Source organism: Oncorhynchus tshawytscha, linkage group LG10, assembly GCF_018296145.1.
Source record: "Oncorhynchus tshawytscha isolate Ot180627B linkage group LG10, Otsh_v2.0, whole genome shotgun sequence".
NCBI classification, from domain to species: Eukaryota; Metazoa; Chordata; class Actinopteri; order Salmoniformes; family Salmonidae; genus Oncorhynchus; species Oncorhynchus tshawytscha.
In genome coordinates, this window is record NC_056438.1 from 15,017,414 (window position 1) to 15,076,269 (window position 58,856).

The 58,856-nt window shown below is 41.5% G+C and overlaps 3 protein-coding genes across 12 annotated transcripts in view; 1 reads left to right on the plus strand and 2 right to left on the minus strand.

The window, feature by feature from the left end:
• The window catches only part of LOC112233951 (sterile alpha motif domain-containing protein 9-like), a 52,113-nt gene extending 50,380 nt beyond the window's left edge, over window positions 1-1,733 (plus strand). For all 3 annotated transcript variants that reach the window (XM_042329479.1, XM_024401875.2, XM_042329480.1), the window contains one exon: window positions 1-1,733. This exon is cut by the window's left edge and continues 4 nt beyond it. In XM_042329479.1, coding sequence (XP_042185413.1) covers window positions 1-223 — 223 coding nt within the window. In that variant the 3' untranslated portion in view covers window positions 224-1,733.
• A 5,502-nt stretch (window positions 1,734-7,235) lies between these two features.
• Window positions 7,236-11,793, minus strand: LOC121847607 (zinc finger MYM-type protein 1-like). Its single transcript, XM_042329504.1, has 3 exons — window positions 10,920-11,793; window positions 9,746-9,829; window positions 7,236-9,521 (listed from the first exon to the last, which is right to left on the minus strand). Exon 3 carries the CDS (start codon window positions 9,003-9,005, stop codon window positions 7,998-8,000), a length of 1,008 nt encoding a protein of 335 aa, XP_042185438.1. The 5' UTR covers window positions 9,006-9,521; window positions 9,746-9,829; window positions 10,920-11,793; the 3' UTR covers window positions 7,236-7,997.
• Window positions 11,794-12,625: 832 nt separating this feature from the next.
• On the minus strand, window positions 12,626-49,109 carry sb:cb1081 (NACHT, LRR and PYD domains-containing protein 1 homolog). 8 transcript variants are annotated; one of them, XM_042329466.1, is made up of 11 exons: window positions 49,023-49,109; window positions 41,809-41,977; window positions 41,607-41,657; window positions 20,620-23,600; window positions 18,324-18,361; window positions 15,581-15,657; window positions 15,050-15,261; window positions 14,683-14,933; window positions 13,998-14,126; window positions 13,749-13,884; window positions 12,626-13,647 (listed from the first exon to the last, which is right to left on the minus strand). In XM_042329466.1, exons 4-11 carry the CDS (start codon window positions 23,528-23,530, stop codon window positions 13,349-13,351), a joined length of 4,053 nt encoding a protein of 1,350 aa, XP_042185400.1. In that variant the 5' UTR covers window positions 23,531-23,600; window positions 41,607-41,657; window positions 41,809-41,977; window positions 49,023-49,109; the 3' UTR covers window positions 12,626-13,348. The 8 variants fall into 8 exon arrangements, with proteins under 8 accessions (XP_042185400.1, XP_024270621.2, XP_042185401.1 ...); XM_024414853.2 differs by having other exon boundaries at window positions 15,581-15,642; window positions 49,023-49,108; XM_042329467.1 differs by lacking the exon at window positions 49,023-49,109 and adding an exon at window positions 48,684-48,919.
• Window positions 49,110-58,856: the final 9,747 nt, after the last annotated feature.

Consider the following 58,856-nt stretch of genomic DNA (forward strand, 5'->3'; position numbering starts at 1 on the left):
CGTAGTCCGGGAAGAGGAGGACAGCGGAGGAGAGGAGGAGGATGAAGATGATGACGACAGCAGTGATGGCGATGAGCAAGAAGAAGCTGAGGAGGAGATGAGGAGTGAGGAAGAGGAGGCTGTACACGACCAGAGTGAGTCAGCAGACGAGCTTTACAGTCCCGAGGAGGAGGAAGAAGAAGAAGAGGAGGACGAGGAAGAAGAGGAGATTCATTCAGACTGATGAAATTACTTCCATTTAAGTCTGATTTTCAGTCAGAAAGTCATGCATTGATGTCAGTGGGAGATTGTGTGAAAAGGCTACTGGATTTTTCCATAAATTACCAAAAGAACCATTTTGGGAAACCTTTTAAATATTATACATCAATCTTTAGAAGATGAGCTGTTTGACTGCATCCCAAATGGCACCCTATTTCTTATATAGGGCACTACTTTCGACCAGGGCCCTATATAGGCAATAGGGTGCCATTTGGAAAAGAGACTGTTTTTTTGTTCAAGATTATACTGTAATAACTAAACACTTGAAACTGGGCTTCTCATTCTAACCTCATACGTTATTTTTTTGACTAAAGCACTTTATGTGCCCAACCTCTCTTTTGTAGACCTGGGTTCAAATAGTATTTGATATATTTTTTTCAAATACTTTTCTGCATTTGCTTTGTAATGTAATATAGTTTTGGGTCTATTCTATTGCTTCCATTAAGCCAGGCAAGCTTGATCAAGCACCGCTAGAAGTATTTGTAATAATTTCACCTAGTATTTGAACCCAGGTGCGGGCTGTATTATACATCCAGTGAAAGCCACATCTTAAGTATTTTTTTTGATTCTCAGGAAGATGTATTACAAGGTGTTTATTATTTGATGGCACTTTGATAAATAATTGAAAGGTATTGCACTGACCACTTGCAGAAATCTATGTCTTCATAAACTACAATGGGCTACCTGACTAATTATACACCATTAGTGCATTTAGTTAGCATGGTACCAGATCTGTTTGTGCGGTCTTGCCAGCACCAATATGAATGACCATCAGAGTTGGCAAGACGGCAGAAATAGATCTGTGACCAGGCTAGCATTTAGGTGTTCATGTGTAACCAGACAAATGTGAGTGCATGTCCTGACTGAATTCTGATTGATGCAATTTTATACCAATGAAAGTTAGATGATAGAAGACTTGTGGATGAGTGTGTGAAGCGTGGGTGTGTTTTTCAAAAGCTGTTTGAAAGTTATGTAAAAGTTGGTGAGCTATATGTTTATCAGTCTATAATTTAATAATGAATTGTTCTTATGGTATTATGTTTCATCAGTTGCATACCTGGTTTGTATTCATTAGGCACCAAATGGGGGGGGACAGACTGAAACTCTACCAGCACTGAGCTCTACCAGCACTGGTCCAATAAGTAGCCCTTGTCCTTTTCCGTTTGGAAAAGGTGTGCACTAATGAACACAACCCATGTCTCATGACTTGTAGTTCTGATAAATATTTGAAGGCCTACTTCTAGTGGTTGTAGCAATAGATAACTTGTTACTTTAGGCATGTTTTGTATCGTTATCAATTTGCACAGTTCTGCAAAGAACATAGTGAAAAATTGCTTTTTTGTCCTGCAAGGGATTTAAAAAAAAAAAAATGTGATCTGAAAAATCTATAATATTTTGGGGGATTTTCATACTGGTGATTTTGAATGTGGTAAAATTGTCATTCTATCCAGCCAATAAACTCAGCATGAATGTTATTATAATAGCACATTGCATTGATATTTATAATATTTCATTGGCTTCTTTCAGACCCCCTATTCTTTTACATTAGACTGTCAAATTGCATTTGGATTGTTAATTATTTTCTTCCTTTCACTTTTATGAATTCTTGAAACTGTAACTCCAAGAAATGTATAATATGTCAGCCTGACCTCAAAGATGTAACATAGTAACTGCAAATCTGTGACACAAAGGTTAAATAAAAAAATAATACCCATTAAACCTAGCTGTTAAACAGGGAAACAGTTTTTCCACCGTCCTTTTTTCCCATAAGGGATTTTAGAAACACAATAAGGGCTGTATTTCATGTAGGCTTACCTTGGTGTAACGTTTTGATAACAATGTAAATCTTTTGAGGACCAGATTCATTTTATATATATATTTGGCTCTATTTACTCTCAGATTCGAAAATGCTAATTCACACCGGAGTAGACCATGTAAAACAGGGGTGTCAAACTCAAATACCCAGTGGGCCAAAATGTAAAACCTGAACAAAGTCACGGGCCAACATTGAACAAATTAACCTTTTAATATGGACCCAAACAAGTTTTGCTTTAACATTGAATATGGAACAAGCATCGCTTATTACCATACAATATATAATTTAATAGTGGAGACATGCAAAATCGAATTTCAAATGAAAAAACACATCAATGGCATTCATTTATTAAATAAATAAAATTTAAATAAAAATTGTATGCCTCTTTTCTATTTGCAGCCTTCTGATTTAAATACCAAAATAAACTTTTTCCACTGGCTAATAATTTTACAAATAAAATGATAATAAATCAATCAACCATTCAAGCCCATGCCTTGTAGCAAGAAAAAGTGCATAAAGAAAACGTTAATTATTGCACACTGGTCTAATCTGATGTGCCCAAGCCAGATACCTGGCATCTCTTCTTGGATGCTAGTTCATCAATGTCTGGGCTCAAGCTCTGAGCTGAAGAAATCCTCAGTATCGAGCGAAGATGTTCGTCAGTCAGACGTCTCCTGTGAGTTGTTTTGGTCATCTTCATCGAGGAGAAAAGTTGCTCGCATAGATAAGTGCTGCCGAACATGGAGAGCATCTGAGCAGCTTGGGTGCGGAGCTGAGGCATTGTGTCAGGGATGAACCGTGGAAACTGTGCGGCGCCCACAGCATCATACTTTTGACTTCACTGCACTGGAGTTCAATCAGCTCCATTTGGATGTTGGTTGGTGCATTTTCCACATCAACTGCGAAGGGATTACTAAGCAGTTCAAACTTGCATTTCTGGGCATCGAAGTCGGCAAATCGCCGGCTAAACTCAGCGGCGAGAACACTGAGTTTTTCAGCAAACTGTGCGCATGGGAACACGGCGGTAGAGATCTGCGCTTTTATGGATTGGCAGCAGGGAAAATGGCAAGGGTTTCCTTGCAGCATCTGATTCTCCCACAGGCACAGTTTAGTTTTGAAGGCCCTCACTGCAGCGCACATGTCTGTGATGATGCGCCCCCGCCCCTGAAGCTGCAGGTTCAGCGCATCGAGATGGCTCGAGATGTCACAGAGAAAGGCCAGCTCACACAGGAACTTTTGCTCCCGGAGCTCTGCTGTATCCTTCCCTTTGGTTTCCAGGAATTGACATATTTCCTCACGCAGCTCGAAACATCTGTTCAGTACTTTTCCTCTGCTTAGCCATCTCACCTCTGTGTGATACGGCACGTCTGCGTATTCCGAACCACACTCCTCCAGAAAAGATTTAAACTGGCGGTGATTTAGACCTTTGGCTCTTATAAAGTTAACTACCTGTGTTACTGTGGTCATAACATGTTCCATCTTTAGGGCTTTGGCACACAGTGCTTCCTGATGTATGATGCAGTGGTAAACAGCTCACCTGCACAGTTCTCTTCCCGCATCTTCTCCCGAACCATGCCCACCAGTCCACTCTTTTTACCGCACATCGCTGGCGCACCATCTGTCGTTAATCCAACGAGTTTATCCCACGGCAGCTTTATTTCAGTTACACATTTGGAAACCTCCTCAAAGATTTCCTTTCCTGTGGTTGTGCCATGCATTGATTTGAATCCTAATAGCTCCTCCGTAACACACAGATTTGAGTCCACTCCACGGATGAAGACTGACAGCTGAGCAGTATCAGATGCGTCGCAGCTCTCATCCACAGCGAGGGAGAACGCAACAAAATCTTTTCCCTTTTCCATCAGCTGGTCATACAGATTGGTGGCAAGATCACATGTGCGATCAGCTACTGTGTTCCTGCTCAGGCTCACGTTTGAAAATGCTTGTTTTTTCTCTGGGCATACGAGGTCACAAACCTTCATCATGCACTTTTTCATGAACTCTCCCTCATTAAAGGGCCGGGCTGATTTTGCGATCTCTGCTGCCACTATATAACTAGCCTTTACAGCAGCCTCGCTTTGTGATGTGGCTTTTTTAAACATATTCTGTTGTGAAACCAAACTTCTTTTCATCTCCTCTACTTTCTGGCTCCTTTGAGTCATGTCCAGGTCCTTGTATTTGTCATGGTGTTTCGTTTCATAGTGTCGTCTAATGTTGTACTCATTACTTACAGCCACGTTGACTCCACAAACAAGACAAACAGGTTTGTCTTTTACATATGTAAACAGATATTCTGCCTCCCACTTGTCCAGAAAGCTCCTGTTTTCTGCCTTTCTTTTCGCCATTTTTGGGAAGGGTTAGCTCGCTGACAGTTGTAGCGTCTATGTTGCTATGACTACTGTCACAGAGGAGAGAGCGTTTCTGGGTCCTGTCCTGATTGGCGCGCGAAAACAGCAGAGCATTATGGGATTCGTAGTATTAGTGGTGAATGCGCTGTATAATACCGGCGGGCCAGCTCTAGTAGTAATTTGGTATTGTCTCGCGGGCCAAATATAATTACCCCGCGGGCCAAATTTGGCCCACGGGCCAGAGTTTGACACCCATGATGTAAAACAACAAATCCCTGCAAGCTCCTGCACGTCATCTCTAGCTGACACCTTTGCTAACAGGTATTGTGTCAATTTAAAACTTGCACAAGACAGTTCACAGAATTGTCCATTAAAGAAATGTAGCCAAATGATCCATTACTACATTTAACTAACATTAGATAGTTAATCCAGAGATTCTTACTTTTGCCTCAAATAGGCTCTTACAGATCATCATGGCATTTGTAGTTCTTTATGATAGCCACATTAGCAGCTAATTAGCGTTTCGTTTTTTTTGTGGGGTGGGGGGGGGGTGAATACAGAAAATAAACATTACCTTGTCCTAGAGAGATTTACATGGTTATCAAAACATCACACCAGGCTAAGCCTACATGAAACACAGCCCTTGTTTAAGTGTTTCTAAAATCCCCAATGGGAAAAATGAATGGTGGAAATACGATTGGAACAATCTCCCTGTTTGACCGCTGGGTATTATGACTCATACTGTGGTAGTCTATTTGTATGATATGTTTGGCATGGTTACATAAGACAGAAGGTTACTTAAAACATCTTAAGGTTCTGACCCTTTTTTTTCTCCATTTGCTGCATTCGACCATTAAGCCAAAAACAAAAGGAGGGAGGTTGGCCTGGGAGTATGGGTGGGTGTATAAAGTGAATGTTCGAATCACATCACAGACAATTTTAGCAACATTGCAACTACTTAGCATGTTAGCTAACCCTAACTCCTAAATTGAACCCTAAACTTAACCCAGCTAATGCAACAGCTGGAGGCAGGGCTTTCTCCTATCGAGCTCAATTTTTATGGAATGGTCTGCCTACCCATGTGAGAGATGCAAACTCAGTCTCAACCTTTAAGTCTTTACTGAAGACTCATCTCTTCAGTGGGTCATATGATTGAGCGTAGTCTAGCCCAGGAGTGTGAAGGTGAACGGAAAGGCTCTGGAGCAACCAACCGCCCTTGCTGTCTCTGCCTGGCCGGTACCCCTCTTTCCACTGGGATTCTCTGCCTCTAACCCTATTACAGGGGCTGAGTCACTGGCTTACTGGTGCTCTTTCATGCCATCCCTAGGAGGGGTGCGTCACTTGAGTGGGTTGAGTCACTGATGTGATCTTCCTGTCTGGGTTGGCGCCCCCCCCTTGGGTTGTGCCGTGGCGGAGATCTTTGTGGGCTATACTCGGCCTTGTCTCAGGATGGTAAGTTGGTGGTTGAAGATATCCCTCTAGTGGTGTGGCGGCTGTGCTTTGGCAAAGTGGGTGGGGTTATATCCTTCCTATTTGTCCCTGTCCGCGGGTATCATTGGATTGGGTCACAGTGTCTCCTGACCCCTCCTGTCTCAGCCTCCAGTATTTATGCTGCAGTAGTTTATGTGTCGGGGGGTTAGGGTCAGTTTGTTATATCTGGAGTACTTCTCCTGTCCTATCCGGTGTCCTGTGTGAATTTAAGTATGCTCTCTCTAATTCTCTCTTTCTCTCTATATTTCTCTCTCCTGGAGGACCTGAGCCCTAGGACCATGCCTCAGGACTACCTGGCATGATGACTCCTTGCTGTCCCCAGTCCACCTGGCCGTGCTGCTGCTCCAGTTTCAACTGTTCTGCCTGTGATTATTATTATTTGACCATGCTGGTCATTTATGAACATTTGAACATCTAGGCCATGTTCTGTTATAATCTCCACCTGGCACAGCCAGAAGAGGACTGGCCACACCTCATAGCCTGGTTCCTCTCTAGGTTTCTTCCTAAGTTTTGGCCTTTCTAGGGAGTTTTTCATAGCCACCATGCTTCTACACCTGCATTGCTTTCTGTTTGGGGTTTTAGGCTGGGTTTCTGTACAGCACTTTGAGATATTAGCTGATGTACAAAGGGCTATACAAATACATTTGATTTGATTTTGATTTACTGTTAGCTGCAACTGTTAAAACCGGTTAAAACAGTGTAGCCTACAGTAATTGTTGCGTTTGTGAAATTATTTTTGATGTGATGTGAAAGTGTAGTGATTTCTGTTTCCAGAACCGTACCGCATTTGATAATGGATTCACGTTTAGATCAGGGGTGAAAATCTGATATCAACTTTGGAGGGGACAATTACAGGAAATTTTCTCAAGAGCAATTCCTGAGGGACACACCAAAAGTAGTGCTATAACACATAGCCTACGTTGTAATATGTTAAATGTATATTGAGGAACCATAATTACTACTACTGGATAATTGATAGGTACCGCAGTTAACTGAAGGGTTGTCCCAACTTGTTCAAATGTTTAAATTATTATAAGACTACTACTGGATAATAGTTATAGCAGTGTTCCTTATCAGTCCAGCATGTATGCAGGTATTTGTATTTACAACCAGCAATATGAAGAAAGGCCAGTAGGTGGCAATAGTACTGTACACTGTATGGGTGCAGTTTTTGTAAATACAATGAACATGTGATCTCATCTAATAGAATCTCCATTGAGAACCATCACAAAGTTGGCCTTTTAATTTGACCTTTTCTGATATTTATATAGTCTTATATAGTCATTAAATATGTCTGCTACAAAATTTTTACAAGAACAAAAAGCTCAAAATAAGTAGTTCTAAAAGTGAAAGAACTACTTCAATGAATAACCAAAATAAATCAACCAAAATATCCTTCAAAAATACTTATTTATTGTTCAGTCAGTGTCTCAACTCTTCAAACAACAACTATGGACAAGTATCCCACACAAAGTATGCAATTTTAAATAAAATAACAAAATAAATAATTAGTAAGTGTACTGTCATGTAATAAAAACTGAAAACTACTAAACAAAATAACAAATATCATACTATACACCAGGGGTTCTCAAACAGGGGTCAGTGGACCCCTAGGGGTCCCTGGTGTAATTTCAATTGGTCCGTGAAATAAAAAAGTGTCAAGAACATATTCAGCACCACAAGGTTTCCAGTAACTTTATATATACATAGTACTGAACATAAGAACCAAACATGTTTGTGGGTTTCAATGGATCCAACAAATTGCTGCAGATATATTCCCTCCAGCCTGTCTTTATGTACATTACAGACAACTACGCTGTTCCGTCTCTTTTCGCCCATGCTAGCCCGTAGCCAAGTCTTTAACCTACGGAGTGCACTGAAACTCCTCTAATCCTCACATGAAGACACTGGCACCACAAACAAAATCCTGATCAGCACCTCAACTTGGTCAAACAACCCCCGCACCTCCACTGGAAGCCTCCTGAGGACCTCCGCTGCCTCTCCACTGCTGCTACAGGGGTATTTGTTGTGAAATAGAGGCAACTGCACTGAAAGAGAATCTATGTTCAGCTCAGGGTACTGATCTAGAGACTCAACCAACTCCCCCGTGAGAAGTGCTCTTTCCAACTTGTGCAATGTGAAATGTTTAGGCATTCAAGTTCTCCAAGAACAGCAGAGGCAAGTGTGAGGCCCAACATACTCTTGCCTTTGCTGAAGTGCTCGAATAAGCCACTGGCAGTTGAAGCTGTTTTGGATGCAATTTTTGCCATCTCCTCTAGGCTGCTTAGTACCCGTTCATACTGCCCTAGCACAGCTCTAATAGCAGTATTCCACACAGTCCACCTTGTTGGACATAGGGGTTTCATGGTGGTCAGATGTGTATCTTTGGACGTGGCAATTGATTCCAACATGCTCTTAAACTTTCCTAACTGGCCATAGCGGACACCTAACTGATGGACCCAAGAAAGGGAATCCCGGATCAGTGGGGAGGCTGAGCAGACAGCCTGTGTAATCAGATTAACACAGTGTGCTCCACAATGCACATAGAGGGCTAATGGCTGCTGCCTCCTCACAATTGCCTGTGCACCTGTGTATTTTCCTGCCATGTTTGAGGTACTATCGTGACTCTGCCCACGTAAGTCAGACATGGGCAAATTGAGCTTCAACAACACATAATTTGCCACTTTCGCAATGCCCTCACCTGTTGTCTCCGACACCTTGTATAGCCCAATAAACTCCTCGTGAGGGACAAGGTCATGGTCAACATAATGCAGGCAGACACTCTCCTGTTCAGCACCAGAAACATCTTCAGTACCATCAACAATTACTGAAAATTGTACAATCGGAAGATACCTAATCTCAGCTGCAATGCCTCGAATGACTGTATTGGCCATGATGTACAGAACTTTATTCTGTGCTTTGGGGCCTGTGTACATTGTGGTATGCTCTGTTAATAACCACTTCAGTACAATGGGATCATCCTCTTCTGCCCTAAGTTTCAAAAGCTGGTATAAATTCCCACTGTCATCCGTGTGGCATCTAAAGGCTAGTCCCTGTCTTACTACATGCAGCGCCGAACTAACAATTTTCATCAAGCAATGCCTTGCGTCCTCCTGCTGTTTACCCCACGCGCTGGATAACTGGACACTGCTTGGATTTAGCTGGTGTGCTGATACAGTTACACAGTGGCGGTGGGTTTGGCAGTTTTGATGTGCTGTGAATTTTACAATGGCTTTTCTCCAGTTCCTAAATCCTGCACTAATGAAGGCAGCATCCTCTCTTTGGCCAAAAGATGGCTGGCTTGAAAACAATTGGCTACAGTGAAAACACAACACTCATTTTATTGATGGATTATAATGTAGCCAGGGGAAATCGCAAAACCATTTCTATTGAAACATCAACACTCTGTTGGCAAGAGTTTGCGGTTCTATAAATTGATATGGTTTTGTGCCATAACTGAGGTAACTGGACAATGCTGTGCCACTGTTCCATATACTGGTGCTGCTGGCAACAAGGTTGACACCTGGTCCTGCCGTGGCTGTGACACTGTCCTCTGAAGTCTCTCTCCCTGGCTCTTTCACCACCCTCATTGCCTCACAGTCTGTCTCCTAGAAAATAAATGAGGTGTTTGCCATACTCCTAACAACAGATATCCAAAACTACACAATTAATCACAATAGCAATACCATTGCCTTAAACAAATCTTAGTTCAGTCACCAGTTTAAGTTGAGTGGGGGTATCCATGGTATTTTCCAATTATGTCCCTATTTTACAGGTCTAAAAAAGAGAGAACCTTTCATTATTTTGCCAAAGAAAGACTCAACAAACTTACCTGAGACTCCCTGTCTCTGCCAGTCTGTCCCTGCCGAACTGTCCCCAGCTCTGCTGTCTGTGTGCCATCTGTTGCTTGCTCTGCCTAATGACATCATTGTGAAATTAGCATTCCATTAGCATTTCACTTCTTATTATGGCTAGACTGTAAACTCTCCTTCCAGACTCACATTAAGCATCTCCAATCAAAAATGTCATCTAGAATCGGCTTCCTATTTCGCAACAAAGCATATTTCACTCATGCTGCCAAACATATCCTCGTAAAACTGACCATCCTACCGATCCTTGACTTTGGCGATGTCATCTATAAAATAGCCTCCAACACTCTACTCAGCAAACTGGATGTAGTCTATCACAGTGCCATCCGTTTTGTCACCAAAGCCCCATACACTACCCACCATTGCAACCTGTACGCTCTCGTTGGCTGGCCTCTCGCTTCATACTCGTCGCCAAACCCACTGGCTACAGGTTATCTACAAGTCTCTGCTAGGTAAAGCCCCGCCCTATCTCAGCTTGCTGGTCACCATAGCAGCACCCACGCATAGCACACGCTCCAGCAGGTATAATCTCACTGGTCACCCCCAAAGCCAATTCCTCATTTGGTCGCCTTTCCTTCCAGTTCTCTGCTACCACTGACTGGAACGAACTGCAAAAATCACTGAAGCTAGAGATTCCCATCTCCCTCACTAGCTTTAAGAACCAGCTGTCAGAGCAGCTCACAGATCACTGCACCTGTTCATAGCCCATCTGTATACAGCCCATCTATCTACCTCATTCCCATACTGTATTTATTTATTTTGCTCCTTTTGCACCACAGTATCTCTACTTGCACATCCATCTTTTGCACATCTACCATTCCAGTGTTTAGTTGCCATATTGTAATTACTTCGCCACCATGGCCTATTTATTGCCTTAACTCCCTTATTTGACCTTATTTGCACTCACTGTATATAGACTTTTTTTCTACTGTATTATCGACTGTATGTTTTGTTCATTCCATGTGTAACTCTGTGTTGTTGTATGTGTCAAACCGCTACGCTTTATCTTGGCCAGGTCGCAGTTGCAAATGTGAACTTGTTCTCAACTAGCCTACCTGGTTAAATAAAGGTGAAATAAAAAAATTAAAAACATTTTATCAACTAGTCTTTGTGATATTAGGCTACTAGGGTTCTTACCTTGCGTTTTGGTGTACTGAAAAATGCTCTGATGTCCGTCTTTTTACTGTCATTTTTCTACCTGGCTGGCTGGCTGGACACACACATAGTATGTAGGTTATTTACAGTAGGAGATGGGCTTCGATCTACAAGGAAGCTAGCTGGTCAGCTAGCAAATGTGAACGGATTGCAGTGACAAGGGTTGACAGCTGTATGTATGAGTTCACCATTTACACAACGTAAGCTGCAACATTTTGTAATTTTAATATAGTTTATGTTGTCATTTTGTGTTTGCTGGCTTCCCACAATAGCTGCATTTGCAGAGCTAGCGAGCACCAATTCCGTTTCTGTGGTGTTTGTTATAATCTTTGCTATCTTCGGTTTACTCCAAGATCGGCACACAGGTGCTTCAAAGTCCCCCAGTGACAATTTAGCTTTTGCAACGAGACCATTTAAAGACATTTAAGACAATGGTAGAAGAGAGTGTAGTTCTGTTTCAGTTTATCGCTAACCTTATCACAGGGACTTAGAAGCACTACAGCTGCATGCTGATCTTGGATCCAACCATTGTGAGGCAAAGGGCGGGTGTTGCAATTTGTGAAACGTAAAAACGCGCTATTAAGTGTCTATAATCAGCACAAGTGCTTTCATTGCGTATTATTAATAGTATTGAAATGAAATAGTTATGTTAACAGTGATATATTGGGGGCAACAAATCCAATTTTTCCGCAGGATGGGGAGAGTCGGGCCCCCCCTTAAGCTCCTTCATTCCGGACTGAAACCACACAGCTGCTCGGAGTGCGGGAAAAGCTTCCGACTTCAATCACATCTGAAAGATCACCAACGGGTTCACACAGGTGCCAAACCCTTCTCCTGCAATGTATGTGGCAGCAAGTTCTCCAACTACACCACCTGGTCCAGACACAAACAGATCCACACGGGCAACAAACCGCAGGAATGCTCGCAATGCGGGCTGAGGTTCCGATGTCTGGCCACCTTGAAGACGCACCAGCGAACTCACACCAAGGAGAAACCATACACTTGCAGTTTACCCGACTGTGGTAAACGGTTCAGTCATGCGTTGATTTTGCAAATACATGTTCGTACTCATACAGGAGAGAAACCATTTGCTTGTTCCACATGTGATTACAGACCCGCGGACAAATCGTCGCTCAGAACCCACGAGAAGAGACTCACTGGGGTGAAACCTTACTACTGTGATGAGTGTGGGAAGTCCTTTTTATTACCATATGAGCTTAATATCCATCAGAGAATCCACACAGGGGAGAAGTCATACCATTGTGACATATGCGGGAAAGATTTCGCCCAGCTAAGTAACATGAAAACACTTCAGCAAACACACATCAAGGAGAAGCCGTACGCTTGCAGTTTCCCTGACCGCAGTTAACAGTTCAGTCAAGAGTTGAGTTTGGGAAGACATGTTCCGACACACACGGAAGAGAAATCGTTTGCGTGTTCAACGTGTGATTGCAGATCCGTGGACAAATTGTCACTCAGAACCCACGAGAAGAGACACGGGTGAAGCTTCACTACTGTGACGGAAGTCCTTTTATTTATTTGAAGTGGAGCTGGAAGTCCATCCGAGAATCCACACAGTGGAGAAGCCATACCATTGTGACATATGCAGGAAATATTTTGCCCAGCTAGGTAACATTAAAGGGCATCAGAAAACGCATCAGAAATAAATGAAGTTTGTATGCAGCAGGTGTGGCAGAGGGTTTGCTTTAATGCAATACTTTACAAGACACAAACAAAGCCACTCGTAAGAGTTTGTCATATTGATGCTTGGGAGGACACGCCTGCCCAGTACGGATGATAGAAACAGCTGTTATAAGCTGTTGAATAAAGCTTTACAATGTTATATATATTTGTATTTTGATTGACATGCTGATCACTGGTATTCCTTACCATCACTGACTTGTCATTCACATAGTTGCCTAAATTAAGTCATTACATTTTTCTTTAAAATCTTTCCTTTATATATTTTCTTGTCTCTAAATAAATAAATACAATTCTAATCAAACTCCAACCCTCCATAAAAAAAGTGTTTTCTTTTAAACTTTTGTGATTATTTTCACAGAGTCATTAACACACAAAGAAACAAAGTGAAACTGCCATCAGATTTCTGCCCTTTTTTAAAGAAACATTTCACCACTCCTTCATTCACCTATCAATGATTATAGGTGGTTTGTCAATGAATAGTTCATCGATCAGGGATGATACAAGCTCCTCCAGGATGACATAGACGGTGTCTTTGGTGCCACTTAACGTTGTTGGTCCTGAGTAGAGCGTCCTCATCTGGTCCTGGGTGGTGCATTTAGCCATCAACTTATCATAGCCCTCGTCAGCGATAACCCCTCTCTAGGAGTCTGTCATCCATGTCCTTTCCCCTAAAAGTAAACTTCAAATGTATTCACCTCCCTACCTTCTCATTCACCCTTCAATTCTCTGATAAGAAATGGCTCCTGCTCTTTCAAGATCTCTAAGAAAATATCTTTGCCTTTGGGGCCACATCCTGTCAGGGGCCCATCAAAGAGCTCCCTCATCTTCTTCTGTTTGGTTCTTTCAGATCTCACGTCACTGTAGCCATTGTCAGTGATGACTCTTCTCTTCAGGAGTCTGTCCAAGATGGGGTCTACCTCGCTCACTCTCTGGATCAGGTCTGTCCGGTGGAGGTCCACAAAGTGCTGACTTTGTGAATTGTGAGTCCTTTCGACTCTGTAGTCGGCTGGGGATTTAAAATGTTTTATTATCTTTGACTTTAACTGACATGGTGTGTGTTTAGTCAATGTTGAGACACTGATCTTAATCACATAATCTTTTTCTGACCTTTTCGTATTGTGTGATCCCAGACGATTTCCCCCTCCACATCACTGATTAGCTTCATACCGAAGTCAACATCTGCATCTTTTATGAACACCTCAAAGAAGTTTGGTTTGGTGTTTTCATACCTCAGCTTCATTTTCTGTGGAGGCAGTAGATGAGAGAGAGTTGTTTTTTTCTGTAGTTTTTTTAGGATATTAAAATTGCTATTGCTTTTTGGATTAGATTGATATTCTGTGGGAGTTCAAACCATACAGGAGGTTTAACTTCAGCAGAGAGAGACGACGTTGTGAGGCTGAACCAATCCTTCATCCGAAGGGACTTCACTGGTCGAGGTTTTCTGATACTCCTGTATCCATAAGACTGCTCCTTTTTCTTCATTGCCTAAAGAAGCATAAGCCAACATGTCCTTGTCAAAACCATTCACACATGACATTTTGTTAGATTTTGTAGTTTGAAACAGATTCCAATGAATTAATTATATAACATTCTTAACTAAAGTACCCGGCAACCCAGAGAAGAACTGCTGGGAGCTGTTGACACAGCAACACCCTATCGGACTCTTACCCCCAAGGTTTCCTAACACCACAAGTCAACCAAATTTCCCTGCTTTTGGATGGAAAATAAACAGCTGTTTTTCCGCATGTAGGAACTGTATAGGCAGTGCTTTACTCATTTTGGGTTCCGGTACTGTCAATATTTAGGTGCAGGAGCTCCACAATACTTTTGAGCTAATATTCTATAAGAGGAACAGTATCTCAACAGTAGAACATTTGATGTGCTGGTAGTCAGCCCCGGTGAGCTCCTTACAAGTCAAACACTGAATAGGAGCTTGGCTACACTATACTAAATGTCAATTTTCTAAATCCACTGGTATTATCTGCATTGATAACATTGAGAGATGATTTAACCACAGAGGAGAACAATAAGTGGAAATAACCTGTTCTACAGAAGAATCACAGGGCACCAGATATGCATGAAGGGTGAGAAATGCTGCCTTGGCCTGGTAGAGCAGCAAGTCACAGTGTGCTTTCACCGGAAAGCCAGATCTCACGAGAACTCCTTTTGGAGAGAAGGTTGGATGGAGGATCTTGACGTGGAAGAGGGTGACTTCATCCACTTGTTCTATGGACACATCACTGTCTTCTACATGTAGAACTCTCACTTTCTCTTTGAAGGAGGGATCATCGCCTGCAGAGATAAAAACAGGCACATTTGCATAAACATCAGGTTGACATCAACAACACGGCTTTTTAAAAGTAGTTTGCATCAGTTATATTTTAGTTTTAAAAAATCTACGCCCATACCGAAACAGGCAAAATGTGGCAGATGCACTTCTTCCAGTTCTCCTGCAATGATTGTGACGTCCAATAGAGGGCCTCCTTGCTTGTACCCCAAATGTTTCATCATTGCCCTGTGAGGTTCCCAGGAGCTGAATTGATACTTCAGATTGACATGGTCTTTACATACCCACCGGAGCCCTGATACTCTGCACTCGTAGCGCCCTGGGGTAGACATGCTAGGTACGGCATGAAAAGAAGACAGAATGGGTTTAGTGTAAGTAAGTCATGTATTTAATTGTTTATCAGCAGTTGACCAACATAATAATGGTTACTTTACTTTGTTAAAACTTTTCTGTAGATCCTCACATACTTGTATTTCCTACGTTTTTACAAGTAGTTCAACAAATGCTATAAAGTCATACTTTCTTTAAATAATGGATAGGAGGTTTATTCCATCTAGTTACTGTTATCCTAAGACATAATTGTTGGATAGCAAAACTGAAAGCTTTTATCATTCTGTATATGGTGAGGGACTAATACATTCCAGGAGTGTACCTGAACATTGGGCCTTCTTCAATGAAGACCACAGGTTCAACCTGAACCCAGTTGGTAGACTCCTGAATAAGAGAACACTGATCTCTGATTATCACAGATAATCAAACTGTATTTACGACATCATTTTTAAAACATTGTAGTGTAAAATATGTACTTTGAAGGGTTTCTTTTCCTTCACTTTTGTAAACCTTATTCTATACATTTATTTTTACTTGAATGAAGAATGGTTTCTGATTTGAACAATACACTTAGAAAAAAGTAGCTAAATTAAACAATATAGGGTTCTTTGGTTGGTCCCCATAGGGGAACCCTTTTTTGTGCTAGGTAGAACCCTTTGCAGAGGTTTCTACCTAGAACCCTCTATGTAGGGTTTGTCATAGAACCCCCTGTAAATGGTTCTACCTAGAACCCTCTATGAATGGATCTACTAAGAACACTTTTATTTTTGGAGGGTTCTTCCTTAGAACCCTCTATAAATGGTTCCACCAACCTTAACCAATGAAACTTTTTATGACAATACATTACATATATCATAAGGCCTTTCTTTGAATGCCTAGTTATACAATAACACAGTGGTGGGAGGAAACTCCTGGTTTACAGGCCACAGCAGGCCTGCAAGTCACATTATGCTCACTTGCAAAGTGATGTGTAATTCTAATTGGAATCCAGCCAGAGTGAAGATATCCAACAATTCGAATTTGTATCACCCACAACCTGCATTCAGAATAACTGTCAGGGTAGGGAATATTGATAAATGAGACTAAATCTAAACTTGAACAACCATCCCAGTAACGGGTGCAATAAGTCCAAGGACTAACAGACTGTATTAGTTTAGGAAAATGTATGTTATTTATCTTTTTGTAGCACAAGATTAACCAACCAGTCAATGTACATGCAATAACACAGGTTTTGAAACAAACAACCGGCAATAGAATATGCTGGGAAATACTCTGCTCAAAAAAATAAAGGGAAGACTAAAATAACACATCCTAGATATGAATGAATGAAATATTCTTATTAAATACTTTTTTCTTTACATAGTTGAATGTGCTGACAACAAAATCACACAAAAATTATCAATTGAAATCAAATTTATCAACCCATGGAGGCCTGGATTTGGAGTCACACTCAAAATTAAAGTGGAAAACCACACTACAGGCTGATCCAACTTTGATGTAATGTCCTTAAAACAAGTCAAAATGAGGCTCAGTAGTGTGTGTGGCCTCCGCGCCTGGGCTAGTGTGTGTGGCCTCCACGCCTGGGCATGCTCCTGATGAGGTGGCGGATGGTCTCCTGAGGGATCTCCTGAGGAATCTCCTCCCAGACCTGGACTAAAGCATCTGCCATCCGCCAGTGGCGAATTTGCCAATCTTGGTGTTCTCTGGCAAATGCCAAACGTCCTGCACGGTGTTGGGCTGTAAGCACAACCCCCACCTGTGGACGTCGGGCCCTTATACCACCCTCATGGAGTCTGTTTCTGACCGTTTGAGCAGACACATGCACATTTGTGGCCTGCTGGAGGTCCTTTTGCAGGGCTCTGGCAGTGCTCCTCCTGCTCCTCCTTGCACAAAGGCAGAGGTAGCGGTCCTGCTGCTGGGTTGTTGCCCTCCTACGGCCTCCTCCACGTCTCCTGATGTACTGGCCTGTCTCCTGGTAGCGCCTCCATGCTCTGGACACTAGGCTGACAGACACAGCAAACCTTCTTGCCACAGCTCGCATCGATGTGCCATCCTGGATGAGCTGCACTACTTGAGCCACTTGTGTGGGTTGTAGACTCCGTCTCATGCTACCACAAGAGTGAAAGCACCGCCAGCATTCAAAAGTGTCCAAAACATCAGCCAGGAAGCATAGGAACTGAGAAGTGGTCTGCAGAACCACTCCTTTATTGGGGGTGTCTTGCTAATTGCCTATAATTTCCACCGGTTGTCGATTCCATTTGCACAACAGCATGTGACATTTATTGTCAATCAGTGTTGCTTCCTAAGTGGACAGTTTGATTTCACAGAAGTGTGATTGACTTGGAGTTACATTGTGTTGTTTAAGTGTTCCCTTTATTTTTTTGAGCAGTGTATGATATTGATGGGTGTGGTTTTTAATGTTATACTCTACATAGAGGAAAAATGACAACCACTCAGCTGGTTATTAATATCAACACTGGGGTTATTTTACACCACTATGTCAGTTACATGTCAAATGATAAAAGGGAATACCAGATATATGCACAAATATTCCCATATAGGTTTACTCACACCTATCTTTTTAAACTCCTGAAGTTAAAGTTTAAACACAAATGTCCAGGCACTATGTAAAATAAAAATGTACAATAAATAAACTCATTCAGATTCAGAAGGGGTTCTGTGTAGAAGGTTTCTTGCCTTCCAAAGAAACCTTCTTGCCTTAAAAAAATCTAAATATAATTTTCTTCCAAAAATGCTTCTTTGCATGTTAATGGTTTTACGTAGAACCCTTTGCCTTTCAAATATCCATTGTCTCCCAAAAAGGGTTCTTCAGATGACAAGGATTGTTGGTAGAACCCTACCCCTCCACAAAGAACTCTTTTATAATCCTGCTGTCAATTGGGTAATTCCATCTGAAAATGGAGCTAAATGTTTTGGATTTTCCCACCATATTTTCTTATTTTTCCTGAAAACAATTTACATTCATGAATTCCGAGCACAGTCAACATAGGTGGTGGTAAAGAATTTGGATTTGTCAAACACTTATCTACTACTATTGTACTCACCATGACATTGGCACATGTTGTGCAGCTTCTCACAGGCTCTGGGGACAGACATATCAATCAGAAAATCATGTACACAAAGTACTAACCACTGTGTTAATACAGTCGTGGCCAAACGTTTTGAAAATGACACAAATATAAATTTTCACAAAGTCTGCTGCCTCAGTTTGTATGATGGCAATTTACATATACTCCAGAATGTTATGAAGAGTGATGAGATGAATTGCAATTAATTGCGAAGTCCCTCTTTGCCATGCAAATGAACTGAATCCCCCAAAAACATTTCCACTGCATTTCAGCCCTGCCACAAAAGGACCAGCTGACATCACGTCAGTGATTCTCTCGTTAACACAGGTGTGAGTGTTGATGAGGACAAGGCTGGAAATCACTCTGTCATGCTGATTGAGTTCGAATAACAGACTGGAAGCTTCAAAAGGAGGGTGGTGCTTGGAATCATTGTTCTTCCTCTGTCAGCCATGGTTACCTGCAAGGAAACACGTGCCATCATCATTGCTTTGCACTAAAAGGGCTTCACAGGCAAGGATATTGCTGCCAGTAAGATTGCACCTACTAAATCAACCATTTATCGGATCATCAAGAACATCAAGGAGAGTGGTTCAAATGTTGTGAAGAAGGCTTCAGGGCACCCAAGAAAGTCCAGCAAGCACCAGGACCATCTCCTAAAGTTGATTCAGCTGCGGGATCGGGGCATCACCAGTACAGAGCTTGCTCAGGAATGGCAGCAGGTAGGTGTGAGTATATCTGCAGACACAGTGAGGCAAAGACTTTTGGAGGATGGCCTGGTGTCAAGAAGGGCAGCAAAGAAGCCACTTCTCTCCAGGAAAAACATGCGGGACAGACTGATATTCTGCAAAAGGTACAGGGATTGGACTGCTGAGGACTGGGTTAAAGTCATTTTCTCTGATGAATCCCCTTTCCGATTGTTTGGGGCATCCGGGAGAAGGCAAGGTGAACGCTACCATCAGTCCTGTGTCATGCCAACAGTAAAGCATCCTGAGACCATTTATGTGTGGGGATGCTTCTCAGCCAAGGGAGTGGGCTCACTCACAAATTTGCCTAAGAACACAGCCATGAATAAAGAACGGTACCAACACATCCTCCTAGAGAAACTTCTCCTAACCATCCAGGAACAGTTTGGTGACGAACAATGCCTTTCCCAACATGATGGAGCACCTTGCCATAAGGCAAAAGTGATAACTAAGTGGCTCGGGGAACAAAACTTCGATATTTTGGGTCCATGGCCAGGAAACTCCCCAGACCTTAATCCCATTGAGAACTTGTGGTCAATCCTCAAGAGGCGGGTGGACAAACAAAAACCCACAACTTCTGACAAACTCCAAGCATTGATTATGCAAGAATGGGCTGCCATCAGTCAGGATGTGGCCCAGAAGTTAATTGACAGCAATGCCAGGGTGGGTTGCAGAGGTCTTGAAAAAGAAGAGTCAACACTGCAAATATTGACTCTTTGCATCAACTTCATGTAATTGTCAATAAAAGCCTTTGACACTTATGAAATGCTTGTAATTATACTTCAGTATTCCATAGTAACATCTGACAAAACTATCTAAAGACACTGAAGCAGAAAACTTTGTGTAAATTAATATTTGTGTCATTCTCAAATCTTTTGGCAACGACTGTACAGTCTTAATTTCCTGGTACTCAAAGCAATGTAAAATCAATGATATGACAAATATCATAAGAATTATATTTAGTGCTAACAATAATCTCCATGAGATGAGTGACAAATACTCCCAGCGTCACTGTTTCCCCCGTGTAGATTGGTGGTGATGGGTTCTGAGTTCTAAACTTGAAAATATGAAGTATCTGTATTCATTTCACTGAGGGAGAGAGGGGAATGTAGAACGTTTACATTCAGTCAGAATATGTTATTGTTAGACATGAGTGATCCCATGGGAAGAAGAATGGCCACAGTCTGGTACATGTCAACATGACAGTTGTGACTTGAGGAGAAGTGAGGAATTTGAGCAGAGGTCAGGTTAGGTCAGATGAAGTGAGGAAGAACAGATATCACTAAAATTCTGTCTAGCAACAGAGGTGTATTGGATGTTCAGAGGTGTAAGGGTAGGAGCATAGGAGGAAGGGTTAAATACCAGTGACTGTGTGAAGATGTCTTATCCTTTGGGTGATTAAACTTGGTTTGAGCTTTACTAATCGTCAGTGGGTTTGGAAGTCTCTTGTGTCAAAAAGTAAATTAACTTTAGTGAGAGACAATAGAGATGAAAATGAGAAATATATGACTATACAGTAACTGTCTTACCGTCTTTGATCGATTTGATGTCAGGTACTTCCAACATTTTACGAGGTACCTCCCCTGTCATCCTATCTGAATGGGAGAAATGTCCGTGATGGGTTGGGTAGTGTATGCCATAGGCCACAGGACCTCTAATGGTAAAGCCAAGGTAGAAGCAGACGTCTCCAGACTTCCAAACTTTGCTTTGTTGGTCGGCACAAACTTTAATCTCCTTGCCATCAACACAAGCAAACACCCGGTGCTGTCTAACCACTCCATTGACTGGAAGAAGAAGGTCCTGGACACTGGGTTCTCTCCACACCTTACCACTGCTCCACTTTTGAGAGAGAAACTCTGGCCTTGCCATTGGATTCTCCTCTACCAATAGGTTGTCTATTTTTGATCTATGAACCAGTCTTCTCAAACCCTCACCCTTACCCAGGAAAATAAGGGGGCGAAGGTACCTTGAGCGAAGATGCTTCTTGTATGTGTTGTTGTAGGAGTCTTGCATCTCAATAATATGTTTATTGAGGTCAATATTGAATCCTATTTTCTTATGCTCCTCGGGCCAAAATAGCAAAAGGACTAAGAGGTAAAACTCTGGGGTTTGGTTACCGTAATTGGCCAATAGATGTCTCTCCAGAGTGCTTCTTAGGATTGGCAACGGGGTAAGCATTGGAGATGCTGCTTCCACTTTGCTTAAGATGATGTTGGCAAGGATGAAGTTTTGGGCAGCTTTTTTCTCACCAACACCATCTTTCTTTTTTTCACATTCTTGTATTTCCTCCCACAGTTTTGTTATTTGGCGCAAGTGAGTTTTATCATAGCCCTTATCAAGACAGCAAAGCAGTCCAGGGAAGGCAATGGCCATTTCTTCTTTGAGCTTCTGGAGGGGTACACCTATTGCAGACTCTGAGTGTATAGGTGTACATGTCCCCACGTATTTGCAGTAGCAGTTCTTGACATCAGTCTGAAAGTAATGCGGTTCATTTTCTTTAATGTTGGGCTTGGAGTAAGTCAGGTAACCATCAAAAAACTCACATTTCCTCTCCACCTCATCCCTGAGGCTGATGATGAGTGGCTTGTACTTGAAGAGATTTTTCTGTCTGATTGATAAGAAAAAGGTGTCAGCTGATATTTCCATGGTAAGGACCTTTTGCCATTTATTGTCAAGAGAGACAAGCGAGTCAAAAACAATGTTGGCAACCTGTAGATAACCAAATAGTCCTCTGTTGTTAAAGATCCGTGAGACTTTGGTCATACCATCATCTTGCATGTCTGCTCCTTGCTCATTTTCAGCAGCCCTTTCCTCATCTTTGAAAGCCTCAAAGGCCTTTACTGCCAGTTGCAAGATGTCTTGTGCAGAGATGGAAGAAACATGGACCCTGCTATTTAAATGGTTCTTGTATACTTGCCCCAGAGTGTCAGCAACAAATGAATTCTTAGGATCTCTGTCTTTTGCTATTTTTGCCCAGTGCTCTGCTTTACCATATTCCTCCATCCTAATGTAAAAGAAACGAGCAAGAGCTTGAGGAAAAAATGGGTTTTGCGTGATTTTCTCTGAAGCTAATCGCAAAACAGATACACAATTGCTTTTGTATTCATTGGCTTCAATATCGTGAATCAACCTGGAAAACGTGTCTTTCCTCTCTTCTCCCATTTCCCTTTTTGTTGGCTTGTTTTGTAAAACACATACATGTCCTGTCTTCTGCTGATGGTCCACTGTGATTTCCCTCTTAGTTAGCATGTCTTTGATGACAGGCATCAAATGTTGCTGCACCTCTTCTCCACAAAAGTCTGTCAGAAAGTTCCTTGCTGTATCACTCCTGGTCACACCTGCTGTAGCCAGTAACTCAACACACTGCTGTGCAATCAGTGGGTGAGCCATGCGGACATGTTTGTCTTGTCCCTGTTGTGAAGGGAATGTCACTATCAGATGAGTGAAAGGCTCCATTCGCTGCTCAAAGGAAGGGCCTCCATAAATGGGATCTGGAGGCCCCAGGAATGCCTGACATTGAGACTCCAGAAGGTGGGATCCAGGAACGTAGGCATTCACCAGTGATAAGAATGCAAGAAGCTGGGATTTTTTAGGCCTTCTTTTTTTTTTCCTGACATCTAAAAAGGCACATGTTTCTTTAACATAATCTTCACTAAAATTTTCTCGCATTATGTTAAAGCCATGAAACTGTTTGTGTTCATTGCTGTAGCTTCTACTGATCTCAATCTGTTTCTCCTCAAACTGTTGTTTCTCAGCTTCAGAAAGTTCCATCCTGAGAATAACTTGTCTTGATTTGTTATGGTCCTCTTGTTTGATAACTGCCTTATGCACACAGTTTAAAATTATGACCACAGGCCTGTGGGTCACGATGTTTCTCTTTGCAATCTCTTTGATGATGGCATCCTGCAGATTCTCCAGAATACGATCATCTTCCAGCAGTAAGAGCACAGTGTTCTGGTGGCCTTGACCGCCTGCAGTGAAAAGGAGAATCACCTCCTTGGCGATAGCGGTAATATCTGAGGTAGGGCCTGTTAGAACAGCACACCTCAGTGTTTTCCTCATATCCCAGAGCACCTGCTTGGCCAGAGTGGTTCCTCCGCTGCCTGGCTGATGCAGCAGCTTGATGGTAGAAGTTAGGTCGCCCTTACACTGTTTATTAATATTTTTCATCAGTTCAGTGTAACCGTCTCTTTTGATAAAGGGAGTTGTTTTATCAGCTGACGTTGCCCTTCCAGCCCAGCAGAAGTTAAGCCATTGAGGTGGGGCTCCGCTGTAAAAATCTACCTCGGTCTTCTTAGCTATTGCAGAGTCTATGTCCTCTTTTTCAAATGCATCTGCGTACAAAACATCCAGAAGTGAAATGGAATCCCTGGTTTCACTTCCAACGTAACTTTCACAACCAGGGGCATTGGACAGAGATGAGTCCTTGTTGTGTGCCATCTTTGTTTTTTCCGGTCCCAAGCTTAACCAGTGTTCTGAATATTAGTTGTACTTCATGTGGTGGTATGGACTATGAGAAAGGAGACAATAATGTTTCAGTACGAATGTTGAAGGTCATTATTGGTTATAAACAAAAGGCTGATTACAGTATATCTTTGACTTTTTTGGAGTTTAATTTATATAACTGATAAGTTGGACATTGGTTTGATTTATCTACTGACACCGCATGGAGCTCACAAATACAGACTGTGTTTTGCTTCTTGTTGCTACCCTCTCTAATTAATAGGCATCTATTGTAGCAACCCAACACCTAGCGATCTCATGAAGAGGTTTGGATCTCTTCATGTAATGGCTAAGGTGTTGGGTTGAAAGTCGTGGGACCCGGGGTCATGTCCCGGGCAGTGCTACCCCTGAATTCGGTGCATTGGTGTCAGAAGTTGGATGGCACCTGAGGCCATCGGAGGGGAGTGTACACATGAGGGACGTGGTATTGGGAAGCATGGGGACACACTCTCCCGAGGAACGGGGAAGTGTTGTGAACTTAAACAGACATCTAACGATGGCTGGGTTGACAATCATGCGACTGTCCGGAAATCCAGACATGTTTTGTGCGAAAGTTCCACTCCTTGAGCTCCGTGTCATACAGTGGCAAGAAAAAGTATGTGAACTATTTGGAATTACCAGGATTTCTGTATAAATTGGTCATAAATGTCTTGGTTTTCATGTCTTTATAGAACACAACATGAAAACATTCACAGTGCAGGGTGGACAAAAGTATGTAAACCCTTGGATTTAATAACTGTTTGACCTTCCTTTGGAAGCAATAACCTCAACCAAACATTTTCTGTTGTTGTGGATCAGACCTGCACAACGATCAGGAGTAAATTTGGACCATTACACTTTACAAAACTGTTTCAGTTCAGCAATATTCTTGGGATGTCTGGTGTGAACCTCTCTCTTGGGGTCATGTCACTGCATCTTAACCTGTTGAGGTCAGGACTCAGGCCACTCCAGAAGGCGTATTTTTGTTTTGGGTCGTTGTCCTGTTATAACACCCAACTTCTGTTGACCTTCAAACTGGCAGACAGATAGCCTTACATTCTCCTGCCAAAAGTCTTGATAAACATGGGAATTAATTTTTCAGTCGATGATAGTAACCTGTCCAGGCCCTGTTGCAGCAAAGCAGACCCAAACCATAATGCTCCCTCCACCATACTTTACAGTTGGGATGAGGTTTTGATGTTGGCGTGCTGTGCCTTTTTTTCTCCACACATAGAGTTATGTGTTCCTTCCTTCCAAACAACTCAACTTTAGTTTAATCTGTCCACAGAATATTTTGGAACATCCAGGTGCTCTTTTGCGAACATCAGACGTGCAGCATTGTTTTTTTTTGAACAGCAGTGGCTTCTTCCGTGGTGTCCTCCCATGAACACCATTCTTGTTTAGTGTTTTACGTATCGTAGACTCGTCGACAGAGATGTTAGCATGTTCCAGAGATTTCTGTAAGTCTTTAGCTGACAGTCTAGGATTCTTCTTAACCTCATTGAGCATTCTGAGCTGTGCACTTGCAGTCATCTTTGCAGGACGGCCAGTCCTAGGGAGAGTAGCAACAGTGCTGAACTCTCTCCATTTATAGACAATTGTTTTACAGTGGACTGATGAACATCAAGGCTTTTAGAGATACTTTTGTAACCTATTCCAGCTTTATGCAAGTGAACAATTCTTAATCTTAGGTCTTCTGTGATCTTTTTTGTTTGAGGTATGGTTCACATCAGGCAATGCTTCTTGTGAAAAGCAAACTCAAATTTTGTGAGTGTTTTGTAAAGAGCAGGGTAACTCTAACCAACATCTCCAATCTCATCTCATTGATTGGACTCCAGGTTAACTGACTCCTGACTCCAATTAGCTTTTGGAGAAGTCATTAGCCTTGGGGTTTCCAACCTACACTGTGAACTTTTAAATTATGTATTCAAAATAGACAAGAGGAATACAATAATTTGTGTGTTATTAGTTTTAGCACACTGTGTGTGTCTATTGTTGTGACTTAGATGGTCAGATCAAAACTAGGGTGTAGATCAGCTTTAAAATTGCTGATAGATTGAAGCTTCCATCAATGTAATTGTCTGCATCATTTCCAATCCCCCATATCTTTTTTGGTAAATATATATATATATATATATATATATATATATATACAGTATATCACAAAAGTGAGTACACCCCTCACATTTTTGTAAATATCTTTTCATGTGACAACACTGAAGAAATTACACTTAGAAATGTCCTTGTTTTTGAAAAATAAGCACATTTTTGGTCCATAAAATAACATCAAATTGATCAGAAATATGTAAAGTAGTGAGTGTACAGCTTGTATAACAGTGTAAATTTGCTGTCCCCTCAAAATAACTCAACACACCATTTCATGTCTAAACGCTGGCAACAAAAGTGAGTACTCCCCTAAGTGAAAATGTCCAAATTCGGCCCAATTAGCCATTTTTCCTCCCCGGTTTCATGTGACTCGTTAGTGTTACAAGGTCTCAGGTGTGAATGGGGAGCAGGTGTGTTAAATTTGGTGTCATTGCTCTCACACTCCCTCATACTGACTGGTCACTGGAAGTTTAACCAGGCACCTCATGGCAAAGAACTCTCTGAGGATCTGAAAAAAATAATTGTTGCTCAACATAAAGATGGCCTGGGCTATAAGAAGATTGCCAAGACCCTGAAACTGAGCTGCAGCACGGTGGCCAAGACCATACAGCAGTTTAACTGGACAGGTTCCACTCAGAACAGGCCTCGCCATGGTCGACCAAAGAAGTTGAGTGCACGTGCTCAGCGTCATATCTAGAGGTCGTCTTTGGGAAATAGACGTATGAGTGCTGCCAGCATTGCTGCAGAGATTGAAGGGGCGGGGGGTCAGCCTGTCAGTGCTCAGACCATACGCCGTACACTGCATCAAATTGGTCTGCATGGCTGTCGTCCCAGAAGGAAGCCTCTTCTAAAGATGATGCACAAGAAAGCCCGCAAACAGTTTGCTGAAGACAAGCAGACTAAGGACATGGATTACTGGAACCATGTCCTGTGGTCTGATGAGACCAAGATAAAGTTATTTGGTTCAGATGGTGTCAAGTGTGTGTGGCGGCAACCAGGTGAGGAGTACAAAGACAAGTGTGTCTTGCCTACAGTCAAGCATGGTGGTGGGAGTGTCATGGTCTGGGGCTGCATGAGTGCTGCCGGCACTGGGGAGCTACAGTTCATTGAGGGAACCATGAATGCCAACATGTACTGTGACATACTGAAGCAGAGCTTGATGCCCTCCCTTCGGAGACTGGGCCGCAGAGCAGTATTGCAACATGATAACGACCCCAAACACACCTCCAAGACGACCACTGCCTTGCTAAGGAAGCTGAGGGTAAAGGTGATGGACTGGCCAAGCATGTCTCCAGACCTACACCCTATTGAGCATCTGTGGGGCATCCTCAAATGGAAGGTGGAGGAGTGTAAGGTCTCTAACATCCACCAGCTCCGTGATGTCGTCATGGAGGAGTGGAAGAGGACTCCAGTGGCAACCTGTGAAGCTCTGGTGAACTCCATGCCCAAGAGGGTTAAGGCAGTGCTGGAAAATGATGGTGGCCACAAAATATTGACACTTTGGGCCCAATTTGGACATTTTCACTTTTGTTGCCAGCGGTTTAGACATTAATGGCTGTGTGTTGAGTTATTTTGAGGGGACAGCAAATTTACACTGTTATACAAGCTGTACACTCACTACTTTACATATTTCTGATCAATTTGATGTTATTTTATGGACCAAGAATGTGCTTTTCTTTCAAAAAGAAGGACATTTCTAAGTGACCCCAAACTTCGGAACAATTTATTTTACAATAGTTATATATATATATATTTTTTTTTTGTCCTGTCCTTCCTCTAACTTCCACCTTTCCCATCTATTGCTAATGTCCATCCAGTTTGATTTCTATTTGCCATATATTTGCTATTTCACAAAAGCTCTGAACCTATATACATTTTACAGACACAGTATATCTTACATTTGTTATCTTGTTGTTATTAGTCCGACCCTTCAGCTCAATTCAACCCCTCCAATCTATCTCTTAACACCATCCATATTGGACTTCTATTTGCCATATATTTTTCAACTTGCTCTGATACTTCACAAAAGTTCTGAACCTTTCTATTCTCATAGTTTCTGCAGATTGTAAATTAATAAAGATATAATACTTTTAGCAAAAAGGTGTATAACAATGTCTTGGTTGCAAGAATTTTGTATAATTTAAATTTAAATTTAAATTGAAAAATTCTAAGTTTTGAATCCGGCATCGTTTTTGGTGTCAGTTTATAAATCATGTGCCATGGAATCGGTACATCGAAAATATCTTCCCAACTATTTTGCAATCTATCTGGCACAGCTGTCCATTTTTTGGTACTTAAATGAAACTGGTATATTAATCACAACCAATGTTGGTCTTTAATGCAGGGCTGACAGATAAGTTCCTCACTTTTCCCCCTTCCACATGCCTCTTCCATTTTTGCAGTAATGCTGCAATTAGTTGGTTTTAATTTTGGGTACAGCAAACATTTCCATATATGTGTGTTAGATGCATGTGTGACATAACTCCACCAGTTCTATTTATGATATCATTTACAAAGATTATACTTTGTAAAAAAATGTTATTGAAAAATAACGTTTTTTTAATCAATTAGTATATTTGAGTTTAACCACCATATTTGTTGTATTATTTTTTCTGTCTTTTCTGGTGGATTAAACTGAAATTGAAAACAACTTTCTATGGCTTGTTAAAAAATAACGCCCTGATCTGTTTCACCTGTTCCTGTGATTGTCTCCACCCCCTCCAGGTGTCGCTTATTATCCCTGGTGAATTTATCCCTGTGTTTCCTGTCTCTCTGTGCCAGTTCGTCTTGTATGTTTAGTCAAGTCAACTAGCGTGTTTTTCCCGTACTCCTTTTACTATTCTCCTTTTTATAGTCCTCCTGGTTTTGTCCCTTGCCTGTTTTCTGGACTCTGTACCTGTCTGCCTGACCATTCTGCCTGCCATGACCACAAGCCTGTCTGCCACTCTGTACCTCCTGGACTCTGATCTGGTTTTGACCTTTAGCCTGTCCACGACCATTCTCTTGCCTACCCCTTTGGATTATTAAACATTGCAAGACTCCAACCATCTGCCTCCTGTGTCTGCATTTGGGTCTCTCCTTGCATCTTGATACATTGTAACTAATTTGCTAGAGAACCAGTTCGGATTTAAGTATAACTTTTGTATGACTGATGCCTTAAGTGAGAGGTCTAATGCTTTAATAATTTCTGCCCCCCGAATTCATATTCATTATATAAATAGGACCTTTTAATTTTATCTGGCTTGCCATTCTAAAAATAATGTATTATTCTTTACTCATTAATTTAAAAAACAGGACGGGCAGAGGTTCATAAACGGGTCAGAGTCAGGCAGGTACAGTACGGCAGGCAGGCTCGAGGTCAGGGCAGGCAGAATGGTCAGAACCGGAGAAACTAGGAAACAGAACTTGAGAAAGCAAGGAGACAAGAAAACACGCTGGTAAGACCTGACAAGATGAACTAGCAACAGACAAACAGAGAACACAGGTGTAAATGCACTGGGAATAATGGGGAAGATGGGTGACACCTGGAGGGGGGTGGAGACAAGCACAAAGACAGGTGAAACAGATCAGGGTGCGACAATAATACAGTTTTGTATTGCTTGTAGGGTCAATAAATTCTCATATATATTTTCATAGAAATGTGTATCATCATTATTTGGACCGTATAGGTTATTGAGCCATATCTGTTTATGGTCCAATATCATATTTAAAATCACCAACCACCTTGAGGATCTGTTTGAACAATTTGTACATTTAGATCAAAATTACTGTTAATATCATCACCTTTTTGGAATTTCTTTTCCCATGGGAGAAATATATTAAGCCCCCCAGTCCTTTTTCCACACAACTTCATCTAAAAGGGTTGAATGAGTTTCCTGTAAACAATAGATCATATATTCCTTCTCTTTTTGCCAGGAAAATACTGTCCGTCTTTTCTTATTATCTGCTAAGCCATTACAATTATAACTGGCTATACTTATTTCACCATTTACCATAATGAAACACAAGTTTCAAATCTATTTATCATAACATATGTTTGTAAACTCACCATTAAAAAATAACATAGTGTTTGAGTGTCCATATAGCTGTAGCATGACATTTGCATTGCTACTAAGTAAACCTTCAATTGGTCTCCACTATTCCACCTGTTAAAACCCCTCCCATCCCAAGTTGGGTTGTCATCCTAGTGACCGGCAGACCACCCCCGTTCCCCCGGATCCCAGGGCCCCCGAGAGATTGGGACCCATCCCTTGAAAAGAGCACACAGTACCACCCACAGAACAGAAGCAGATCAGCTGCCAAAAGCATTTCCATAGCCCTCACCTCGATTTGCATTATAAATAGTATAAGAATCCTGCTAATCTTAATTTCCATAATTACCTAATAACATTAGTAATAAAATTCATGCAAAGGATTGGAACTTCTTACAAGGATTGTCCTTACAAAAATTACATTTCTTGGAAGTATTATTATTTTAGCAAACAATTATTGTGATTAATCCTATATATTTTAAAATATTTTATTTGTATTTCACCTTTATTTAACCAGGTAGGCTAGTTGAGAACAAGTTCTCATTTACAACTGTGACCCGGCCAAGATAAAGCAAAGCAGTTCGACACATACAACAACACAGAGTTACACATGGAATAAACAAACATACAGTCAATAATACAGTAGAAAAAGTCTATATACAGTGTGTGCAAATGAGGTAAGATAAGGGAGGTAAGGCAATAAATAGGCAATAGTGGCAAAGTAATGACAAATTAGCAATTAAACACTGGAGTGATAGATGTGCAGAAGATGAATGTGCAAGTAGAGATACTGGGGTGCAAAGGAGCAAAATAAATAAATACAGTATGGGGATGAGGTAGTTGGATGGGCTATTTACATATGGGCTATGTACAGGTGCAGTGATCTGTGAGCTGCTCTGACAGCTGGTGCTTAAAGCTAGTGAGGGAGATATGAGTCTCCAGCTTCAGAGATTTTTGCAGTTCGTTCCAGTCATTGGCAGCAGAGAAATAGAAGGAAAGGCAGCCAAAGGAGGAATTGGCTTTGGGGGTGACCAGTGAAATATACCTGCTGGAGTGCGTGCTATGGGTGGGTGCTGCTATGCTGACTAGTGAGCTAGGATAAGGCTGGGCTTTACCTAGCAAAGACTTATAGATGACCTGGAGCCAGTGGGTTTGGCAACGAATATGAATCGAGGGCCAGCCAACAAGAGCACACAGGTCGCAGTGGTGGGTACTATATGGGGCTTTGGTGACATAACGGGTGGCACTGTGATAGACTGCATCCAATTTGCTGAGTAGGGTATTGGAGGCTATTTTGTAAATGATATTGCCGAAGTCAAGAATCGGTAGGATAGTCAATTTTACGAGGGTATGTCTGGCAGCGTGAGTGAAGGATGCTTTGTTGTGAAATAGGAAGCCGATTCTAGATTTAAATTTGGATTGGAGATGCTTAATGTGAGTCTGGAAGGAGAGTTTACAGTCTAACTAGACACCTAGGTATTTGTGGTTGTCCACATATTCTAAGTCAGAACTGTCCAGTGTAGTGATGCTAGTCGGGCGGGCGGGTGCGGTTGAAGAGTATGCATTTAACAGCAGTTGGAGGCCACGGAAGGAGTGCTGTATGGCATTGAAGCTCGTCTGGAGGTTAGTTAACACGGTGTCCAATGAAAGGCCAGAAGTATACAGAATGGTGTCGTCTGCGTAGAGGTGGAACAGGGAATCACCAGCAGCAAGAGCGACGTCATTGATGTATACAGAGAAAAGCGTCAGCCCGAGAATTGAACCCTGTGGCAACCCCATAGACAGCCAGAGATCTGGAAAACAGGCCCTCCGATTTGACACATTGAACTCGATCTGAGAAGTAGTTGGTGAACCTGGCGAGGCAGTCATTTGAGAAACCAAGGCTGTTGAGTCTGCCAGTAAGAATGCGGTGATTGACAGAGTCAAAAGCCTTTGCCAGGTAGATGAAGACTGCTGCACAGTATTGTATTTTATCGATGGAGGTTATGATATCGTTTAGGACCTTGAGCGTGGTCGAGGTGGACCCATGACCCGCTGGGAAACCAGATTTCATAGCGGAGAAAGTACAGTGGGATTCGAAATGATCAGTCATCTGTTTGTTATCTTGGCTTCCGAAGACTTCAGAAAGGCAGGGTAGGATAGATATAGGTCTGTAACAGTTTGGGTCTAGAAAGTCTCCCCCTTTGAAGAGAGGGAGGACGGCAGGAGCTTTCCAATCTTTGGGGATCTCTGAGAGGGTGAATAGGCTAGTAATAGGGTTTGGAACAATTGCAGCGGATAATTTTAGAAATAGAGGGTCCAGATTGTCTAGCCCAGCTGATTTGTAGGGGTCCAGATTTTGAAACTCATTCAGAACATCAGCTATCTGTATTGGGGTGAAGGAGAAATGAGGGAGGCTTGGGCAAGTTTCTGTGGGGGGTGCAGAGCTGTTGACTGGGGTATGAGTAGCAAGGTGGAAAGCATGGCCAGTCGTGGAAAAATGCTTATGGAAATTCTCGATTATCGTAGATTTATCGTGGTGACAGTGTTTCCTAGCCTCAGTGCAGTGAGGCAGCTGGGAGGAGGTGCTCTTATTCTCCATGGACTTTACCGTGTCCCAGAATGTTATGGAGTTTGTGCTACAGGATGCAAATTTCTTTTTGAAAAAGCTAGCCTTTGCTTTCCTAACTGCCTGTGTATATTGGTTCCTAACTTCCCCAAAGAGTTGCATATCGCGGGGGCTATTCGATGCTAATGCAGTATGCCACAGGATGTTTTTGTGCTGGTCAAGGGCAGTCAGGTCTGGAGTGAACCAAGGGCTATACAGGTATCTGTTCTTAGTTTTTAAAAAATTTAACAGGCATGTTCATTGAAGATGGTGACGGAAACACTTTTAAAGAATAACCAGGCATCCTCTACTGACGGGATGAGGTCCATATCCTTCCAGGATACCCCGGCCAGGTCGATTAGAAAGGCCTGCTCGCTGAAGTGTTTTAGGGAGCATTTGACAGTGATACAGGGTGGTTGTTTGACCGCGGACCCATTACGGACACATGCAATGATGCAGTAATCGCTGAGATCAGAGGTGTATTTGGAGGGCAGGTTGGTCAGGATGATATCTGTGAGGGTGCACGTGTTTATGGATTTAGGGTTGTACCTGGTAGGTTCCTTGATAATTTGTGTGAGATTGAGGGCATCTAGCTTAGATTGTAGGACAGCTGGGCTGTTAAGCATATCCTAGTTTAGGTTACCTAACAGTATAAACTCTGAAGATAAATGGGGGGTAATTAATCCACATATTGTGTCCAGGGCACAGCTGGGGGCTGAGGGGGGTCTATAACAAGTGGCAACAGCAAGAGATTTATTTCTGGAAAGGTGGATTTTTAAAGGTTGAAGCTTGAACTGTTTGGGCACAGATCTGGAAAACACGACAGGCTCTCTCTGCAGTAGATTGCAACTCCACCCCCTTTGGCAGTTCTATCTTGGTGGAAAATGTTGTAGTTGGGGATGGAAATCTCAGAATATTTGGTGGCCTTCCTAAGCCAGGATTCAGACATGGCTAGGACATCAGGGTTTGCGGAGTGTGCTAAAGCAGTGAATAAAACAAACTTAGGGAGGAGGCTTCTGATGTTAACATGCATGAAACCAAGGCTTTTACGGTTACAGAAGTCAACAAAAGATAGCGCCTGGGGAATAGGAGTGGAACTGGGGGCTACATGGCCTGGGTTAACCTCTACATCACCAGAGGAACAGAGTAGGAGTAGGATAAGGGTACGGCTAAAGGCTATAAAAAGATCAGAGAATAAAAAGATGAGATTTCTGGGCATGGTAGAGTAGATTCAGGGCCTAATGTGCAGACAATGGTATGGTAGGATGTGAGTACAGTGGAGGTAAACCTAGGCATTGAGTGACGATGAGAGAGGTTTCGTCTCTGGAGGCACCAGTTAAGCCAGGTGAGGTCTCCGCATGTGTGTGGGGTGGGACAAAAGAGCTATCTAAGGCATTTTGAGTGGGACTGAGGGCTATACAGTGAAATAAAACAGCAAGAACTAGCCAAGACCGCAGTAGACAAGTCATATTGACATTAGAGAGAGGCATAAAGCAAACACATGTGTGGATCAGGAGAGCTAAGACAACAACGGGTAAATGGCGATGAATGGGCAGAGCAGGTTAGTTAGGTACGCACTTGACCTGAGTTCAAGGCTGGGGCCGACAGGTAAACAAAATGAGGTGCTGTGTTATTGAAACAGGGGGCATCAGCGGTGTAGCCGAGTGATCATAGGGTCAAAAGAGTAGCAATAGGTGAGTCAGGGTGCTGTTTGGTAGTCACTACTAAGCTAGGCGAGCAGGGGACACAGCGTTCAGAAAAGCTAGCGGGCCGGGGATAGTAGGTGGTTCTTCGGTGACATCGTAACAGAATAGCCTGTTGAGACCCACTCGGACGGTTACATCGGTAGACCAGTCGTGATTGGTCGGCGGGGATCCGTGTCGGCAGTAAAAGGGTCCAGGCCAATTGGCAAAATAGGTTTTGTAGTCCAATAATTGGCTGGAGATGGGCCTAGCTCTAGGCTAGCTCCAGGCTAACTAGTGCTTGCTTTGGACAGAGACGTTAGCCAGGAGTAGCCACTTGGATAGCAGCTAGCCAGCTGCGACAATCCGATGTAAAGGTTCATTGCTTGCGGTAGGAATCCGGAGATGTGGTAGAGAAAAAGGAATTGACCGTCAGGAATTGACCGGGCTGAGGCTAGCTGATGTCCAAGTTAACGTGATGACCGCTCGCAGTGGCTAACTGACTACTAGCTAGTAGCTAGTTAGCTGGCTAGCTCCTGATAGGGGTTCCGGTTCTAAAGTGTAAAAAAATAGCAGATCCGTGCCATATTGGGTGAGGCGCGTTGCAGGAGAATATGTTCAGTCTGTAGATGGAAATTAAAATAAAAAATATAAAAAGTCTATATGAAATATACACAAAGACGATATATACATGGGACGGGACGAGACAAGACAAATTGACGTCCGACTGAAAAGCCATCTTGGATATGTATGAGGTAGTCACCTGGAATGCACTTCAATTAACAGTTGTGCCTTGTTAAAAGTGAATTTGTTGATTTTCTTTCCTTCTTAAGGCATTTGAGCCAATCAGTTGTGTGTGACAAGGAGGAGTGGTATACAGAAGATAGCACTGTTAGGTAAAAGACCAAGTCCCTGTTATGGTAAGAACAGCTCAAAAAAGCAAAGAGAAACAACAGTCCATCATTACATAAGACATGAAGGTCAGTCAATTTGGAACATTTCAAGAACTTTGAAAGTTTCTTCAAGTGCAGTCGCAAAAACTCTATGATGAAACTTGCTCTCATGTAGGACCACCACAGGAAAGGAAGACCCAGAGTTACTGCTGCTGCAGAGGATACGTTCATTAGAGTTACCAGCCTCAGAAATTGCAGCCCAAATAAATGCTTCATAGAGTTTAAGTAACAGACACATCTCAACATCAACTGTTCAGAGGAGATTGCGTGAATCAGGCCTTCATGGTCGAATTGCTACAAAGAAACCACTACTAAAGGACACCAATAATAAGAAGAGACTTGCTTGGAACTAGAAACACGAGCAGTGGACATTAGACCTTTGGAAAATCTGTCCTTTGGTCTGATGAGTCCAAATTCGAGATATCTGGTTCCAACCACAGTGTCTTTGTGAGACGCAGTGTAGGTGAACAGATTAATTCTGCATGTGTGGTTCCCACCGTGAAGCATGGAAGAGGTGTGATGGTGTGGGGATGCTTTGCTGGTGACGCTGTCTGTGATTTATTTAGAATTCAAGGCACACCTAACCAGCATGGCTACCACAGCATTCTGCAGCAAAATGTTATCCCATCTGGTTTGCGCTTAGTGGGACAATAATAATTTTTTTAACAGGACAATGACCAAACACACCTCCAGGCTGTGTAAGAGCTATTTGACCAAGAAGGAGAATGATGCAGTGCTGAATCAGATGACCTGGCCTCACCAATCATCCAACCTCAACCCAATTAAGATGGTTTGGGATAAGTTGAACCGCAGAGGGAAGGAAATGCTGCCAACAAGTCCTCAGCATATGTGGGAACTCCTTCAAGACGGTTAGAAAAGCATTCCAGGTGAAGCTGGTTGAGAGAATGCCAAGAGTGTACAAAGTTTTCATCAGGGCAAATGGTGGCTATTTTGAAGAATCTCAAATATAAAATATATTTTGATTTATCTGACACTTTTTCGGTTACTATCTGATTCCATATTTGTTATTTCACAGTTGTGATGTCTTCACTATTATTCTACAATATAGAAAATAGTTAAAATAAAGAAAAACCCTTGAATGAGTAGGTGTCCAAACTTTTGACTGGTACTCTATGTGGACACCCCTTCAAATGAGTGGATTCGGCGATTACAGCCACACCCATTGCTGACAGGTGTATAAAATCGAGCACAGAGTCATGAAACCTCCATAGACAAACATTGGCAGTAGAATGGCACCGTCATAGGATGCAACCATTCCAACAAGTCAGTTCATAACATTTCTGCCCTGCCCCGGTCAACTGTAAGTGCTGTTATTGTGAAGTGGAAATGTATAGGAGCAACAACGGCTCAGTTGCGAAGTGGTAGACCATACAAGCTCACCGAACGGGACTCCCGAGTTCCGAAACACGTAAAAATCTACTCTGTCCTCAGTTGCAACACTCACTACTGCCTCTGGAAGAAACGTCCGCACAACAAACTGTTTGTCGGGAGCTTTATGAAATGGGATTCAATGGGCAAGCCTAAGATCACCATGCGCAATGCCAAGCATCAGCTGGAGTGGTGTAAAGCTCACCGCCATTGGACTCTGGAGCAGTGGAAATGCCTTATCTGGAGTGATGAATCACGTTTCACCATCGGGCAGTCCGACGAACGAGTCTGGGTTTGGCGGTTGCCAGGAGAATGCTACCTGCCCGAATGCATTGTGCCAACTGTAAAGTTTGGGGAAGGGTCTTGGGCTGTTCTGGTTTGGGCTAGGCCCCTTAGTTCTAGTGAAGGGAAATCATAACACTACAGCATACAATGACATTCTAGACAATTCTGTGCTTCAAGATTTTGTGACAACAGCTTGGGGAAGGCCCTTTCCTGTTTCAGCATGACAATGCCCCCGTGCTCAAAGCGAGGTCCATACAGAAATGATTTGTCGCGATCAGTGTGGAAGAACTTGACTGGCCTGCACAGAGCCTTGACCTTAACCCAAATTAACACCTTTGGGATGAATTGGAATGCCAACTACAGGCCAGGCCTAATTGCCCAACATCAGTGCTCAACCTCACTATTGCTCTTGTGGCTGAATGGAAGCAAGTCCCTGCAGCAATGTTCCAAAATCTAGTGGAAAGCCTTCCCAGAAGAGTGGAGGCTGTTATAGCGGCAAAGGGGGGACCAACTCCATATTAATGCCATGATTTTGGAATGAGATATTCGACAAGCAGGTGTCAACATACTTTTGGCCATGTAGTGTATCATTTTGATATCTTGCATGGTCAGTCCTTGCATCCATAACTCTGTTCATGAATTTGAGAGTGGTCCAGCCCCATCCCTCAGTTCAGGGGTGGTGAGTACTCTTTGTTATTGTTTCTACTGCTGATTGCCCCTTAAAGCAAGAAATGTGGATGGGCTGCGTCTCAATCCACCGCATCTGCCGATGTCGGCCATCTGCTTCTGCAGTGGAAGGTGACAGAGCTACAGCAGTGTTTGTCAGACCAGGAGACATCCGAAAATCGGTAATAGAGAACATTTGTAGTGTCCGAATAGTATGATAATAATATGACCCCACCATCGAAAGGTGAGACTCTCATGAACACGTACGTTGGTTGTTTTGATCTAGGATGCCATAAAGCCTCATAAGACTCGTCTGAAAGTAGCCTGGTACCAGTTAAAATAATGAATTGCATTGCAACTGGAAAGTATTCAGACCCCTTGACTTTTTCCACATTTTGCAACATTACAGCCTTATTCTAAAATGGATTGAATAAATAAACTTCCTCATCAATCTACACACAATACCCCATAATGACAAAGAGAAAACAGTTTTAAGAAATGTTTGCAAATTGATTAAAAATAAAACCAAAATACCTTATTTACATAGAGTGGGGAGAACAAGTATTTGATACACTGCCGATTTAGCAGGTTTTCCTACTTACAAAGCATGTAGAGGTTTGTAATTTTTAAGTAATTAATTTGCATTTTATTGCATGACATATGTATTTGATCACCTACCAACCAGTAAGAATTCCGGCTCTCACAGACCTGTTAGTTTTTCTTTAAGAAGCCCTCCTGTTCTCCACTCATTACCTGTATTAACTGCACCTGTTTGAACTCGTTACCTGTATAAAAGACACCTGTCCATACACTCAATGAAACAGACTCCAACCTCTCCACAATGGCCAAGACCAGAGAGGGTGTAAGGACATCAGGGATACAATTGTAGACCTGCACAAGGCTGGGATGGGCTACAGGACAATAGGCAAGCAGCTTGGTGAGAAGGCAACAACTGTTGGCGCAATAATTAGAAAATGGAAGAAGATCAAGATGACAGTTAATCACCCTTGGTCTGGGGCTCCATGCAAGATCTCACCTCGTGGGGCATCAATGATCATGAGGAAGGTGAGGGATCAGCCCAGAACTACACAGCAGGACCTGGTAAATGACCTGAAGAGAGCTGGGACCACAGTCTCAAAGAAAACCATAAGTAACACACTACGCCGTCATGGATTAAAATCCTGCAGCGCACGCAAGGTCCCCCTGCTCAAGCCAGCGAATGTCCAGGCCCATCTGAAGTTTGCCACTGACCATCTGGATGATCCAGAGGAGGAATGAGAGAAGGTCATGTGGTCTTGATGAGACAAAAATAGAGCTTTTTGGTCTAAACTCCACTCGCCGTGTTTGGAGGAAGAAGGATGAGTACAACCCCAAGAACACCATCCCAACCGTGAAGCATGGAGGTGGAAACATCATTCTTTGGGGATGCTTTTCTGTAAAGGGGACAGGACGACTGCACCGTATTGAGGGTAGGATGGATGGGGCCATGTATCATGAGATCTTGGCCAACAACCTCCTTCCCTCAGTAAGAGCATTGAACATGGCCAGGGCAACTAAGGAGTGGCTCCGTAAGAAGCATCTCAAGGTCCTGGAGTGGCCTAGCTAGTCTCCAGACCTGAACCCAATATAAAATCCTTGGAGGGAGCTGAAAGTCTGTATTGCCCAGCGACAACCCCGAAACCTGAAGGATCTGAGGAAGGTCTGTATGGAGGAGTGGGCCAAAATCCCTGCTGCAGTGTTGCAAACCTGGTCAAGAACTACAGGAAACGTATGATCTCTGTAATTGCAAACAAAGGTTTCTGTACCAAATATTAAGTTCTGCTTTTCTGATGTATCAAATACATATGTCATGCAATAAAATGCAAATGAATGACTTAAAAATTATACAATGCGATTTTCTGGATTTTCGTTTTAGATTCCGTCTCTCACAGTTCAAGTGTACCTATAATAAAAATTATAGACCTCTACATGCTTTGTAAGTAGGAAAACCTGCAAAATCGGCAGCGTTTCAAATACTTGTTCTCCCCACTGTAGGTATTAAGACCCTTTGCTATGAGACTCGAAAATCAGCTCAGGTACATCATGTTTCCATTGATCATCCTTGAGATGTTTGTACAACTTGATTGGACTCCTCAGTAAAAGGCACATGGCAGCTCGCTTGGAATTTGCCAAAAGGCACCTACAGGATTCTCAGACCATGAGAAACATGATTCTCTGGTCTTATGAAAGATGTAACTCTTTGGCCTGAATGCCAAGCATCACGTCCTTGATGAGCGCTCAGGACCTCAGAATGGGGCGGAAGTTCACCTTCCAACAGGAAAACGACCCTAAGCACACAGGCAAGACAACGCATGAGTGGCTTCGGGACAAGTCTCTTGACCCTGGCCCAGCCAGAGCAAGGACTTGAACCCGATCGATCTCTGGACAGACTTGAAAATAGCTGTTCAACGATGCTCCCCATCCAACCTGACAGTGCTTGAGAGGATCTGCTGATGTAAATGTAATATTTCAGTTTTTAATTTTGAATACATTTGCAATAATTTCTAAAAACCTGTTTTTGCTTTGCTATTATGGGGTATTGTGTGTAGATTGATGAAGGGGAAAAACAATTGAATCCATTTTAGAATAAGGCTGTAATATAACAAAATGTTGAAAAATTCAAGGGGTCTGAATACTTTCCAAACGCACTGTATATATGGAAGTAGTTTAGTGTCAAAAAAGGGGTTAAATATGGGTCACAAAATGTTTTCTATCAATTCCTGATCTTTCTTATTTCTCTCAGACACTTCAAAACAAATGTCCTGTTAGTCAAAAAACAATCTGGTCACGTCTCCAATGGACGGGCCTCTGCACACCCGCCTACAGTAAATCATTCAGACCAGCGCCATAGACAAAGAATATAGGGAAGACACCACGATTTAGACTTCCTACATTTAGGCTGCTATAGCCCACATATATATTTTGTTTGTCATTCTATCGTTTTCATGGAATTTTAGTGGTAATTAGGCCTAAATACACTGAACAAATATATAAACACAACATGTAAAGTGTTTGTCCCATGTTTCATGAGATTAAATAAAAAATCACAGAACATTTTCCATCTCAGAAATAATGTATTGCTCTCAAATATTGTGAACAAATTAATTTACATCCTTGTTTGTGAGCATTTCTTATTTTCCAAGATATTCCATCCACCTGACAGGTGTGGCATATCAAGAAGCTGATTAAACAGCATGATCATTACACAGGTGCACCTTGTGCTGGGGACACTAACATACCCCTATAAATGTGCAGTTTTGTCACAACACAATGCCACAGATGTCTGTTTTGAGGTAGCATGCAATTGGCATGCTGACTGCAGGAATGTACACCAGAGCTGTTGCCAGAGAATCCAACATCATTTTAGAGAAATTGGCAGTACGTCCAACCGGCCTCACAACCACAGAGCACGTGTTACCAAGCCAGCCTCCACATCTGCCTTCTTTACCTGCAGGACTGTCTGAGACCAGCCACCCTGACAGTATTTCTGTCTGTAATAAACCCCTTTAGTGGGGAAAAACTCATTCTGAATGTCTGGGCCTGGCTCCCAAGAGGTTGGGCCATTGCCCTCCCAGGCCCACCCATGGATGCGCCCCTGCCCAGTCATGTGAAATCCATAGATTAGGGCCTAATGATATATTTTAATTGACTGACTTAGTTATACGAACTGTAACTCAGTAAAATCGTTGAAATTATGGCATATTGCGTTTCTATTTTTGTTTAGTATAGTTTGCCATCTATGAACATGTTATTCAATGCGTTTCTATGGACTAATGCCAAATTCAATGTTTCATCAAATAATTGTTGTATTTAGATCATTTTCTTCCCTTCCCTACAGGGGTCCTAAAATTCTAAATCAAATTGCAAAATTATCCATGGTATGACCATCTTAAAACAATTTCATATGTTAGCTTAGCAGAACCCCCCTTAGACTTGTAGGGGTTAATTGATGTGCATTGTCCATGTCAAATAAATAAATACATTGATTCTGTTAGAAATGTGGCCCTGTCCATATAGGGCAATTCCCTCGACTGTAAAGTTAATCAATCATCTTATAATTCTGCATGTTGTCGACTAATGGCTCAATTCAATCCGTAATGCTGAAGTTCTGCGTTACAGCATTATTTGAATTTAAAGGCAATGTTCCAGTGTTCGTGGAGACTACATTCACTGTAAAGGCTGCATGAGTCAGCTCAACCACAAATTACCTTTATATTTCAAGTGCGCTATAGCACTGAACTTCAGCAATACAAATGTATACCAATACAAAATGGAAAATATTGGCATTGTCGTTACCTTTGTTTGTTTGAAGACGGTTCTATCCTTTTGTCGGAATCACAGCCGAATCTGCAAAGGAACGCATGACATCACAGTTACATTATCTGTAAAACTTCAGAGAATCAATGACTTTTTTTTCTGAAATAAGGATCCTCTAAAGGTACAACCTTTGTATTGCATGCTTTTTCTGGTTAATACTCGTAGGTTGCTAAGTTATTACCTGTCTTGGCTCTTGAAATGCAATGACTGACCCTGGATGATGTGTCCCTTTTATAGTCAAATTTGAGTTGAGCCACCCACATTCAAACCGGTTCAGGTTGATGTTTTCCCCTGTGTAGTTAGTCTCTATGCATCAGTCTGTGCCAAGTTTCCAAGGTAAACTGGATGACCTGGACAAATTAGATGCCAGTGAGGATTAAGATGTCATTGATGACTGTAGTTGCATTTCACTGTAAATGAAACCGAGTTGGATGGTTGTAAATGGTGCTTTGTTTCTGTACAGCAGTATCACAGGAGATGCATGAAGGTATACATGTATTTCCAACGAAAATATGAAAGTTCCTGACTGTATAGCTTACTGGAGCCACTGCCATATCAAGGGTACAAAATATGGTTCCCTGATCAATTTGTTATAATACTGTATTTTTTATGTTTTTCCAGGGACTTGGAAGATTATCCCCCACTGTGACATATTCAAATCAACAAACAAATTATTCTGTTGGATAAAATACACATACATACACATTTTAGACCTGAGGGGTTTACAACAAAGCAGGATCAGTGGGTTAGCCATCTAATTTGACTACATATTTTTTACATATTATCTTGTGGCATATGTACATGTTACTTTTCCAGGAAATGGTGTGACAGAAAGAACACTGCAGTATGTGCCAAGTTCGCATTCCCAACCCACCTCTCTTAATCTTCACATCACTTCCGCAATAGTGGAAACGTATAAATCAAAGTCATTATGATGTAATAGGAATGTTAAGAGCACATTTTAACATTATGGGCAAGAATTGTATTACTCTTCATTGTATTCTCTACCAGAAAGTTTGTTGGCCTTTGATGTCATTTAGGTTGATACATTGCTATGTTTTCATTTATAAAGCCTTTTTATACAAAAAGTCCCACTGTAGGCTACTAACCTCTTTGCTAAACTTTAGACATAGGAGTTACCACAGGGATGTCTAACTCTGGAAATCCCTTTGGTCTCTAATGAGTTAGCTAGGTAAATCAGCTATTCGTTTTCTTCAACCATATTTGTGGAACAATCTTTGAAATGTTCTTACATTTGATGTTTTGGTGCCTCTGGGATATTCAGAAAGCTGATTGAGGACCTTATTACTGACGAATGTGTTTGTTTTTTATGACCCTGTTTTTCTTTCTGCTTACATTTTGTATTTACATTTTGATGTGTGTATTTTCTATACTTGATGTAATTCAGGGCTCATCTCTAAAAGAGACCTTGGTCTCAGTATGACTCGCTATAAAAGAAAATGCCTTAATGAATTACTAAATATCAGTTGAAATAGAGTAGTTATGGTCTATCCTGGCACTTATGAATGAGTGAATATCAGTTGAAATAGAGTAGTTATGGTCTATCCTGGCACTTATGAATGAGTGAATATCAGTTGAAATACAGTAATGAATGAGTGAATATCCATTGTAATACAGCAGGTACATTCCAAGAGCAGACGATACACTGTGATATTTCTAAGGTCATTTCATTTATTCATATTAAATGGGGGGGGACTACTAAGCTAACATATGGAATTGTTTTTAAGACGGTCATACCAAGGATAATTCAGCTATTTGATTTTTAATTTTAAGACGCTTTAAGGTATCAAAATATATATTTGATGACACATTGAATTTGGCATTAATGCTGTTACCCAATAGAATCACATTAAATAGCAGATTGAAAAAATATAAAGGGATTTTGTTCTGAAGTTTCTATGCCATATCTGAGAGATATAAGAAAGATCAGGAAACAATTAAAATTATACTTCCAGGGGACCTTCAGACGAGTCTTGTGAGGCTTGTGAGGCGACCTAGAGTAAACACCATGGTCTCAGCTTTCCACAGAGGGGTCATTTAGTGTGTAGCCCAAACCATTAGTATGCTACAGATGTTTTGTGAGATGAGGAAGGGCGATATTGGCGGATATGGTGGATTGAGACGTAGCCCATGAAAAAAAACCCCAGATATCTCTGATTTTGATGGGGATTTTTTTATTATGTTAACTACATTTCTGCGTGGCAACTTTGACTGTGCATTTTAGTCAATTATTACGATTTCCGTGGGTCTGTACTCCCGAAGTTGTTGACTGGTTTCGTGCTTGCCAGTTAGCTAGCGGTCCATCTGGTTGAGGCCTCCAGCGCAGTTGAACGTAAGACACACCCTGCTTCAGAAACTTTACATGCAGCTAGATGAAAGCACTAGCATTTCAATTTTATTTTCTCACTCTCTCTGTTATGTTCTGTTAATTACTGATGTCCCCTTTAAGGATGGAGCACCCTTGGTCATGCGCAGTATTGTTCTATGTTATTCTGGTACTAACTAGTTTGAGTAAATGTGAAGCTCCAGTTCAATTGCTTGTATTCAGAGTCTTTCTTATTACATAAATAAGTACTAAGTGTTAAGACACTACACTCTCTTTTGCACAAATGTTCATAAACAAAGACACATTCTATTTTTCTCTTTCTCTCTCCCTCCCCCCCGTCCCTCTCCCTCTCTTTCACCTGCTGTAGGAGCTGGTCACCGACCGCCTGGTCTGTCAGATCAGCATCCGATTGGATCTTCATCTCACCACCGTTCTCATTGACTTGGAGGATGTAAATACCCCCCTCTCTTTGACTTGGAGGATGTAAATACCCCCCTCTCTCTTTGACTTGGAGGATGTAAATACCCCCCTCTCTTTGACTTGGAGGATGTAAATACCCCCCTCTCTCTTTGACTTGGAGGATGTAAATACCCCCCCTCTCTTTGACTTGGAGGATGTAAATACCCCCGCTCTCTTTGACTTGGAGGATGTAAATACCCCCCTCTCTTTGACTTGAAGGATGTAAATACCCCCCTCTTTGACTTGGAGGATGTAAATACCCCCTCCTCTCTCTTTGACTTGAAGGATGCAAATACCCCCTCTCTTTGACTTGGAGGATGTAAATACCCCCCTCTCTCTTTGACTTGAAGGATGTAAATACCCCCCTCTCTTTGACTTGGAGGATGTAAATACCCCCCTCTTTGACTTGGATGATGTAAATGCCCCCTCTCTTTGACTTGGAGGGTGTAAATGCCCCCCTCTCTTTGACTTGGAGGATGTAAATGCCCCCCCTCTTTGACTTGGAGGATGTAAATACCCCCCTCTCTTTGACTTGGAGGATGTAAATACCCCCCTCTCTTTGACTTGAAGGATGCAAATACCCCCCCCTCTCTTTGACTTGGAGGATGTAAATACCCCCCTCTCTTTGACTTGAGGATGTAAATACCCCCCCTCTCTTTGACTTGAAGGATGTAAATACCCCCCCCTCTCTTTGACTTGGAGGATGTAAAACCCCCCTCTCTTTGACTTGAAGGATGTAAATACCCCCCCCCCTCTTTGACTTGGAGGATGTAAATACCCCCCCTCTTTGACTTGGAGGATGTAAATACCCCCCTCTCTTTGACTTGGAGGATGTAAATACCCCCCCCTCTTTGACTTGGAGGATGTAAATACCCCCTCTCTTTGACTTGGAGGATGTAAATACCCCCCTCTCTTTGACTTGGAGGATGTAAATACCCCCCTCTTTGACTTGGAGGATGTAAATACCCCCCTCTCTTTGACTTGAAGGATGTAAATACCCCCTCTCTTTGACCCCCCCTCTCTTTGACTTGGAGGATGTAAATACCCCCCTCTCTTTGATGGAGGATAAATACCCCCTCTCTTTGACTTGGAGGATGTAAATACCCCCCTCTCTTTGACTTGGAGGATGTAAATACCCCCTCTCTTTGACTTGGAGGATGTAAATACCCCCCTCTTTGACTTGAAGGATGTAAATACCCCCCTCTCTTTGACTTGGAGGATGTAAATACCCCCCCCCTCTCTTTGACTTTGAAGGATGTAAATACCCCCCTCTCTTTGACTTGAGGATGTAAATACCCCCCTCTCTTTGACTTGGAGGATGTAAATACCCCCCCTCTCTTTGACTTGGAGGATGTAAATACCCCCCTCTCTTTGACTTGGAGGATGTAAACACCCCCTCTCTTTGACCCCCTCTCTCTTTGACTTGGAGGATGTAAATACCCCCTCTCTTTGACTTGGAGGATGTAAACACCCCCCTCTCTCTTTGACTTGGAGGATGTAAATACCCCCCTCTCTTTGACTTGGAGGATGTAAAACCCCCTCTCTTTGACCCCCCCCTCTCTTTGACTTGAGGATGTAAATACCCCCCTCTTTGACTTGGAGGATGTAAATACCCCCCCCTCTCTTTGACTTGGAGGATGTAAATACCCCCCCCTCTCTTTGACTTGGAGGATGTAAATACCCCCCCCGTCTCTTTGACTTGGAGGATGTAAATACCCCCCTCTCTTTGACTTGGAGGATGTAAATACCCCCCCCTCTCTTTGACTTGAAGGATGTAAATACCCCCTCTCTTTGACTTGGAGGATGTAAATACCCCCTCTCTTTGACTTGAAGGATGTAAATACCCCCCTCTCTTTGACTTGGAGGATGTAAATACCCCCCTCTCTTTGACTTGGAGGATGTAAATACCCCCCTCTCTTTGACTTGAAGGATGTAAATACCCCCTCTCTTTGACTTGAAGGATGTAAATACCCCCTCTCTTTGACTTGGAGGATGTAAATACCCCCCCCCCCTCTCTTTGACTTGAAGGATGTAAATACCCCCCCCTCTCTTTGACTTGAAGGATGTAAATACCCCCCCTCTCTTTGACTTGGAGGATGTAAATACCCTCCCCTCTCTTTGACTTGAAGGATGTAAATACCCCCTCTCTTTGACTTGAAGGATGTAAATACCCCCCTCTCTTTGACTTGAAGGATGTAAATACCCCCCCCTCTCTTTGACTTGAAGGATGTAAATACCCCCTCTCTTTGACTTGAAGGATGTAAATACCCCCCTCTCTTTGACTTGAAGGATGTAAATACCCCCCTCTCTTTGACTTGAAGGATGTAAATACCCCCCTCTCTTTGACTTGAAGGATGTAAATACCCCCTCTCTTTGACTTGAAGGATGTAAATACCCCCTCTCTTTGACTTGAAGGATGTAAATACCCCCTCTCTTTGACTTGAAGGATGTAAATACCCCCCTCTCTTTGACTTGAAGGATGTAAATACCCCCCTCTCTTTGACTTGAAGGATGTAAATACCCCCCTCTCTTTGACTTGAAGGATGTAAATACCCCCCTCTCTTTGACTTGAAGGATGTAAATACCCCCCTCTCTTTGACTTGAAGGATGTAAATACCCCCCTCTCTTTGACTTGAAGGATGTAAATACCCCCCTCTCTTTGACTTGAAGGATGTAAATACCCCCCTCTCTTTGACTTGAAGGATGTAAATACCCCCTCTCTTTGACTTGGAGGATGTAAATACCCCCCCTCTCTTTGACTTGAAGGATGTAAATACCCCCCTCTCTTTGACTTGGAGGATGTGTGACTTCCGCCGAAGTCGGCTCCTCTCCTTGTTCGGGCGGCGTTCGGCAGTCGACGTCTCCGGCTTTCTAGCCATCGCCGTTCCATTTTTCATTGATCCATTTTTGTCTTGTTTTGCACACCTGGTTTTCATCCCATAATCACACTGCATGTGTTTATTCCTCTGTTCCCCCTCATGTCTTTTTGTGGAATTGTTTGTGTTACGTGTTAATTGCTGACGCACCAGACTGGTTTGCTTATACAGTGTTGTTTACAAAGATGTTTATTGTTAAACATAAATTATTGTGACTGTTTTGCGCGTTTTTCACTTTTGCCTATGGGCTGGAGGTTTTGACACACTTGCGTCCGTCTGTTGGTTTCTTCTGCCTTAATAAAGTGTGCGCCTGTTCACAGCTCTCTGCTCTCCTGCACCTGACTCCGCCCCCAGTACACACACACCTGACAGAATTCCACACCACCCATGGAGTCAGCAGGAGCAGGTACCCCAGTCAGAAGAGTCGAGGAGCGCGTCCGAGGAACATTCGGCAATGCTACAACATCTTGGTGTTACGATGGATCGCGTTGTCCAGACCGTTTCTTCATGGGAAAGTCTCTACGAGCTTTACACACCTGGATTATGCAATATTAGCCCGCTATTCTTTTCATAATTATTCAAACTCTGTCAAGATGTTGGGGATAATGGCTAGACAAACATTTGCAAGTCTTGCTATAGATTTTCAAGCAGATTTAAGTCAAAACTAACTTGGCTACTATGGTTGACAAAAAAAACTGTAAATGGGAATACATCCTTGACTGACAATATCTGAGTTTGCATGAAATCCAGACCTGTTTTGTGCTGGTATTCTACTCCTTGTAGTTTGTGTCATATGCCAAACTTGTCATGGCAAGGAGCAGTGGAATGGCATGTTAGCACAAACATACTGGTACCTGTTGTGTAGCTGTTTTAAAAATGTATTCTCTTATTTTCAATGATGGCCTAGGAACTGCCTTGTTCAGGGGCAGAACAACAGATTTTTACCTTGTCAGCTCAGGGATTCAATCTTGCAACATGTCAGTTACTAGTCCAACACTCTAACCACTAGGGTACCTGCCATCCTGTTAGTGATAAGAGGGGAATCCATTGTGAGGAATATTTTAACCCTGGGCTTGTTTATTTGCATTCTGTCTCGTAGGCTAATTTTACATTTTATATCCTGTTTATGTCGCCCTTAGCCAATAACGCTTGTGTACTCTTAAAGGGACAAACACCTATTTAACATGAACATAACAGTAACCAGCCTAGAAAACTTACACAGTTTAAAATGAATGATGTAGGCTTCATGTGTAAACAAAACCTAAAAAAAATACTACTAACACATTTAAATACATTTAACATGATTGATGTTAGCCTACTCACTGCAGGGGACAGAGACATTGTTTTCACAGAATATTAGGTTACAGTACTCACAGTGTCTTCATCATACTTCCCTCCATGGTGTCTCCCCATATCCAGAATGTAGGGCTAATATTATTTACAAACCAGATAATCAAGCAAATAATCTAGACCATCAAAAGACATATTGTCGAGAGTAGACTAGCAAACTGGAAAGTTAGCCAAGGTAAGCAGCAGCAACTTAGTTCAGTCTTCTCCCAGAAGGGCACGGCTGTATTTTATTATGGGTGTTTGTGGGAGTTACTCAATCTCATATTTCCTGACCACCTTTGATATATACAGTACCGTAAGTTTAGATTGAGTAGGTATATCCAAACCTTAAAAATAGAATTTGTTCTGTCAAACAGGAGTTACCTTGCCAGGTAGATCAGTAGCCAGTTTCTGCTCTCCTTGCTGGTCCTATACGCCAGCCTTTCAGAAGCTTTGTCTTCACACAGCCAAACCGGAAAACAGCCTACCCAAATGCTCTGAGGTATCTGCATGGTCTTAACGCACACCAGAGCCTTGTTTTGCAGCAATGATAAAACCGGAGGAGATGACAAAAAAGCCATTTCAGAATGTGCGTGGGTCATGTCCTCCCCGTCCCCTGTGAAGGTTGCGCTCCTGCAGTGCACTCCTTTTGACCAGAGCCCTATGCTCTATATGAGGAATAGGATACATACTGGATGTTAATGTGGCAGGACAAAGATCATCTTTACTCACATCAGTGTAGGCTTACTTGTACCTGTGTCCCTGGTGTGGATGATAGTAAAGGTGGATGATGAAACCCTATTCCCTATATAGTACACTAATTTTGACCAGAGCCCAGGGAATTAGGGTTAAATGATCACATGATACAGCTCTCAGTAGGTTAGCAAATATATTTTAATATATAATATAATATTTATATTCATTTTAGCACAATGATAAAATGGCATCACTTCAGTTTAATGTCATTTAAATCAGAACAAAAGCCACATCTATAGGTATGTACTCATTTAAATACATATGCTAATACCTTGTCTTTTATTTATTTATTGCTGTCGTTGGAAAATAAATCATTCTAATGTTCTTTTGGTCCTGTAAAAGAAGCATCCTAATCCAATCTAACAGCATAAAGCCTACGGCATCCAGTGGGCGATATGATAACAATAAAACGTGTTGTAGTGGTTGTGATAGTTTTCCAGGCTGACTGCATTGCAGACGCATGCCAGATCGCACACTGCATGGATAGGTGTTTAACATTTAAACTAACCCCATCAAATGATATAGCAATCTGATGCCCAACTTCACAGTCCATCACGTGGCACGCAACCATTGGTAAATGCAGTGCAACGTCTGCAATGTGGTCAGCCTGGAACATGACCAATCTTTTATCACATGGTTAGAACAGAGTTTTTCAAGACGAGCAACACAGGAGATGCTATACGGACACGCCTGACGCCCAAATTGATTACCTATGTTGCAAATTGAGAGTCAAGTGGAGATGAACGGATTCGGTTAAGTCAGTTCATTTAGTCAGTCGTCCTGATGAGCCCTTCCCAGCTAGCTTACCGTATAGCCTCTCCCAAGCCATATCTCTCATTCAGATTGATGCAACATCCTGTCATGTGGGTAGGAATGAGACTGTTTCATTGGCTAATCAGAGAAAACCTGACCTTTGACCTGAATTTACCTAATGGTTTGTTACCACAGATATGTTGTGGTTGAGATATGATTCGATATGATGCAAGATACAGCATGATGACTGATGCTTTTGGACTTTGGACACCTATTATATTGTGGCTCAATAAAGTCAGTCTCAGTCTGTGATATCATATTGAAACAGGATCATAAACAGAACACTTTCCAACCACATTTAAAACAGCCAGATAAAATGCAGTGATCCATAAGGAAAACCTTATCTTACTTGTATTCACTTCGGATACCTCCTGCCTGCTTTATACTACACTGCCTGAGTTCCCCCGGAAATCTAAAGTTCCTACATGGTAAAATCAAACAGTTAGATGCCTCTATCTAGGCTACGTCCCAATTATCTATCCCTCCTCCTGTGTGGACTTGTTCACCTCCCTTTGCTGATTTAAAGAAAATGACTGCCCCATTTCTCCACCAATACAGTGTTTTTAGATATGTGGGAAGAACTGAACAAGTGTACACTTCAGGAGGAAGGAGATATTATTGGGACGCAGACCCTAGTCTATCCAACCCAAGCACAGGAATGTTGTGACTCATGACCTTACGATGACCTCTACTCACGTTGACGGACAACACCACACCACTGCAGTTCCAATTATTACATTTTAAAAGATGAACAGAAACATTTTAGTAAGTAAAGGTGATTTTTAAAACCAAATGTGATCAATATGCATGTTCCTACCCTTAAAACGGCTGAAAAACTCATATTTATGTTAAAAAGTTTAGAAAACTGCCGCCATCTTAATGACGTCATCAGTCGAGTGGTTCCTCTGATAGGCAGCCCAGATTACAATACATGTTAGTAGCCTCATTGTTTTCATTTTGATAACAAAAAAAAAAAAAATGAAAATAAGTGCATTTCTTTTAAGGATATCCTTTTGGAGACGGGCCAGGTAACATGGTATGAATGATAAATTGAACAACAACAAAAATGTACTGTGCAAAGGGGTTATCATCGCTAGCGAGCTAGTCCAAAACCACGGCAAGCTCAGTTGACATTGATGGATATTTTGCTAGCTGGTGATGTTAGCAGATCAGATTGCTACAGTGCAGGATTTTACTATGGATTTTGGATTTCACTATGGACATTGGCAACATTATTAGGTAACTTGCTGCAATTGATTTAATAGGAGTGGACACTGTTAACAACCCTACTGTCTGAAGCTAACTCTTTCAGAAAAGACACCTAGTTAGCTAGCTAGCTTGCATTGACTGAATATTCATTTTTCTAGCCAGATGTTTCTAGGCCAGCTATCTAGCTAGCCTCTCATATGTTTGGCACATCTGAAGTCCCTCACCACAAATCATATTGATTACCGATTTATGGTTATTATACACAATGTTTTTCCTTCTCAAATTGGTAGTTTTTTCAAATGTATTTTATTCACTTCTTGATCAGAGTCTTGATCAGTGCCATACATTTAGAGAGTTTGGCCAACTTTTAGAATGGATAGCACATCCAAGCATTCTAATTATCCATTCATGACAAATGTTTGGATTGTAATTGTAATCCTAGATGTTCAGTTATAGCATTGGTGAAATGTAGACAATTCAATGACCTGCTATTTGTCAACATTGCCCACATAATAATGGGGAGCTAACATGGCTGGTGATTTGTCAACATTTTTAAATATACGTCTCTGACAACGACATGAGGGGAGTTCAACAAGGATTTAATTTGCCGCGAACATATTATTCTATCTAGTAACAATTTCAGATGAATGATTCAAATGAACATTCCAATGTTACAGTGAAGCCATAAAATCTTTTGAAGGGATTACTGTGGAAGTTTAGCAACAATATTCAAACAGAAAAAGATTTTTGCTATTTTTACTACATGTATTAGAACGTCTACATCACCACATGATTATTTGAAGTGGAAGTTTAGACCCACAACATTATGCTATTATGTTTCCCGCACACTACCTGTTGGCTGTTAGCTAGCTAATGTTAGTGAATATTTGCAGCTAACACAAACCAAAATGGAATGTGTTAGCTTGTGTTAGCTAACAATTGCAAACCTTGTCCACCTTGTTGAACTCACCTCTCAATGAGCACCTCAAAAAACGATACACAAATGCCGCTAGCTAGTCTCTAATGCAAAAGCACACACTTTTAAAATGGCTTCTTACAGCCACCAAAAACTTCCGTCTTCAACTTCCGTCTAACATATAGAGGTTACGTCCCAATATTCACACTAACATACTCCACATACATTGGAGCAATGTATTTGGCCTATTTGGAATGCAATCTAGATAGTATGCTAGTGTGGATTTTTGGAGTGTAGCCTCTGAGAGGTTGTTCAGTACACATACCATGTTTGGATTCATTCATGTCAACAGCACGTATAAGCAACTAAACTAAAGTTGGCATTTTTTTCTCTGGTGTGAAAGCTTGCTTAATGTAAACATTTATTTGTCAATGTTCACATTTTACATGTTGCTATTTAGTCCTAGATGGTTGAATAGGGCTGGTTTAAAAAAAGCATTTGCACTTTTTTAAACCCAGTCTCTCTTTCTCTCATGGTTCAAAGGTGAACAGTTGTAATTGCAAAATCAAACATGTTTGTCATTGCTGTTTCTCCTTAACAAATCTTTCAGACATTCAACATCCTCAACTTCACTAACTTCTTTCTGACAACACAGAGCTCCACACAAACATACCCAACACATCCTGCCTGGCCTATTGTACAGCATCATGTGCAAGTTCTGAACATTCAACACCTTAGAAGTTCTTTATTTCAGTAGCTAATGGTGGATGGTTCCTTCCATAGTATTCTTTGGAAACAGAAACTGTCATCCATATTTCGGATTGGTTTCATGGTAAGGAACCATCTAACCTTAAGTTGTAAAATATTGAATCAATCCTAAGACCTTTGTAATCTATAGTTCACCAGCCACTTCAAATCCAACTCAGACCCTGGATTCAATCTATTGCAGATAAAGGAAAACCACAATGTGGGGTCGCGCACATTGTTAATATGCTCGAAAGTGTAAAACCGCTAACCTGTAAAAAACAATTTAAACCGATAAACCCAGTAAGTTGTTCCTCTCGCAGACCTTATTGCCATTGGATATTGAGACGAAACCACACCTGTTCTTCGAAAAACAACCCAAACATTTAGAATAAACCCATAGTACGGTTTTCCCAGTTATCTGTGATTGATTGAATTTAGAGTTTTCATCTAGTAGTTCACTGCACTGCACTGAACCCAAATCCACCCTCTGTCTCTACCTCTCTATCCATGTGGTCACAACTGCAGATCAACACTTTATTCTACAACAAAAAATAAAAATAAAGGAACAAACGTCTGAGTGAGAATAGGTATTTAGAGTTCTTTTGATTTTCGCTTTCCTATTCAGTGGCCTGCCTATTGATCATTACATTTCACGTCACAACAAAGAAAAGCATTTCTATCAAAAACAACGACAATAATCCGATCCCAACGAAGCCACAACAATGATGTGAAGGGATTATCACAATGGATCTTCTGTTGTAATTTAGCAACTGTCTGGATAATCTTGGGTGTATTTTGGGTGTGTAGTCCACCCCCCAAAAAAGGGAAGATGTTTTTATTGTCACATACACCCGATAAGTGCAGTGAAATGTGCTGTTTAACAGGGTCAGTCAACCATAGTAGTTTGATGCCCCTGGAGCAAATTAGGGTTAAGTGCCTTGCTCAAGGGCACATCGACAGGTTTTTCAACCTTTCGGTTACTGGCCCAATGCTCTAACCAATAGCCTACCTGCTACCCTTAAATACCTTAAATGATAAAAATAAATGTAAAATAAAATACTGGAATATAATCTGTTGTTTTTTAAGAAAAGGTGGTCATATCTCCTAATTATTAAAAGCAATGCAACCCCTAAATCCATACATAAAGATTAAAACATGGATATAGAGCTAAATTGAAGTGTGGTCTCTGGAATATAAATTCTTACTCAACATCAGCTAAGCGACACGTTTTTTTATCCCATGATTTGTCTCCAGTTAGTTAACATATCAGGATACTTAAAAAAATCAAAAACAAACAATATATTGGCATTAAATACATGAATCCATTACAAAACAAGCACATGGATATAAATTCACAATATATATGTACAACCTAATTTTTTTTTTAAAGAAAAAACGTAGGAAAATGAACTACTTAAAAATTCCTTCAATCATAATTTAAGTGTATTGAATGCAAACTAAGGGAAAAGGGCAAGGTAAAACTCTTAGTTTGAAAAGTTTTAATTTAAATTGTAGTTTGATGAGCTCATTTTAACAGTAAGTAATGTCTTGGTTATATTCTTAGATATTTGTCATATATGCTATATTTATTATTATTGTTATTATCATTATTATAGTTTTTTTGTTGCGTTTTTATATTTATATTTTTCTCAGCATTTCTTTGTAACTTGATATGTAATATGTCATTCCAAATTGACATCATGTGTGAGTGATATGTAGTTATTGTATGTGCCAATGGCCACATAAAAAGCTAAACGATGTCATACACATAATTTCTAACCAATCAGAAAGATATGAAATCCACACAGAGCCTTATGGGTTTGAGATTTTACCATAGGTATTGAACATTAGGCTGATGTCATGAAGCCCCAATGAATCAGAATGGAACAATTTCTCGGCCTTCTTAGCTACGACCAGTTCTATCGATTTTTCTGTACATGGCATATGTAAGCTTGGATTAAAAAGAAACCATGAAATGAAAACGTCACCTAAGAACGTATGGTTGTATCTCACACAGTGTGAGTCCTTCCTTGTTGTCTTTGCATTGTAGCCAATGGGGAAAGGACTATATCAGAGTTGCCATTGGGAAGGAGGAAGGGAGTGGAAGAGGATATGTGGAAGAGGGGGAAGGGAGAAAGAGAGGAGCAGTGCTTTCAGTGTTTTTTTCTGAGAACAGGAATAAAAGGGGGGTTTGCATTCTTAGTAAAACATATGGCAACTTCCTCACTACTTGAATTAATTTTCTGGGCTGAAATATAAAAAATATGCATAGGCTACAGTAGCTACAACAACACGTAAACAATCCCAAATACAAATGTGTTTAGATTTGAGGATAATCGTGAATGTTGTAAAGTCGAGGTTGGTCCTTATTGGTATAGGGCAATTGATTTGTATTATTGAGTTTATCGGTGTGTGTGTGTGTGTGTGTGTGTGTGTGTGTGTGTGAGTGAGGTTCACCCATCACTCTATCTACTGACATCCTACCACACAATCGCTAACATGGCACAGTCCATTATTACCCATAGTGGAATTCTGACATGAAAAAAATACCTAAGTAACATGGTCACAAACACAGATTCAAACATCCCTACTTACTGTTTAAGTATATATATTTTTTAGCACACAAAACAAAAACAAGACAAAAAACTAACAAGAAAACAACACCTCCCTTGCGATCCTCATAAGAATCTACAATTATTATTATTTTTTAAATATGTATTTTTGTTTTTGGACACACTTTGTTTATAACTTCCTATTACTGTTACGACAATTTATCTGCTTTTCTTCAGAGATCTGTTAGTGGTATGTGAAATAGTAAGCCTAAGAGGATCTATAATGGTCATCTGACACAAACTCTTCCTCCAGCAAGGTGATATCTACCCTGTCTACCAGCACCCACAGATCATAGCGGTAAGTACAACTGATTGCCCTTGCCTGCAAGACGAACTGCTGCTCCCTAGCAACAGGTAATCCTAACCATAACCCATTCAGCACAAATTACAGTAGATTAGAAGTCGCAACAAACAACAGATCTAGGATCAGGTTACACATTTTGGCACAGGGTTCATTAACAGCAGCCACCGCTTCACCATAAAGGGGTGCTGGCTTCCTAAGGGGGGCGTGCTTGACAGTCAACCTTACAAACAATTGGCCCTGAATATATTTACAATACTATTTTTTACTCAGTTCAGTAGTTTGGGACGCATTCATTAGTCTCAGAGTAGGTGTGCTCATCTAGGATCAGTTTTGCCTTTCAGATTATAATGCATTATGATTATATAGACAGGGGGGACCTGATCCTAGATCAGGAATCCTATTATTAAGCGCTTCATGATTACAGTCCCTGGTTTACATAATGAGGATAATACATGTGGAGGAGAATATATCAAAGATAAGTGCATGGGATACTAATAAGTTCCAACACTATACATTTAAGAGCGAGCAATACAAAACCAGATCACAGAAACTGCGATGGAAATAAAAGTCTTGGTCATTGGCACTGGGGGTAGGGAAAGAGGGGGTGTGGGGAGAGGTGAGAGTAGAGGCTATGGGAGAGAAAAGGCATTTTTTTCCCCCCAAAGAAAGTGGTGGCCGTGACTGTGCAATTATAGAATTTGTTGTATAGGTGTTTTTGAGATCTTAGGACCTCTGTGAAGGTTTCATCAGGATCAGGAGCCCTCAGCTCACACACTTATAATCAGTATCCCTGCCGAGACCCTTTAGTTTGGCAGACATCCACACAGACCAGTTGTGAGGTGTGAAGCCCTCAGCAAACTCGCTAAATAGTCCCCCTTCTTTACGAGTGAGATTGAACGTGATGTGTACTGACTGTACAAGTGTGTGGGTGCAACCACACAGGCTCACACACATTTTCACATTTGACACATTAGTTGTCATGGAGTGTATACACCGAATTCTGCTACGAATTCTTCGTAGGGAGGAAACACAGTGTAATATATATGAGTATTTTGTTTATTTGAATCAACAATCTTGCTTTGTTTTATGTATGGTGACTGAGACCCAGAATGTGTTAGGGACTAGGTGATTTGGATATTTAGAGCACAGTTGTCAATCTCATTTCACCGAGGGCTGAGTGTCTGGGTTTTTGCTACTCCCGTGTACTTGATTGATGAATTAAGGTCACTAATTAGTAAGGAACTCCCCTCACTTGGTTGTCTAGGTCTTAATTGAAAGGAAAAAGCAAAGACCTGCAGACACTAGGCCCTCCATGGAATGAGTTTAACACACCTGATTTAAAGTGTAGTGCACTGTTGTGTGTGTGTTAATGATTAATGCAGTACTTGGGCTTTTCACAAAACAGATGATGAACTATGTATGTATATCATTGGTTTATATATTGTACTTTTTTTGTCATGATATTGCGGCAGTTTTTCTTTTTCTGCGTCTATCTACCGGTTTGTTATTTCCTTACATTTCTTTCAGAGGCTGCAGTCCCTCCCCCTGATTGGTCCGTTGTTTTCTGTCCTGAAAAACTTTTGGCTTGGAATTTGAGTGGCACTTTCGGAGCAGAAAGATGTTGATTCTTATTCAAACACAGTAAATATCATACATATTTTATATCCTTATAAAATATATATATTTTAGTTTTTCTAATATTAGATAGTGTTTCATATAGAGTTTTTAAATTGATCAATACAAGAATTTTGTATATGTTTTTATAATAAGGTTTACAATAAGGTGTCTTTTTAAAATACTATTTCACATTAAAGGAGCATTGAATCTTTGTGTAAAATCACTGTTTAAAAACAATATTATTTGACAGACGTTGGATTACCGTTGGAATCACGTTACACAGCACTGCAATGAGAGTTCCCTGCTAGCATTAGCCTAAACCTAGCCTTAGAGTTAGCTTATAAGCTTTCATACCATAGACTTCAATAATGATGTATGTATATATATAATTATATATGTATATAAAATAGATAATCATACAATTATATATTACATACTCAAAGCTTAGTATGAACAAAACAGAGAGTAGCCAATAGGCTTTATTTCCCCCCTGCATGTGAATTCTATTGGTCCTTATAACGATGTAGGGTATAGGATAGCATGTTCATTTTAAGTCAACAAAACAAAAAGACGATCAAATGATACTATTGTCATGGTGTAATACCATATAAATATAATAATACATGTAATATAACATTTTCTTCTTCGATAATTCCATGGCTATGGCTAGGCTAAAGGCAAATATTGGCTTTTTCTATGAATCCCTAACGAAACACTTTTTAATATCCAATGATCTGATGATTTCGTCTGAGTTATGAGTGAAGGAAATATGACACCTGTACTATAGCTTTCTTTTTGCTCCACTGATAAATCGTAATGCATAATGCTAAGTTAAGTGGAATCCTACTTCCACTTAAGTGACATTTTCACTTAGTCTCCCATTGATTTGTCTCTTAGTGGAATAGCAATTCAAGTGTATTGCAAGAGTGATTGAAGGATATGTTTGCAAATGTATGTACCTAATGGCAGCATGTTCATCCTAATAGCCTAACACTGGCCATGCGAATACCGTATCTGATATAATGCTGCTTTTCCTGCAACATTTCGAGGTCGAACTAGAGGGGATCCCATACAAACACAAAGAGAGATATGTTTAAACTCAAACACACGCTCACACACATACACACGCACACGGACATGCATTCAGACACACACATACACACGCACACGGACATGCATTCAGACACACACACACACACACAAACGCACACGGACATGCATTCAGACACACACATACACACGCA

Excerpts from the sequence above, each read along its gene's own strand:
- LOC121847607 (XM_042329504.1), bottom strand. The coding sequence starts at position 9,005 with ATGAAAATTGTTAGTTCGGCGCTGCATGTAGTAAGACAGGGACTAGCC.
- sb:cb1081 (XM_042329466.1), bottom strand. The coding sequence starts at position 23,530 with ATGGCACACAACAAGGACTCATCTCTGTCCAATGCCCCTGGTTGTGAA. Across the intron at positions 18,362-20,619 it reads CATCAAATCGATCAAAGACG|AGCCTGTGAGAAGCTGCACA; the intron begins GTAAGACAGTTA and ends GTCTGTCCCCAG. Across the intron at positions 13,885-13,997 it reads CTGCTGAAGTTAAACCTCCT|AAAATGAAGCTGAGGTATGA; the intron begins GTATGGTTTGAA and ends CTGCCTCCACAG.